This window comes from Haliotis rufescens, unplaced genomic scaffold (genome assembly GCF_023055435.1).
Source record: "Haliotis rufescens isolate VD_foot unplaced genomic scaffold, xgHalRufe1.0.p SCAF_109, whole genome shotgun sequence".
Classification (NCBI taxonomy): Eukaryota; Metazoa; Mollusca; class Gastropoda; order Lepetellida; family Haliotidae; genus Haliotis; species Haliotis rufescens.
This window is the reverse complement of record NW_025963790.1, coordinates 180,295-252,383: the sequence shown is the minus strand read 5'-3', so window position 1 is coordinate 252,383 and position 72,089 is coordinate 180,295. Positions and strand designations below refer to the sequence as shown.

Here is a 72,089-nt window from a genome sequence, read left to right as displayed (position 1 = left end):
GTCCAACATTTGGGTACGAGTAATCCAGTCGATTAGGAACGAGTGGGTATGGGTATCCAACACTTGGGTACTAGTCATCCATTTGATTAGGAACCAGTGGGTACGCGTATCCAACATTTGGGTACGAGTCATCCAGTTGATTAGGAACGAGTGGGTACGGGTATCCAACATTTGGGTCCGAGTCATCCAGTTGATTAGGTACGAGTGGGTACGGGTATCCAACACTTGTGTACGAGTCATCCAGTTGATTAGGAACAAGTGGGTACGGGTTGTCCAACACTTGGGTACGAGTCATCCAGTTGATTAGGTACGAGTGGGTACGGGTATCCAACACTTGTGTACGAGTCATCCAGTTCATTAGGAACAAGTGGGTACGGGTATCCAACACTTGGGTACGAGTCATCCAGTTGATTAGGAACGAGTGGGTACGGGTATCCAACACTTGGGTACGAGTCATCCAGTTAATTAGGAACAAGTGGGTACGGGTTGTCCAACACTTGGGTACGAGTCATCCAGTTGATTAGGAACAAGTGGGTACGGGTTGTCAAACACTTGGGTACGAGTAATCCAGTTGATTAGGAACGAGTGGGTACGGGTTGTCCAACATTTGGGTCCGAGTCATCCAGTTGATTAGGAACGAGTGGGTACGGGTATCCAACACTTGGGTACGAGTCATCAAGTTAATTAGGAACAAGTGGGTACGGGTATCCAACACTTGTGTACGAGTCATCCAGTTGATTAGGAACAAGTGGGTACGGGTTGTCCAACACTTGGGTACGAGTCATCCAGTTGATTAGGAACGAGTGGGTACGGGTATCCAACACTTGGGTACGAGTCATCCAGTTAATTAGGAACAAGTGGGTACGGGTATCCAACACTTGGGTACGAGTCATCCAGTTGATTAGGCACGAGTGGGTACTGATGCTATGTTGGTGTAAAATATTGTAAATTTAATTAATGTGGTTTTAATTAATTAATTGATGTATATCATGTTACCATGTGATTATATCTGTTCAATCTTTGGATGTATTTTAATGATGACAGCGATGTTTGTCAGGGACTATTTCTTGTCTACACTCTTGCATCATGGCTATTTTTAGAAAGTAAGTTGACATTTTGCCTTGATAAACAAATACCTAATACACTAGTTATTGAAGATTTCCCGATTCCTCTAGCGTGTTGTAGAGTATATTTCACTTTGGATATTAATGGTAATTAAACTTGATTGCACTGAATGACTTATTCCATCCGCTGTTTGTCATTTCTAAGGTTTCGGTGACCTGTCACTTATGTTTATGTTTGGCATAATGACTGTTAATAACTTGGATGTCCGTTTTCACATCAAAGTCATAGATTCATGATAAAGTATTTTCCTGTTGTCTACACTATACATGCATTATTCAGACACATAGGCACACAATATATACGTTCCTGTATCTCTTGAATTTGTACCTGTAATATGATATTCGTTCCCTGGTTTGACATACGTTGCCAACAATTCAAGGCAATATTGACAATATGTTTGTCCGTTTTTTCATTTATCATTTGATAAGTATTTTAGTCCATCTTGTTACTGTCCGAATTATTAAAGGACATATAGGAGAACATCAATACCTGGAATGAGGGTTTATTTGCCGCTTGGTCTGAACCGTGCTTGTCCTTAATTTTGTAATATCAGATATCAGCACAAAGCAGTTTTTGTTTATCATGTTTTATCTATTCGGTTAGTTGTTTGGTTGTTTAACATCGCACTCAGCAATATTCCAGTTATATGACGGCGGTCTGTAAATAATCGGGTCTGGAACAGACAATCCAGTGATTGATATCATGAGCATCGATCCACGCAATTGCCGTTCTATTCGGACACTTTGTACATCACGAGGACAATACCAATTGATAAAAGCAACTGATCATTTTGTAAATACCACTTGTTATAGAGTTAACCATCGCCCAAGATGGCAGCTACTGACGCTATGTTGGTGGAAATTATTGTGAATTCAATTATAAGAAATAAAACATTAAAGTAAATAATAAGATTTCAGTATCATAGATAGTTACCTTGTTACATTTTCATTCTTGATAGCAATGTTTATCCATCACTGAATCTTCGCAGCACTTGTCAGACATGACCTAATTACCACTGTGCATCACTACGCTATTTACATCCATGAATAATCTACCTACTGATGATATATGCATTATTATCATACAGGTTGATGTATGTTTTACCTCTAATAAATTATCTTGATGTCCTGACTAGTTCTACAGTGCCCTAATTGTTTTCGGACAAACAGGACATTCAGGACATTACATTCAAGGCCTCAGTAAAGCCTTCAAAAAGTTGTATGGTAGACATGTGGAGACATTTCCAAATTTGACGCATCAGTGACAAAATTATTTTTGATGTAATTTCCTACTTTGACGTGTACAATTTTGTCATACAGGTACTTTATAGGTATATATCTTTACAATGTGCATACGTATTTCCATAACTTATTCACATAAAGAAATATAAAGTTAGAAGTTAAAAGTAAAGTGAATCTCAAGTGTGTGTGTGTGTGTGTGTGGGGGGGGGGGGGGGGGGGGGGGGGCACAGTTGGGCCAGTCGTCTAAGGCGGGGGGGGGGGGGGGGGGGGGGGGGGCACAGTTGGCCCAGTCGTCTAAGGCGCCGCGATTCCATTCCTTGGGCACGCCAGAAACCTGTCATTGTGGGTTTGAATCCCGGTTCGCCCCGATTATGTTTCTTGGTTTGTCAGCACCATTCCCGTGCTTGTGGGTTTCACCAAAGTGGTAAACGTCTGAGACCTGCATCACTTCGGGCTTTCCTCCCACATTAAGCTGACATGCCGTGATATGACTGTAATACTGTTAAAAGCGGCGTTAAACCCCACTCACTCACTCACTCACTCACTCACTCACTGAACCTCAAGGTCAAACACAGTTGGCGCACTGACGTCACACAATACAAGGTGTAATGTTCAATAATATCACAGCTTGATATACATACTTTTAATGTTATATAGATTTACATTGTGTAACATGACATGTAATATACTTATTAGGCGGAGGTTACATACCTATGCAGCAAATGTTAGTTGGCTACAGATGTACAACAATATAAACAAATGGCGAAACCAGTAGGCTATATTTGCCATGCTTAATGGGGTCACCATTAGCTAAGTGTGAAGTTAATTCCTTACGGCACATTAGTAGAAATTGTTCATGTTCAATACAGACATATGAACCAGGCAATTCATTTGCCAAATTTTACCATTTTCTGTCAAACTGTCTGATTGTATTATTTGGGTTTGCAATTATTTTCTCTATCTGAAATATATCGACTAAATCTATAGAAAGTTTTCAAGTGACAATTTGTTTTTCTTAATGCTTGATACATATATATATTTTTTTGCATGCCAGTATGTGATTTAACAGAATGTTAGAGTGTTTACCCAAGTAAAACAGAGCATTTTGTAAATGTGAATTGTTTTGAACAGTTTGCATTCAGAAAATAATTCTGGTTTGGCCCAAAACTCTTTAACATGCTTATAATCCCAGTATACATGAAGTAAGGATTCAGTATCAATTTCACTAAATGAGCATAGATCATCATCGAGAATTTTCATTTTAAACAATTCTTTCTTTGTATAGATGATGCGATGAATACATCTTCATTACAGAGATCTTTAATAGTGTAAATTCCTTTTAAAAACAATTTCTTATAATGAAAACTTTTTTTAAAACTAAAGGTTACACCAAAGAGGTTCTGACAGTAACTCTCCAATGTTTGTGGAGTTATTTTTGTGTCTTTACAAAGTTCCCAAGGCAGCAAAAACATCTCTCCAGTAAGGGTTAGCTAAGTGTATACAGTTTTCGATATTGTTCCTAAGTAGGAATATGCCTTTAAGTGGAAAGATGCTAGGGTTATACCAGTGTTTGTTTTGAAGATATTTGTTTTAGAGCAGACAGTTTTAGAGAAATTATAAAAAACCTTACCTCTATCATTCACAGTCCACCTTGGTCATATTTTCTAATTAATGTTGTTCATTTTATTTTGTCCTTTTCATCGTTCCAGATGAATCCGTACAATATTTTCTTCATCAATAAATTCACTTGGATGGTTTGGATGAGAGGGAAATATATGTACTTAGATTTACAGGGCCAAGGTTTTAACAACAGTAACTTTACCTATCAATGTTACATTTCTTTTCCTCAAATTCCCTCAAATTTTAATTCGTTATAACCGTATTTCGTTATAAGCATATGTACAGCGTACACACAACAAATGGACGGGAGCAAGAAATATTTCGTTATATCCGCCAGTTCGTTGTAAGCATGTTCATTATAAATTTAGTTTACTTCATTGCAAAGTCCCCACTGTTCCAGTCTAGTTTCAGATCCTGCCATAATTTGATGTCTCAGCCTGTCATTGACCCTATCCATAATGCTTTTGTTTTATCAATATTGATTTTTTAATCCAGACATTTTATAAAAAAATCATTTTGGGCGTCAATCGCTGTACTTAAACTTTCATCAGTCCCATCCAGAAATATTTCTATATCATCAGCATATTGTGCGAGTTGATGATCCACATTATTCAGTTTGATACTGTTTATTGCAATCGAATCACGAATCATTATTCCCAAAGTTTCTGCAACGAGAAGGAATAGATATGGAGACAATGGGTCTCCTTGTCTACATGCCCTTTCGTTATAGAAGAATGAAGATAGGTGTCCATTTTGTATGATGCAATATGAAGCATTATCTATAAGTATGTATATCCATTTTCATAAGTAAGGTCCAAAGCCAAACTTTTCCAGTGTCAACATGGTAAATTGTTTTGAAACGGTATCAATAGATTTTTCAAAGTCTGTAAGTAATAGTAGACCAGGCTTATTTTGTAATTCTGTTTCAAACAAGATATCATATGGTAGTCGTATGTTTTCGCTAATAAATTTCCCAGGGATATAGAAGCCAGTTTGTTTTTCATGTATACGAGTATTAAATGTCCAAATGAAGTCAAGTCTAGCTTGCTGTTTTGGCCTTTTCTTCCACCATGTGTATTTCTTTGCATCTTGATTTTTTTCTCGGCAAATATCAATTAGATCAACGCTTTCTGTTTTTTCAAGTACTAACTTTCTTGGTTTGCGATTGTTGATTTGCTTATAATTTTCCAAATAGACAGCGGATTGAGAACCAAGTTCCAATTTCCTCATATAACCAGTGATTCGTTTTCAAATTCGTCAATATTATTTCTAAAGTATTGTAAAAAGCAGGTTCATCTTGATATGGCCAATGAATATTAGTTAGAGTTCACCTTATGCCCGCTATTGTGATATCTGCTATCATTTCGTTTAAATCTATGGATTTTTATTTCTAAAGTAGAACTTAACAAAATGGCAACTGCTCTTGCGTTTGTCTTGTAAGGCGCTATTATACTTTGAAGTTATTCTCATTATTTGTCCCCATTCATTTTTAATTATTGTTTCATCTTCTTTAAAAATATGAATGTCTTGTAGACATATTATACATATAATACATAATATGTTTCTGATGGCATCATAAATCACACGTAGTTCTCAGATATTAGTTACATGGACCTGTGGACCTGTCGGCATTATGTCTCACTGTTCCTTGCGGGGCGACCCGTGAAGATCCGGGGTAGAATAGGTCTTCTGCAACCCATGCTTGCCATAAAAGGCGACTATGCTTGTCGTAAAATGCGAACAACGGGATCGGGTGCTCAGGCTCGCTGACTTGGTTGATACATGTCATCGTATCCCAATTGCGTGGATCGATGTTGATGATGTAAATCACTGGATTGTCTGGTCCAGACTCGATAATTTACAGACCGCCGTCATATAGCTGGGATATTGCTGAGTGCGGCGTTAAACAACAAACCAACAAACAAGCAAACCTTGCGCGGCGTACAAATCACGTGATCTGTAGTACCGGTACACGCCAAAATTCAAGAGCACTTATTGTATCGTACATACACTCTTTTCAGTCGATGTTGAAATTCAAGAGAGATACATAATCTCACGAACATTGACATGTAGTATCATACGCGCTATGTTCTTGATAAAGTTGAAATGTATGAAAACATTTAGTCACATGACACTAACGTGATTCTATAAATAACAGCGTAAACAAACTTCAGTGTCACTGAACGTCATTCAATCATAGATTGATCAAGATAGATGCAGACATCATCGCACATCATCCATGTTGCACTGTATGGGTTCATTTAAGACGTGATGACACGGTGATTTGCATTAGTGTACACTATCACAACGCCAAGCACACTCAGGACTGGCGTAGCCATCGTTGTTTACAACATCCGTGTGTTGTCAATGTCTCATCGAAACTGATATGTAGCCACGGTCTGCATTCTTCCTGTACTGGAGGATGATATCTAGCCCTTTTTCCTGAATCCGTTTCTGGACTTGTTGTTTGTTGCGTAGCGCGTAGGCCTTACTCGCTAGTTCACCACGGAGTTGTTTCAATGGTACAGGGAGGTCCGTGCGGATTGAGACATGTCTCTCACACAGGACAGTGTTTCTTTCGGAAACTTGCATCCAAGATTAACTGCCTGTCCTTCTTATTGACAAATTTGATCACGATGGGTTTTGGTGATTGAGCTGTATAGGGATTTGTACTTTGGCGTAAAAATTCATCTTGTATACCCTAGATCAGTAAATTGCTCTTTCGAAAGTAAAGTTCTTGTGTCAATAATTTCGCTTCTGTGATTTTACGTAGTTCAGCAATTTCGTCCTTCAACATTTAAATCTTATCTGTTAGGAGTTGAACTCGACCGACCGCAGAATATCTTCTGTCTTAGATTTTCATTTGGTAACTTCATTGTTAATTTGATCAATTTTGTCAGTGATTTCATCTATTTGCTTTTTGAGTGAATCTTTAATAAATGTTTTCATGTCATCGAACATGCTCACCGACGTCGCTTGATTCTCCGGTGTCGGGGTAGTGTCGCTATCAGTCGACGATTTTGACTTCGTTGATGTTTGATCCACTGAAATAACTTACTGAACAGCTTGCTGAGATTCAGTCTCGCCTTTACCTCTTTGGTGTTTTCTTACGTTGGCCATTTTAGTTACGATGTGGATGGATTTTACTCGCCATGAGCGCCACCCAAAGTATCACATGAGTTTGTGGTCAGTCTTGGTCAGTGCCTACTAGTGTCCGTAATAAAGGCCTTACATGTACACAAAAACACTTCTGTTCAATCCCATATGGTCAGTCTGTGAACAATAAATCTGAAATAACTAAATAGAATTACTCCTTTTGAGACTGAGCCCTAAACCTATACATAGACCTAACAGTATTTGAAAGAAATCCGGGGTTAACAGTATTTGAGGGAAATCCATTGTTCGATTCCCGACATGGGTACAATAAGTGAAGCCCATTTCTAGTGTCCCCCGCCGTCATATTGCTGGAATATTGCTGAAAGCGGCGTACAGCTATACTCACTCACTCTCTCCAGAAACATGACAAGAAGGGATAATTAAACCAATTCATAATAAGAAGGGTGATGCCTTGATCCAGTATCATACCCATTATGAGACATACACATTGCAAATAGCTATAAAATGACTAAAAGGCAGTCAAGCGGGAGGTACTGATTGTATTGAAGGTGAACATCTGATTGAATCTCATCGTTTATTGGGTAAAGTAACCTTGTTTCGCCGTCTGGTGTACTTCCAGAAGCATGGCAAGACAGGATATTTGAACCAAATTATATAAGAAAGTACAGTCTCAAACAGACACGACCGCCTCCGTGGTCTAGTGGTAGAGCGTCCGCCCGGAGAGCGTGGTCCGGCTTTCGATCCCCGGCCGCGTCATACCAAAAGACGTTCAAAGATTGTACTTGTTGTTACCCTGTCTCACGCTCGGCATTAAGGGGGACTAAAACAAGGTCGGCTCGGAATCAGTATACTGTGGCTGAGTGGGACATTCGTGTCAAACTGCGGCATGGTATCTAAGTGGGCTACCACTATAAATCGGAATTAGTCCACACTAGTACAAGCAGCCACACACACTCACACACGTGCATGTACGCTATGTAAGTGCTATAATCTTGGACGCGACGTTAAACCTCATTTAAACCTCACCTCATACAGATACATTACAATTCTGAGCTGTTATGGAAAAGTGTTCACGAGTAATTTAAATCATAGACTAATTAAATTCTTATAGAATGTCGTCATCATCTTCTTTCTCAGCATGGATGTAACCATCGACCCATACAGCTCCAGTTGCAATGCAGTCAGCATCCATTGTTTGAGGTACACATTAACACTGTTGTTTCTTCATCACATTGCAGGAAATACAAATACATCTAACAATTTCACACATTAGTATATTGTATTTCTATAAGGTGAGGTGTACATAGTATTTCTTGTGAAGATAAATCTGATGGATATCTGCATAGGCCTCACAAACAAGCAAACATATCCATAGATGCATACTCTACAAATTCTTTCTTCTCGTTTTTATTTTTTTTATTTCATCGACCTGTTTCTATGTTTAATGTATGGGAACTGCATCAGAACTGAACTATCGCTTGACAAAAAAAGCAAAATTGGAAGACCAAGAGGTGAAAAATGAAGAGGTTAATGTGTTATGGTGTCAGTGAAAATTTCCCGGATCAAAATGATCACAACAAGGACATGCAAAGCATTAGTCGGGAAACACGTACGATTCGGAAAAAAACGCACATGCAGTGCATTAACAAAATAGCCATGGAGCTGCACGCAGCGCTATGAACGGTATTAAAGTGAAGGGTTTGTGATTGCCTGGCATCTACGTCAATCGAACAGTGACAGTTCAACACCATGCCAAGATTAAAAGAAGTGCAGAGAAACAACGTCACAGGCCGCTAGCAGGCAGGGGGATCCCGATCAGCTGTAGCCAGGGTTTTCAATGTAGCCCCAGCACCATCACAAGGCTATGGGATCGGTTTCAACAGCATGGTTCAACACGTGATTGGCCAAGGTCGGGACGACCTAGAGTAACCACCCCCGCCATAGATCGCTTCATCCGACCGCGCCACCTACGTGAAAGGACGACCACAGCCACCTCAACCGCATCCCAAATACCCGGACTGCGCAAAATCTCCGACCAGACCGTTCGAAACCGTTTAGGAGCAGCAGGTCTACGCGCAAGACGTGCTGTTTGATCAGTGTACATCAACCTTATCTGTTATATAAACATCTATCTATTGTTATGTATATATATCATGCTCATACCTAGTTTGTACATCATTTGCTTGATAACGGTGTTAGAATCTACACCGAAACGTCGCCCAATTGTAATAAAGAAGTTGCTCATCCAAAACAATTTTGTCTTAGTTACCATTCCAACTTCTAAATGCCACTCAAAGAAGTTTTGCACTTTTATTTTTCAATATAATCTCCATTCACCTCAATACACTTATTTCATTTTGTCCTTCAAGCTTGCAATACCACTTTTATAGAAATCCGCAGATTGGCCCTCTAACCACGCTTCTGTGGCAGCCTTTATGTCTTCGTCATCCTGAAGGCGTCTTCCACGTAGGGCAGATTTCATTTGCCGGAACAGGAAATAGTCACTGGGGGCTAAGTCTGGGCTGTACAGTTAAATCACCCACCCAACAGACTATACGATCACATGCATCACCAAAGTCAGTGAGCCTAACCACGCAATGTCGTTAGTCGCCTCTTACGATCAAGTGCGTGAGTATGGTTTTACGCCGCTTTTAGCAATATTCCAGCACTAACATGGCAACAGTCTGTTTTTCTTTGTTGTGTAAAGCTATTATTACAGTTGTATTTATAAAGTATAAGCTTTGTACATTAAAGTGGAAGAAGAGGTATGTACATTGTAAGTAATACAATAGCGCAACGAACGGCATGATGAGGTTTACCTGGACAGGGAAGTCTGCTAGAGTTCTGAAACACGCGCCCTTCTGACCGGATTTGAGAATGTCTATATCCCTCTCGAATGTCCATTTTATCTTCTTGTTGTACTCAAGTGTGGATAAATCTGAAAAGTTGATGATCAATACAACATACATCAGTTGATGGTTCAATGATCTCGAACAAAATAACTGTATTGAATTTGATGGGATCGTCAGTGCAGCAAACAAGGAGTTGAGATCCTGAAGTGTCACAGGTAACAGCTGTCATGATCTGATGCACATTTATGTAATCTCCCTTCAGTTCTATTGACTCTTTGGACTCCGTTGGTGTGTGTGTGTGTGGGGGGGGGGGGGGGGGGGGGCGGATGTACACAAACTAGTTTTACACCCTTTAGTGAAAAAGACAGACACACCTTTCACAGGAAATGTCTTCGTGTCAATGATGAGGTCCTCGTCCCCGAAAGATGTTTCCCACATGTCCTTGGGGATGTTGACGCCAAGCTCCTGAGCGTAGTCACTGCAGTGGTAGAGTGCCTCCACACTGAACACATATCCCTGGCTTGATAGATAGCCTGTCAACTGGGGCCAACTGCAGGCTTCCTCAACATCAATAACTGAAATGTTTTTTTGTTTAAATGCAAGCTAATCTATGAAAGCCACATCAGCATAAACTGCATGTAGAGCTCGTATAAACAAATCCCACAATGCCCCCAACCCCAGTGGATAGGAACAGATATTCGTCGTTCATAGCACATCCTCCAGTCATAAACATTCTCTTATATCGTCTCCCTTAAAACCTATCCAATGCCTTTTGAAGTCAAATATATAACAGTGATGTCTGAAATTAACATTTCTTTGAAACTATTTAAGGCAAACTATGAATTTCTGAATTACGAATCTTGTGAGGTCCCTTCTAGCATCACTATCATCTTACCAAAGTTTTTGTCAAAATATGCCTCTGGAACAATGGTCCCACATGCAAAAAAACCCAGAAAACTATTTGTTTGTCAGCTGACTTACCAAGAACAACCTTTGGGTTCCCGAGCTCCTGTCAAACCAATAATGATATTTTTTCAGTCTCATATTGAAAGAATCATGAATATAATAACAACCTCACATACTAGTTTTCCAGAAATAAATGTGTAAATAGAAGTGACAACAAAACATATCTGCTAATAGACACAGTAAGATTCCTCCTTTTCATGTCAGGATCATGTTGAATAATGTGGATGTTAGTGGACTCATATTACCAAGAAGTCCTGGTGCTGTAACACTATTTGCCATGGGCATTTTGTGAGCCCTAACAACTGCACTGTATGGTCGTGCAACTGCAATGTATAATTGACCAACTCAAGATGACTGTCAAATTAATCAGAACTGACTATCTCAGCAGAATAATGATCGGTCAGCTGCCTTTAAAAGCAGGCAGGTTGTGTTAACAAGGGAGAACCGGAAAACCATCGGAGGAGCTCAGTCACAGTAGTAGAGAGGAAAGCCAGGGACAAGGAGACACGAGCACTGACCAGCCAGTCAAGTCCTCAGCTGCCCAAGTGTCAACCTGACTTCGTCGTCTTCCTGTGTTCGACTCTGTAACTATTGATCGCCTGGTTCTGTAGTTAAACGCTGTTAATAAAGAAACTATTCTTTGCCACCATCACGGCTTGTCGTTCTAAGTGCACGGAGGTGTTACAGTACTGTATTTCAGCCATACATAAATACTTTGTCGTTATGTCGATGTATTCTTTTCAAATTGTAAAAATGCTTCTTGGAGGATCTAGTAAAATAAAAGCGACTAAAACCCTTTTCATATTAATAAGAAATCTCTGCCAAAAACAGAGTCGATGGTACTACAAACCTTGAAGGAAAATAGAACATCGACGTTGGTGAAACCTTTCACTGTCTCCTTAATCGACAGTATGTCCGCCGCCTCGTCCCTCCCCATCACAGGGTGCAAGGAGATGTCCACCCTGTACAGCAGAGCGTCTTTATCGCACTTTGTGCCGAGCACCGACAGGGTGATGAGACCAAAGACGAACAAGAGCATCGTGGTAAAATCGGCACTTTCCAACGAGAAATGGAGGATTCTGATTCTGGATTCTGCAATAAAGCACTGGCAAGTGGAATGTGTGGTCAGCCATCAGAGAAAGGAAATGCACGGGCTTCGCAGATTGTTTATCGTAAGTAACCACATTTATACAAATAGTGATAGTCCTAAACTCTTTTGGAAATGACATGATTTAGAAATAGTTAAACAATGTAGTCCATGATACATTCTTATCAGTCAAATATACGTTAACAAACAAACATGCAAACAGATAACAAAAGATGACCCTGGGTCTGATCGTCTGAAGGATGCCACGTCTGAGTCTCAAGTGGTGGTTCACTACTGCAGGGTTATAGCTGACCGACGTGTTTCAGTCCAGTATATATATCTCTCACACTATTGGGATCTGTTTCGGGTCATTTCAGCCCATCGTGGGTAGTAGGATGGGTACCAAGGAGGGTGCCCAGAATGTTAACAGGACCTCGAGGCACTACATATTCAGGGACCGTTTGACCAGTTATTGGCAAAATCCAATCTCTTTATGCGAATTGTTACCCAAAATGGGACCTAGGACTAACACTTTGATGCAGTCAAAATTTCAAATCAGACAGTGGCCAAAGAGGTACACCGGTGTCGTCAGTTGGCAAAGTCATGACTTTCGTTTTCTGGGTCAGTGAGGGAATTATCTTCACGATTATATGTAAAGGGGTCAATGGACATCACTATGCCACAACTACGTTGGGATAAACGTCGAGGAAAGGTCTGGCTGCAGCTGCAGAGTGGTAACACTCCATGCATTGAATGGCTGCACCTTAGATTGGTATGCACGCCAGGAATTGCAATGGCTGCAGCTGCAGAGTGGTATACACTCCAAGCATTGCAATGACTGCACCTGCGAAGTGGTATACACTCAAGGCATTGAATGGCTGCAGCTTAGATTGGTATACACGCCAGGAATTGCAATGGCTGCAGCTGCAGATTGGTACACACTCCAGGCATTGAATGGCTGCAGCTGCAGAGTGGTATACACTCCAAGCATTGAATGGCTGCAGCTTAGATTGGTATACACGCCAGGAATTGCAATGGCTGCAGCTGCAGAGTGGTATACACTCCAGGCATTGAATGGCTGCAGCTACAGAGTGGTATAATCTGCTTGACAGAGTCATAACCAGCAATGATGAAGCGATTGTAACCATTGCTGCAGTAGGGATAAAAGACGAAGACTTTTACTGGATAACAAAGCTGGAACATCGCTGGACCAATTGTATTGAAGTAAATGCTGAGATGAAGTAAATATGTTCAGCTTCAGCATCATCTTGAGCTTCAAAACAAGCTTTATAACCATGAGCATGAAATTGTTTCAAGAAAAGCACTTTGCAACAATGATAATGCATTCTTATTGTTTTAAAGAATTTTCAGGGTCAATATTTTTTGGGGGATAAAATCCCAGCAATATATTCTCTCTCTTCATAAAGAACTAAGGACATATCAACAAGACGTCGCATGAAGTGACGACCACTTCTGATTTTAGTATTTCGAAAACGAATGTAATCGAAGAGTTCCGACTGCATAAAGTATAAAGCCATGCTATGATGTCATAATGAAAACAATGTCTGTGGATATCAAAGCTACCATTTTAGTAAAATGTTACCTAGATTATAAGCATCTGGCATTCAGAGGTTGTTTAACCAAACAAGAAAGTTCAATAACGCCGATTTGGGTTATTTATCATACAAATTCGATATTAGATGGAAGTATGTACAAGTATGTACAGTAGTAATTTACCTTATCCTGCGTGGCTGTGTCGGAAGGTGTTGGGCCGATGGGCTGAAGGCGAGATGCTTATATACTCCGCTCCTTCATGTAAATGTGTAATCAAATATACACTACGTTAAAGATGCAATGAGATGGAAAATGATGTATAATGGAATGTTTCTCTTTTCTGGACAGGGAGGTACATGTTTCCAAGACCTACATTCAGGTCCGTGGGTCTCAGCACCCATAAAGCTGTAGGACATCATATGAGGTAACATATGTGTTTCAGGTGTTTGCAGGTATTTATAATGAAATAACACTCAAATTCTGGAAGGGTTTAAAGAGGACCTGTTTTAGGTAGAAAGAAGGCAGTTTGTGCAGATAGTTGTAACAGCACATTCCTCTTTAGAACTGTAATTATCGGAGTGTCGTGGCACATACTACTCAAATATATGAGGAAAGAATTGTTCATATGTCACTGCTGTATATTAACTGAAAAGTATAAAATTGTAAGGATGTGAATAGAACGGATTTCATCCTATTTGTATAGCAGTTTGTATGTGTCAATATGAACATAGAAGCATTATTATTATTATTGTTGTTGTTGTTATTATGATAATGATGATGATGATGATGATAATTATTATTATTGTTGTTATTATTATTATTATTATTATTATCTACAGATTAAAATGAAAAATGCAGCAAAGAGGGTTTGGGTGACCCTGGCACAGTCAGGCTGGTTAGGCTCATCATCAGCCCTCAGCGTCCTTGCCCCCTCTACACGCAGCCCAGACAGCAAATGGGACTTCTCCCAGGAACAGCAGCCTCGTCAAACCCACCCAGAACGTTTCGGAGAATGTGAAGACTCCCCAACACTGCAGCCTTCTGCATTACCCAGATTGTCAGGAGGGCTGTATTCCTGGTAGCAAACCCGGGTACTCTCCCAATGTCAGTCACAAATTAGGAGGTACCAAACCTAAGGCACCGAGAACAATGGGGAGTCGCACAACTTGGTACTTGGGGTCCAAGCGCGACATTTCGAAAGCGAAGTCCGTATATTTGCCATGTTTTTCCTCAATCTTGTCAATCACATTAGTGTCAAAGGGGACAGAACATTCAATGATATAAATGATTTCATTGGATTTATCAAAAAGGACAAGATAAGGTTTGTTTGGCCTGGATACGTCTAAGGCTGTAAATGGGCCTATTCCAAATAATGTTGTATTTATCGTTTTCCATGACGCCCGCTACATATTTCGGTGCGTACCATGGGTGGACCTCTGTGTCAAAACCACAAGTATGGCGAAGACGGTAATAAAATGATCAAGCTACATGTAACCATCATGTCGTTTAAGATACTATGTTTGTGCCAAAGCTGGGCATCCGCAGACAATGTGTTGGACAGTCTCATTACATACATTACATAATCTACATTTCATATTTATATTTTGATGCAAATCATGTGTATTTAGCCACATTGCTGTACTTGTCCTATATACAGCCTTTGAATAACAAATCCGGTGCTGACGAGTAACGAACCCACTGGAAATACGGTATCTTATACAATGTATTTGTTATAAGAAGTCTGAATAATGAACCCGGTGCTTGTTTGTTTTTGGTTATTCAAAAGTACTGAATAACTAAACAGCTTTTGGATGATGATGTAAGACGAACTTGCTATCATATATTAAATCAGTTGCAGTGTATTTGACCACATAAAAGTAGTTGTTTGATATACAGCCTTTGAATAACGAGCCCGGTGCTGGCTTGGTTTTCGTTTTTCGCTGCTAACTTCAGGCCCCTTATTAAGTTGACGCAATGATTGCAGTAAACATGATACTGCTGACATTGCAATACCTGGTGTGGTAAAGTTATTAAAATATCTTCATAATAAATATTTTCTAAGTAAGAGCGAACGTTGCTGTAATTAAGAGATAAACGCAATGTGATTGAAAATTGAAAATTAGATTAATGTTAGACCAAATTGATAGTCTCTAAATTCCATTTGAAACCGAACGCGTATCTGCATTCTACCATGACCGATTTAAAATCGAACTTCTCTGTTGCGCACAGGAGAGTGTTGAACTCGTCTGTGAAAGGGGTGGTGGGTGTCTTTCATTGTGGTTTTAACATTGTAACGTGAGAACATATTCGTCAAAAGACAACAAACAACTATTTGTCGAATGAAACATTGCTTTATGTTGTAATAACTTGGTTACATCCCCCCCACCCCCCCACCCCCCCACCCCCCTCCCACAGAAACTGTTTGGTGTGCCCTAGTACTGAACCCCTGCCAACACTACATGGAACGGCATCTCCTACTTAATTTTTGGGAAGTATGATATGATATTTGGAAAGAGGCGGACGTACCTGTTTTTTTACATTGTGTGCAAGATATCAGATACTGGACTGACTGTGTTATCTAAACCCTGCAGAATCGACGAATAGTACTATTTTTCTGATCGGCCGACGAGTCAGTGTTGAAGCGCATCAAGGACTGTTGATTTTTATGACCAGTGGGTTTGATGATTTACCGGTATGCGACAAAAGAATGACAGTGGTGGCCCAAACGCGATGATTTCAGTTTAATGCGACTAACTTTGGATTCCTAGGAAATTGTTGCAACGGGGCTCGAGGGAGTATGAGTGTCCTAAATTCGGGGTTTTGCCTGACCCATTAAATATCCTGCAAGCCCCCTTGATGACGTTTGATGGATTCCGAATGGGTCATTGTGATAAACTCCATCCAAACATCGTCTGATTCAACGACAAATAATAACATCAGACACATTTTTCAGTCCAAATTGATTATGTCTAATTTCATTTATTGTACAATCCAATTCAAGTATTTCGTGATTGACTATTATGTCATAATGCAAAAGATCGTTAATCATACTTCTCTTGAGAGTTAACTTCCTAACAGTAATAAATATTTATCCTGTAGACTGCCACTTAGATTATTCATCTCGCTACTCGGAATATGGGTCAACATCTACCTCAAAGCGACATGCTGTAGGCCTGTTCCCGACCCTCTCGACAGACAGAAGCGCTTCACGGACAGTAGTCGGAAATGGTTCAATGTTTCACAGCAGCGAATTTCTGTACACGGGCTTGTAACACCAAGTGTCAGTATACTATATAAAAGGAATGGGATGTAACGAGGCCAACGTACTAAGTTCGTTCGAGGACGAAATCAACAATGTCCACTGTAAATACCCCTATAAAACTATGCCCTCATTTCAAGTCAATACATTTAACTGCACAATGAGTCATAGATGAAGAAAAACGGAGCCCTGCGTTAAGAGTTAGCGTCTTCAGAAGCTCAAAATACCGTGATGTTTCGATTCCGAGCCAAAATCCCTTTGGATTTGTACTGCTGACTTGCCACATGGTTCTTCCCTCTTGCAATACAATCTTCTTGATGTTGTTTTGTCACTGAATCTATGTATGAAACAGCTGGTCTCCTTTTTCCTTGTTCAGGCGTGTAAATAATTGGAAGTGAATTGGTTATTTGAACGCTATTGAATGATATCAGATCATCGATATGCCTGAAGGTTAGAACCGTAAAGATCTGGGGTAGAATAGGTCTTCAGTAACCCATGCTTGCCGAAAAAAGCGACTATCTTGTCGTAAGAGGCGAAAAACGTGATAGGGGGGTCAGGCTTACTGACTTGGTTGATGCATGTCATCGTATCCCAATTCCGTGGATCGATACTCATGATATCAATCACTGGATTGGTGAGTGTTGCATTAAACAACAAACCAAACCAAACCTGAAGGTTTAACTTCTTCATCAGCAAAACGGGGAGCACAACTTGTCTTCACAGGGGTGCCTACTTCTTGCCTACATGTCTTGTCCCAGAACTGGACCTGGATCCTATGTGAGGAAGTACAGGATGTCACATATTGTTTTGTCACTGAATCTATGTGTAGATCGAAATATGAAATAGCTGATGTGGTCTCGGTCTCGCCTGGATGATGCATCGTATCCCAATTGCGTGAATCGATGCTCATGCTATCAATCACTGGATTAGTGAGTGTTGCATTAAACAACAAACCAAACCTGAAGGTTTAACTTCTTCATCAGCAAGACGGGGACCACAACTTGTCTTCACAGGGATGCCTACTTCTTGCCTAAATGTCCTGTCCAAGAACTGGACCTGGATCCTACATGTATATGAGAAGTCCAAAATACAACATGTTGTTTTCTCTGTAAAGTTCTAGTGAAATTTGTTTAGGGTCTTTACAAATTGTCTTGATATTTAGGTATCTCATAAATGTGTAGCACAAAGTACAGTGACAAATGCACCATGGGGTAAAACATTGTTTCCTTATGTTTTTTGTAGTGCGACAGTGGTGTACAGTGTGGAAAACTAAATTCTTTTGACAGTATGGAACTGGATTATTTTTGTAGTTTTCAAAAATTGCGAAAACCATTTGAGATTTCGAGAATCAACACGTAATAATTCCACTTGTCTCGGTGATTACAATGAACGTCCTGCCTTTATTGTATATAGGATTATGGTTAGTCATCGATGCAACAGATCTCTCTTTGAATGGATTTTTATGGAGTTTGGGAACCATGAACTATTGAAGAATGAACATGTCTTCAGGTTTTAGAATCAAGCCAATAGTATTTAATACCAATGAGTGACTTCAAGTGGATTCAGCTTAAGCAAAACTTGTTATTGATTTCTCGACATACTTGTGACTTTGGCATTAAAGCCTTGGTACATTGATGTGACAACTATCAACACAGATGTCTTGGGAACTGCCTCCGTGGTAGAGCATCCGCCCGGCGAACGGAAGGTCCGGGGTTCGATCCCCTGCCGCGTCGTACTAAAAGATGGTACAAGTTGTTACCCTGTCTGACGCTCAGCATTAAGGGACTAAAACAAGGACTGGTCTGCTCGGAGTCAGTATACTTCGTCTGAGTGGGGTATTCATTTTAAACTGCGGCATAGTATCTCAGTGTGCTAGCACTATAATTCGGCATCAGTCCGGAGTGGTACAAGCAGCCACACACACACACCTACATGCACGCGGCTATAAAGTGCAATAATCTTGGACGCGACGTTAAACCCTTTTTCACCTCACCCAAGGTGTTTGGTACACACATTCACCCTACAGGTACGGATATGCTGACCTGCCGCTTTCTTCGTTTGGCGTGTAGGCTGTGTATGATCATCTGTGTAGGTCAGTAGCACCTGTGTACCTCAGTATCTTGGACACGTGTCTGATTGGGTAAACATTCCATGGTACTGCATTTTCAATCTCATTGTACCTTGATCAAAATGTACAATTCGTCAGAGTGGAATTCAGACGGACATGCTTCAGTAAATAAATGTGCAGTTTGTTCCAAATTCAATTTCCCACTGTCGAAGTTAACAATTTCTTTATGCTAAATAGCAAATTGAATATCTCCTGGATAGTGTATATGTGTTGATGACCGAGTGTTAACTTTGTTATGTGAATGACTGCGTCCTAATTTTTGAATAACCAATATTCAACATGTATGATGGAAGGCGACACGTGTGTGTTGAAGCGTCATGTGCTGATGATCGAATGTTACACACGTTGTATGAGTTATCAGATGCGTTCGTAAATGTGTGAAATTAATGTTCCCCGAGGACTATCGGGCGCTAAGATTACTGATGCGAATAAAAATAATCGCTCGATCGTGGGGAACGTGATCATTTTTTTACTGCTGAAACAATATATGCGCAAACCATTCAGGTGGACAGTTCATGTGGGGTGAGGCCATGGTCGCTCAGTGAAGCAGTTAAATGATATAGAAAATGCTAACGTGGCGACATGGTAGCCATGCAGTTGGTTTAGGGCGCCTCACTTTCCGTTGTAGAGCTAGGACCTGAGGATCTTGAGCGCGGATTCACCCCGACTGTAGAAGTGGTTTGTGCCACATACTCTTGCTCCTGATATGCACCAGAATGGTAAACGTCTGCGAACTGATTCACTTGTATTTCCCACATTGAGCTAAACGCATTGTTGAAATGTCTCAAATGGGTGCTAAAGTCATGACACCTCCTCCTGTGGCACACTAGGAAAACAGGGGGTTGACCTAGTAAACATGATATGTTAGGTTGCAGGTTCGACTCACGTCAGGGAATTTTTGTGTGACAAAATGTGTGACTGGTAACCAAAGATCAATATTAGATGCATACTAAAGGGCTGCATATGCCATTCAACCGCAAACCACGATGTGTTTGGTGTCAGCCAGAGTGTGTTCAGCAGGGCATGGTCGACCGCGTTCCACCACACAGAGGGAAGACAGGTTTCACATGATAGCAGCATGACATCATCACTTTAACTGCTCCAAGGATTTATGTTAAATGGATTATATCGATTTGTATCAGGATTTATACGTTAGGGACAATATGGGGTGGTATCAAGATTTATACGCTATGGACTATATCAGGGGTTGTGTCAGGATTTAAACGTTATCGACTATATCAGGGGTTGTGTCAGGATTTATACGCTATGGACTATATCATGGGTTGTGCCATGATTTTTACGTCATGGGCTATATCACGGGTTGTTTCAGGATTTTTGTTATTGACTATATCAGGGGTTGTGTCGGGATTTATACATTATGGACTATATCAGGGGTTGTGTCAGGATTTATCTGTTATGGACTATATCAGGGTTTGAGTCTAGATGCATATGTTGTGGACTATATCAGGGGTTGTTTCTGGATTGATACCTTATGGACTATATCAGGGGTTCTGTCGATATTTATACCTTATGGACTATATCAGGGGTTGTTTCTGGACTTATAACTTATGGACTATACCAGGGATTGTTTCTAGACTTATACGTTATGGACTATATCAGGGGTTGTGTCGAGATTTTTACCTTATGGACTATATCAGGGGTTGTTTTGGGATTTATACCTCATGAACTATATCAGGGGTTGTATAAGGATTTATACGTTGTGGACTATATCAGGGGTTGTGTCAGGATGTATATGTTATTGACGATATCAGGATTTATAAGTTATGGACTATGTCAGGGGTTCGAACTCATAAACAACATGATGGAAAATGTATTTTGTATAATAGGAACTAGTACAAAAGAGTCATGTCCCCTTTCCCTTACGGAAGTTAATGTCAGTCATATGCATATGTAACCACGTGTCAGGAAGTAAGTGACGGGACTGGTGGCAAGTTGTGTTCATGACCACCTTAAATGCAACAGAATTATGGACTGACAAAATGAAGACAAGTGAGGTTTTCCAGAGGCTGGATGGTTATGGAATAGTATTGTTGAGGTTCAGTGTGTCTGGTGTAGCTTCTGGCTGACACTTGTGTGAGTGGTCAAGTATATATGAATGTTGTTTTTTGCCACTTCATGGAATTTTTATTGACATTTCATCTGCCTGAATATCAAGTTGTGGCAGATAAAATACCCCTCTTCCAACTCTTGCATAATTGGAACGTTTGTGCGTCTCTACCTTCAGAATACAGTACCAAAAACTTTTCAAACACATGACAATACCCTATGACGTACTTTGTAGTATTGTTGCCACTCGCACCGGCGAAACAATGCCAGGGATCACGAAATGTGCATAAGCTTCTCCCAGTGATCTATCATCTCAACACGCAATGCCAATAAATACGCCCAGCGAGGTTGGGAGTTTTTAATATTTGTTTACTAAATATAGCCAGTGGCGGCGCATTTTATAGCAAGCGCTAGTTTACGAAAGCACGTTTTTTTTACACATATGTTTTATTTCGTTTTTCTCGTTATTTAAGTGTCTAAAATGGTAATACATGGGAACCAATATAAATATATTAGCTGAGTGCGAAGTTGTGTTATCATGGGTTCGTATAATGAGTTCTGTTTTTATATTCATTTGAGGCAGTCAGTCACTGAAATTCCACGTATGGAATAGTACTTGCAGTTTTGTCTCGTACTGCACCAAACCCCCAAAGGGACCATGGATTTTTACGGCTGACAGCCTTGAAAATAAACCCAGACGAGTGACCGTGCATGTTTGCGGCATTATAGCTTGTGGGAATTCGGCCTCGAAAGGTAGTTAGACCTAGAATATGCATGAATGTACGTCAAAACGCCTGTTTTAGAACTGACTTGTTTTCGTGTTGAAACGGAATACTGCGACTGAATAATATGCAAGGCGCTCCGAGAAGCTATCCTTACAATTTGCTGCGTCTGGGAATTTACGCTCCAAGAAGCTATTTGCTACGTCTGGGAATGTACTTTCTGTATCAATAATTTAGCTTGACAGTCTCATGTTACAAAATATCGCCTATTGATTAATGGATTCAGGGTTGGTAGTCCATGTATTGTGTTAATGTTTGCATGAAGGAGAATGACTGTAACAAACGGTGTGCAAAGTGCGTAAATCTGCATTGTGTGAACATCGGTGTTTATGTCTATTAAAGAAATAAACGGCTCGTGGTCTTTGTTTGTCGTACAAGAAAACACTGCAGGGAGAAAATATAAACCATTAGGCTAAATATTTTTAAGCTTATACATTTTAACACTGTCCTTAAAGAGGCTGTACATAATGCGAATAATGTTGATATCTGCTGCACGCCTCATTGTTCTTTCTCACTGAAGAGTTTTATTGTACGACAAACGATTCTATTCAGGGAGTCATCATTGTTAAGATTAGGCTAAATAGTTTTCAACTTGTACATTTTACTCCGCGCCTCACGATTTCTTCTTCATGAATAGGGTGTGTGTGTGTGTGTGTGTGTGTGTGGTCACGGGTGGCCCAGTCGTCTAAGGCGCCGCAATTCGCTGTGCAGAATTGCGTCCCCTGGGCACGCCAGAAACCTAGGATTGTGGGTTCGAATCCCGGTTCGCCCCGATTATGTTTCTAGGTTTGTCAGCACCATACCCGTGCTCGTGGCTTTCCCCGAAGTGGTAAACGTCTGAGACCTGCATCACTTCGGGCTTTCCTCACACATAAAGCTGACACGCCGTGATATAACTGGAATACTGTTAAAGGCGGCGTTAAACCCAACTCACTCACTCACTCACTCACTTCATGAATAGAATCCAACGGCAATTTCGGACAAGTCCATTTTCTGAACAGGTGGATGTTCTCATAATCCTCACGTCGATTATCTGTACATTTTCTCCGAACCCCGAAGGTCATATCTTTTGGATGCGATTGTTCAGCCACTCCATCAATCTGTTGCCCAGCTAATTCTATGGGGAACAACTCAATCGTCATTTTCCTATAAAAATTAACGTCGCCCAATAAATAGCGTCATCACGTTGCGAGCGCATGTTCGAATCTCCTGAAATGACGTCATGGTAGAACAATATTTTATCGTGGAATAAACCACACTTCGTTCTTCATTGTTCTTTGTGAATTATCAGGTCCGGACTTGATTATTTAAAGGCCTTCGTCATAAAGCTGTAATAGTGTTCAGTGTTTCATAATACATCAAACAAATACAAAACAAACTTAAATGCTAAAATGATTAACAAATTCACATTCAAACTCTTCGAATGTGTTCTGTGGGATATTTTAATTCACTGATAATGTCTCCAGAAAGGAATCCCGATCACTGGGGTTATAATGGGTTCCCGTGTTTGTTGCGCTGCGCAATTTCAACTATCGACCGGTGCCCAGTCAGCCTGTTTCCAGCTGCGATTTTTATTTCGCATTCACTTTTCTGTCTACATTCATTGGAATGAAACCAGTTGTATCACATTGTCAAGTTGTTTTACGTGTTGGTAGACTATGCTTTCTCATTACTTTCCTGAGCTGCAGACTCTTAAAATTGAGGGTTTGCATTATTTTTGTTCTTGTGTGCGTGTCAAAAGTAATGCCACTATACAAGGCGGCTGTCTATATTTGATTTTCGAGTGCGGCGTGAAACAACAAACAAACAAGCAATATTTGATTTTCAGTTGTTGTTTATCGAGACCTCTCCTGCAGAGAATATACTGAAGCGGCTCTCGGCCAGCGCAGATTGTAAGTCTTGTGCAGACTAGGGTCAGACTTGGTCTCCAGTAACCCACGCTTGGGGGTGGGGGGTGGGGGTGGGGGGGTTTGGGTGGGTGGGTTGGGGGGGGGGGGGGGGGGGGGGGGAGCTGGGATTAAATAGTAGTGTAGGCACCAACTTCCATAGTGTAAATGTGAAACTGATCATCGGTTGAAGCGAGAGAGCTATTAACTGTTATTTATTGACACATCTTGTGAGAAATATAACCAAACAAACAGACTGCAAAATTCTTTTTCAGTTGTATATTTCTTGTAGTCGGCTATTGGTTTACATATCATTAAATAATCTGGAACTTTGGAAAATCCTTAAATGTTTTTGTCAGATAAAGTTTGTGGAAGATGCGATGGGACAGAGTCAGAACAGTTTCCTGCTTAGGAAGGTCACGTCGTGACGTCATTCGATACATGATACGTCAAAACCCCGTTGTGTATCGTCATCTCAAATGCAGTCAATCAGTCTTTATTTCAAACAAGCAAACTCTTTGATGACCTTCTCATTGATCACAGGAATGTGTCTACGCTGCTGAAGCAGTGCTAGAGAAGACATTCTGGAGTCCGCCATTGGGGATCTGAGATAGGTCTTAACTCTCTGATCGTTCACTCAAAGCTGATGAGTGAGTGAGTGAGTTAGTTGGGTTTAACGCCGCTTTTAACGGTATTCCAGTTCTATCACCGTGTGTCAGCTTAATGTGGGAGGACATCCCAAAGTGATGCAGGTCAAAGACGTTTACCACTTCGGTGAAGCCCACGAGTATGGGTATGGTGCTGACAAACCTTGAAACATAATCGGGGCGAACCGGGATTCGAACCCACAATCAAAAGTTTCTGGCGTACCCAACGGACGCAACTCTGCACAGCGAATTGCGGCGCCTTAGACGACTAGGCCACCTGTGCCCCCTTAAGGTTGGTGATACTGGCACGGTGATGAGCACAGATAGTGTTGTGTGGATACCAGGGTACAAATCTACATTTGTAACGCTGAGTGTCTCAAATAACCCTGCAGGCTAAATTGTATCTGATCTTCCATCACGCCACTTCCGTCATGAAACGGATTTTGTATCCTTCACTGCCGTCAGATATCTATTGTACGTATTGAACATAGTACAGTAGAATCATTGGCGAGGTTTGGCAAATTGCTGAGCACTAGGAAGCTTGTACAGAATATGGCTTCAGTTTGAACAACTGTCTTGGAAATCTCTGTAGTCAAGTGATCAACAAGTAGAATGAAACTCTCCAATAAGTTGACAGTGTCCAGGAGGATGGTTTGTTCTGTGCCTCTGCCGAACATTCCTTCGTGGAATACTTGGCAACATGTCAAACTGGCTAGTTATTTCAGTGCTGTCAAAACAGCAGCATCTTTCTTCTCTTCACGAAGTCTGCACATCACGTTTCGGCTTCAGTAAGTGCCTTCGTGAGATCATTTTCTGTCGTCTGTAGATAATTGGTGAGCCTAATGCTCTGCTACGAGAAGCCAAATGATAAACTCAAATCTCAAGATGGCATTTAGGTGTTGTCAGGTTGTTTCCTCTTGATCTTCCTTCCATTCCTCTAGTGCACCAACTACCACAGGAAAGTCAGTGAGAGAGAGAGATTTCTTTAAACATGTTCTCCTTCATAGATATCTGCATTTGCCTTTCTCCATTGTCTAGAGCTTGTACTGATTTAGGTTCAAGTTCATACCAGTCCAAAAATGCTAAAGGTTGTTTACAGTCTCTTTCAATCATATGTTTCCTTTTATACTGTTGGGACCTGGACAATTTCAATGAGTGTCTATTGGACACACCTGAAGGCAAGTTTCCTTGTTGTACATTTAACAATTTTGTGGATAGCAGTTGAACCCTTTTCCTTAGATTTACTATGCTTGTCGTAAAAGGCGACTAACGGGATCGGGTGGTTAGGCTCGCTGACTTGGTTGATGCATGACATCGATCCCAATTGCGTTGACTGATGCTCATGATATTAATCACTAGATTCTCTTGTCCAGACTCGATTATTTTACAGACCGCCGTCATATAGCTGGAATATTGCTGAGTGCGGGGTCAAACAACAAACCAACCAACCAACCTTAGATTTACATTTTGTTAAAATAAGGATTTGGTCTTCCTAACAGAAGATTTGTACTTGTGTGGATTAAACACGCTTTTTAACTATTTTTATTTTAATGTTTTTTATGTTGGGTTCAGACACAAATACTTTGACGGAATATTGTTCCTTCTCCCATGTACCTATCAGAGCCTTATACTGCTTCCCACCCTTCCGCCTGGTTGTAGCATGTTTTGAAACAAGCTTTTTCAAATATGAAGCCATTGTACATGGAATTTTGCCATACTCAACAATACTGCAGTCAGTTTGATTTTGTCTGTTAATCTCCTAAATTCTTTCAGTTTTGATACACTTACATTAAATACATCTGATATGCCAGTCTTTCCTGATCTCCTAGGTATGATCTTAAGTGGCATGATTGAGAAGCATGTAACAAAATAGAACAGAGACAAAATGGGTGGGCAATTCATAACTAAGCTATATAATACAGATACATCGATTACGTTCAAAGCTTTCTTGAAACACTGTGTACTAAATCAATCTCCCTTCGATGGCAAATTATTGTTAGTTAAATTATTATAGTCCAGTATGCACCTTAAGAGACACAGATCATACCTGTTACCCATTTCCTTGGCAAATCTGTGGAAAAACATGAATCCTCTATAAACAAGCTTGACCTCATCTGTCTCTCTCTCTCTGTCTCATATATATATATACGTTCACATGGGTGATATGGAAATTGGGACTATATTTGTTTTGTTTAATTTTGGGAGTTAGAAAAGAGTTTGAGAACAACATTAGGTTTACCATAGATATGTCACGATCACAAATATATGGATTTGTGTATTGGATTTAGGCCCAACTCGGGCCCCAATGGGGCCTATTTTCGCCCAGTACATAACTTGGTTTTATTCAATTATGTATACTATGATGTATCGCCCGTGTCTAAACCTTCGTCACTTACGCCTTGGAATAACCCACGTTCGACTCAACATTTCATCTTGTCATATTTCATCGCAAAAGTCAGTAAATAAAGCTTTGCATATATCTAATTAAACCTTGATATGCTCTGTACATATATATACAGAAATGTGATAAAAATGAACTAACCAAATGTTATGAAAGCTGATAATAATTCCCGGCCGTCCTTTCACTTGACGTTGCCGCGTGTGCTGGATCCCACACGACGCTCGTCGAAAGGTATGTTCACTGGATGTTGACTGAAAGTCAAATTCAAAATTGAAATACGGCGAACATTTCACACCGATCGCGGTGATGTTTTCAAAGAGCTCTCAATATCCACGGGGAAAGAACACTTCGGTGTTACCACCTTTCTAGGTGATAAAGAAATACATTTTACGAGTGCTTCCTGAAACCCTGTTAAAGCCATTTCAAACAACATGCAGATATTTGCCTTAGATATAGATCCTCTGCATCAAAGTACGACCAAAATACAACTTTATTTTAACAAAGGCCACCAGGTGTCAATTTAAACAACCCTGATATATATAATTCAGTTGTAACATGATCAAGAACATCAACATAGGGTAATGTGGGGTCGAGAGAAATAAGGGTCTCTAAGAAAGAACGTCAAACGATTACACACAGTACTATCCTCAATGCGACTTATGGTTCGGTATGATTTTCCTACAACTCGTCCTAGAAAGCAAGAAGGCATTAAGCTGAATTGTCCAACGTGAACACAACAGTTTGCACAGTTCCAATCACGTTCGGAACACATATATTCACTGCTGTGAATTTGAGCCAAGTTCATTGCATGTACCTTGTAATGTATGTTGTTTTCATCTGGAATAATTTCTCTGAGTCTTCTTGCTCTCCACTCATTTTCCCCGTCATAGCATTGCACACAAACCATACACAAGTTAAGGCCTAAATGGAACCCTACAAGTAGATCACAAACTGCAACACCCTTCACACTTTTGACATGGCGAAATCCAACAAACTCTCCTCTTGTGGTGAGTTGACTATCCTTGTCCAGGAACCGCTATTAGGGCACAAGAGTGAGCATTTCTGCAAAGATCTAAATATATTTCTCTATCTGCCTACCACAAAGTCCAATACGTACATTTTGAATACCTCAATTAGCTATATTGAAATTAGCGGTTTTCATTTCCAAATAGTCAGCAACATGTGAAATGTATTTTAATGTTGGCGTATAAGTTTAATTATTAATCCTTGACTTGTGTCATATTTTCAATGAGTGCATTATATATTACTAATGATTTCCATATTGTGCTGGCTTACTCGAGTATGAACGCTTTGTACTGTGCAAGTTAAAATCCTTTGAATGCAGGAGCTTGTGACTGCCTGAACACAAGATTATAACTGGCCCGTGAATATTCGGGGTAGAATAGGTCTTCAGTAACCCATGCTTGCCGTAAAAGACGACTATGCTTGTCGTAAAAGGCTCTCTGACTTCGTTGATGCATTTCATCGTTCCCAAGTGCACGGATCGATGCCCATGATATTAATCACTGGATTTTCTGATCCAGACTCGATTATTTACGGACCACCGTCATATAGCGGGAATATTGATGGGTGCGGCGTTAAACAACAAACAAACAAGATTTTAACTTGCACAGTTCAAACCGTTCATACTCCAGTAAACCAACACAATATGAATATCATTCTTATAAATTCGTATTTTGAAGTCTGAGGGATGTAGTGTTTACTGTGATACACTTTTAATGCGATTTACGTCACCGGTAACGCTGAAATGCAGTGACACAATTACGGGTATATTCTTCACTTTTACAAATACAAAAGTAGTTCCAATGCCATAAATAGAAAAAAAAATCATTGTTGATCAACGAGAGTCACATGTATTCATTTAACATCAGAAACTAAGAAATTACCAAATACGTACAACAATGTAAACCTATGACATCACAACCGGTGATCAACTTTTAGAAAATGGCGTGTCCACTGACATTATGATCAGAATTAGTCAGGATTTTACGAGGGGATTTTCTAGATACAGAAAACGTACATACATAAATGTGCCTGATAAGTTTTAGAACAATTAAGTAGAAAGAAATGCTGAAAAAACCATTGCCGTTTTGCGTGAACTGCGTTACGCAGGTTGAAACTTTATTAATTTATAATGAATTAAGCAAGTCGTTGTAATGTATGTTTTTTGTATTTTTTCCTAAAGTCTTGCTACGATACTAGTAGTTGTGTGCAGTAGTACAGGACCGCTCCTGGCTTCTGATTGGTCGAGAGGATCACGTGACCTCTGATGACGTCACTTCAGGTCATAATGGGAGTTGCGCGCGCATGCAAGATGGCATCGCATCCGTTTCCGGTGGCGTGCACCTCCAAGATGGCGTCGGATCCGTTTCCGGTGACGTGCGCAGCTCCAAGAGGACGTCACATCCGTTTCTGGTGGCGTGCGCCTCCAAGAGGGCGTCGCATCCGTTTCCTGTGCCGTGCGCACCTCCAAGAGGGCGTCGGATCCGTTTCCGGGGGTGCGCGCACCGTCAAGAGGACGTTGCCTCCGTTTCCGGGGGGAGGAGGAGGGAAAGGGGAAAAAGAAAAAAAAGAAAACCCGGAGAAGCGGTCGTAAAAGGTGAACGGATCAAAGGTTGAAAGAAGCGCGTCAAAAATCTTTTTTTGTTGTTGTTCTAAAAATAGACGTGACGACGACGGCGGAGGAGGAAGGAGGGAGGAGGAGGAGGAGGGAGGGAAGAGGGAGAAGGAGGGATTCAGGAAGGGAGGAAGGCGGGAGGGGAGTCGGGTTCTTTGTTTTGTTTTGTTTTGGTGGGTGTGTGGCGATGGCATGTGAAAATGATAGCTCACTTAGACGAGCTTATCATACACAGTCGACGACTCTGCCACTTTGTTGCTAGGTTGACGTCATATCGGCGAAGGATCTTGCAACAACATGCCACAAATCATGTCATCGGGTATGGTGATGTGTTTGTCAACTTTGAGGTGTAAGGTTTCGTTCCACAAGGCGATCGTGTATTGTAGCCCACGATGACAGTTGTTCGTCTAAGTTAAATGTCGGTGAGTGGCGAGTTTGAAGGTGCTAAAGGTGTTGGCTGAATTCTAACGGTGAATCGACAGGCACAGACATGAACATGGTGTAGGAATGCAGGAAGCGGTCAGATGTCGGTCTTGTTTTGTTTTTGTTTTTCTCTGGGGTGTGCATGGCGATTTCCATCCTACAGACAACATAACACGACAATTGGTTCAACTTCTTTTAATCCCCCGCTCACATGAAGCAACACATCAAAACAAAAGTCAAAGGATTAGGGGCGTCCCTGTGATTTTTGTGAATCACACCTGTATATTAGCACCATCCTGTCCATTAGTTGTATATAGTCTCACCTCATGTTATACTGTTCCTTTGTGCCTACCATCATGCCCTGTCATTGTGACTGACTTACTGAGGGAGTTCATGACAGACCTTTCTCATCTGGTGGTGATATTATTTGAATACATGCGTTGCGTAAGATGTTTCTGAAGAGAAAGTTGTGCATCCATACGCTCATGTCACCTTTCTTTTTGTGGAACTATTTTATTCCGCGATAAAGCTGGTTAATGTAAGGCTGTCCTTGTAAACATGAAGTCACACGTACCAAATAAAATTGTGTATAGATCTTGGCCTACATCCTTTGAGGTAAGAAAATTGTGATAAAAAAATATAAGAATTGACTTTAACTTTGTGTAAGATCATTGGGGTTATGAACCTTCATATTGTGAGTATGTACATGAAGCGTTAGCATATAAAGGATTTAATGTATGAGAAAATGTTCTTGATGAAACTATATGGATACAAATATTTCTACCACAAATTCTTAATTTTGTGCGTTGTGTACTGACCAGAGTATAATGAAAATAACTTCTTGAATCGCCTAGACGACAGTATTGAAAATGCGTTCGATATTACATGTAATTTAGTGATTGTCGGAGATATTAACGAAAATCATTTGTCTGGGAGAAAACTTCATGTTAATGATTTGTTACACAGAATTTGATAAATAAACCTACTCGGATTGCTAAAACAACGAGTACTTTACTAGATCCGATACTAACAAGTGAAGATGTTTCTGTTGGTGATTCTGGAGTGACTGATTTTCATAATGTGATTAGTGATCATAGGGGCACGTATACATGTACATGTATATCAGTGAAAACACATTTATCAACCAAATCATCAGTTTCTAGAGATATGGTATTATGGAAGAGTTGAATATGATAAATTAAAGCACCTGATTCAATCAGCTGATTGGATTGACCTCGTTAAAGGGGAAGTGTACACGCAAAAATCACTTTCTTTCTTTTTCTAAACAAAACGCAATTTTAGAATTAGTTAGTATCTGTGTTTGAAAATATACACTCATTTTTTCTCACAGTGAAAGTAGGAAGCTCACAATAGTGTTAAAATGATATGCCGTTATGAGGCCTTCGTTTTACGAGCAAAATAGGCCTGAGTTATCCCCCTTAGATTATGACGTAATTGGTGCTAATTCAACTGGGTCCCTGTCTATTCTCAACGCAAAAGATATCAAGGACCAGTTTTTATGTAAAACAACATGGTCTACGACACACTCCGGCGCAGTGGTGACTCAGCATAACACTATGCTGGCTGGCATCTGAGACGCTAGAATCACACACCTGGACCTACACCACGTGAAGCGGCTCCAAATAAGCATGATGACGTCATAATGTTTATCAATTGGCACCAATGACGTCATATTGCAAGGGGCATAAGCCATGGTGTTTTTGTTGTGGAAATAGAACACTTGGTAAATGTGAAAAATATAAATCGTTTAATGCGAAAAATATGTTAATTAATTGTGATATTTTTATATTTTTGTCTATGACACTTCTATGTTAACACTTTTAATGTGGAAAAAGTACAAGAAAAATAGGTTCATTTCCGTGTGAACTTGCCCTTTAACAAATTAAAGATATAGATCAATCTTATAACAATGTGTGTACCGTCGAAAACAGTTAGAAGTCGACCAAATGATAAACCTTGGTTTAATTCCGAATTAAGGAAAGCAATACGGAAAAGAAGCAGGTTACTGATGGCATAATTCATAAAAATCTAAAACATACTAAACCATCTTTAAGTGAAGTCTTATGTCTATTATTAAATATCTCATTGAAAACGCTTACATATCCATATCCAGGCCAATGAAAATAAGCTCGTGTTATGCCACTTTTCAAAAAAGTTGATCCAACACTATCTTTAAATAATAGACCAATATTTTTGATAAGCTGTATCGGGGAAGTATTCGAAAGAGTTGTGTTCAAGCTCTTGCACAATTATTTTCATGACTATTCGTTGCTGTACAAACACCAATCAGGTTTCCAAGCCGGTCACTCGACCAACTGGTGGAATTATATAATCAAGTGTGCAAAGCAGTCGATACCAAAGAGTTCTATTGTGTAGTATTCTGAGATATTTCAAAAAACGTTTGATAGAGAATTGTACAGTGGGCTTAGATATAAATTGCCATGTAAACGATGAATTAGTGGCGTGGCTGACTCATTATGTAACAGCTCGCAAACAATATGTCTTTTTAAATGGAACATTGTAAGATACGGAAGGGTTAAAAGCTGTTGTGCCACAGGGATCGATACTAGGCCCTCTCTTGTTCCTAGTGTAAATCAATGATATAAATAATAAATTGAGTTCAACAAGCTTATTTGCCGATGACATATTGAGGATATTGCCTAGTAACACTTAATATGCTGAAACTATTATGAAAAGCAATTTAAAATAAATTCATGAATGGGCTCAAGACTGGCTAATCCCATATAATCCAAGCAAAACAATCAATTCTTGTTTCCACAAAAAAAACGCAGAGAACTTTGAAATTATTTTTGGATAATGAAAACACTGAACATGGTAAAACACACAAACACCTGGGTGTTATATTGTCGTCATCGTGGAAGTGGTCATGTCATATTGATTCCATTATTAACATTATATTCCATTATTAAAGTTTATGCTCTCACAGTGTGTTGAATGAGATTTATGTAATGTTTATTAGAGCACATTTTGAATATGCATGTAAAGTTTGGGACGGTTGTAAGACCTCATAATAGTAACGGCTGCTTAACATACAATTTGGTGTCAAAACAGGAATGGGGATAACGGTTTGTTAAGAGCTGCTTTGGCTGCAGCATCGACCCTTGGGATACCTGCCATGCAAACAGGGCTAGGCAATCAACATTAGTCAATGTTTAAGTGAACAGTAGAAATATAATCATACAGCTCTAAAATCTCCAGAATTGATCGACTGGAGGGACCACTGTTAAAACAAATAATCTGCTGAGATGATGAAGCTTGACATCTTCTGTTTTGGTTCTTGGACTAAATCAAAACCTGTTGAAATAATTTGGCCCTCAGCTGTTTCAGTTAAGCTATTATCTTGGATTATGGAAGAAACCGTTTTGGATCCAAGTCTAAGTGGACACGGCTGTGAATATGTCTGTGTACATGTTCGATGGGCAGAGAATGATTGAAGTGCAAGTAAAATATCAAGCACCAGATAGCCGCAAGTTATAGTGCAAACATGAACACTGCATGGAGAAACAGCCGGCCATGGCAGTACATGAATATTATGTTGCCAAACAATATCTGTACAGGCGGGAATTATTTTGCTACAATCTGACCTTATGTCCCTTCATTTTCATGGAGAACATGATCTCGAACGCTATCGTCCCGGTAGCATACGCCATTAAGATGGCAATTAAGAATATTGAGTTGTGTTCTCCCATGAGTTGTGATGCCACCAAATACAATTACACTTCTACCCCAAACTGACGACGTCGAGTAATGTCAAGCGTCGCTAAATTGTTCTCCCGGACACATATATACCCTTCCACAACCATCAGAGCTGTGAACAGTATGTCTTGTCTTCCGAACCTCAGATGCTGTCGTCACCAAGGCGTGCCTGGCGCATTCGTGAACAGCTCGTCCAATTCCGGGACAAGCCAAAATTTAGACTCAAGCCCCTCTCGAAGGGGCGTATGAACACGAGACCTACTCCAAACAAGACAATAACTCTTAGTCTATCCGCGTCTAACCATAAAATTGATGGCGTTACAGCATCGCTTACTCATTCCTGTTGTAAAAGTATTGACCCTCTCTGATATATATATTCAAGTATATTCTTATATTCTTTTGTACAAAAGTATATTCAGCAAGCCATTCAACTAATTCATTCTCAGCTATTCATTTTTTTTGCCAGTTATTATTTCTATAAATAAGTATTAGATAATATAAGATGAAGAAAACTAACAAGACGAAGGTGGTTTTCGGACTTAAGTAACTTGAACAATGACTTTCAGAGACATTATTCAGTTAAGCGTGACAAATTTGACATTGTCCTTTCAATGTTTGAAACACATGTTAAGACATCATTTATTTCATGACTCAATCTATCCTTTCACGGACAACAAAATTATGATGGAATGCCACAAGACATGTATAGAAGTATTTCAGAACATATACTAGCAACATAGTGAGACCATGTTGATATTCCCACCCCGTAGGAATTCCTATGTGGCCTCCGATTGTCGTAAGGGGTGACATAATGGATGGGGTGGTTAGACTTGGTAACGTGGTTGACTGGTGCCATCGTACCTCGACCGCGTGGATTGTTGCTTACAATATCAATAGCTGGTTTGCCTGGTAATGTCTCGATTATGTTGAGCACGGTTCTGCCATTAATTCGTCTCAACCTAGGAACTGTCCGACCTGTAAATGTGGCAGTTTGATGTCGAATCCGCAGATGGACCAACCGAATATGGTTATCTTAATGACGTGGACGACCGGCCCAAAGTAAAACGCTGCTCTGCTGTCTCTAAGAGATGATGTTGTGTTTCGATGAAGATCATAATATCTTGCAAGTCCGTCTTCGCATCATGGGTAACACAATGGCCGATGATGCCGCTAAAGCAGCACTCAACAAATCTGTGACACCACTTCTTATTCCATACACTGATTACAGGCATGTGATATGATCATACATACGAGATCTGATGCAAAAGAAGTGGTACACCCAAGTAGATATCAATGAATTACATGACAATAAACCAAATATCGGTTGCACCTACATGGGTTGTCAGTCCACACGTGAAGAGGTCATTTTACGACGATGTCGTATTGGCCATTCGCGTTACACCAATGAATATTTTTTGAAAGGTGAGGATCCTCCGTTCTGCATCCCTTGTGATGAATGAATCACGGCCAAGTATGTCCTGCTTGCCTGTGTTGATTTTTCCATCACAAGGGATAAATATTTTAAGGTTCAATCTATGAAGGATCTTTTTAACACTATTAGTTCTCATTTAATTATTGGCTTTTTAAAAGAAATAGAGTTGTTGAAGCAATTTTGTTAATTTGCTTTGTATAAAATAAATGACTTAGTAGCATTGGTGGAATAAATCAATATCTGTAAATGATCGTGGCTGTACCCTCAAAGGGGGTTAAAGTAGTGTAAAATTATTGTCCCCCTGGGAGGGTATCGTAAGTCCATGTTATTCAAAGTACGTTGTTCCAACTACAGTTTTAATCGTAGAATATGTGTTCTTTTAATTTGGCTAAATTTGTCAATAATCGCCAACACCTGAAGGGATGATGTAAATCCGGCTGGGGTCCATGCAGGAAGCTAAAGTACTGTAAGTCCCCATGGTCCCTTGTATGGTGATCTACCTTCAAATCTATAGTCCGTTTTTATAATGTAATGTTATGTATAGTGCTATTGAGTTTATGATTACATAATAGTTTTAAATATATTTCTGTGATAAGTCTAGTTATTTTACTGTCCCTCTTTGGCAGGTTTTTATGTGAGTCCCAATGTGTTTAACCTTTGATAGTCACGATATGGCTGAAATATTGCCGATGGGACTTAAAATTTTAACTCACTCACTCACTACAACTGAATAATATATATCAGGGTTGACTTTTGTTAAAATAAAGTTGTATTTTGGTCGTACTTTGATATAGAGAACCTATATCTAAAGCAAATTTCTGCATGCTGTTTGAAATGGCCCATACAGGGTTTCAGGAAGCACTCGTACAATTGGTTTCTTGATCACCCAGATAGCTAGTTTCACCGTAGTTATCTTTTCCCGTGGACATTGAGAACTCTTTGAAAACATCACCGCGATCGATGTGAAATGCCCGCCGTATTTCAATTTTGAATTTGATTACCCAGTCAACATCCAGTGAACATACTTTTCGACGAGCATCGTTGGGGATCCAGGACACGCGGCAACGTCAAGTGAAAGGAGGGTCGAGAATTATTTACAGCTTTCATAACATTTGGTTATATTTAGTTCATTTTTATCACATTTCTGTATATATATATATATATATACATAACATATCAAGGTTCAATTAGATAAATGCAAAGCTTTATTTACACGCTTATAACGAACTGACTGATATAATTAATGAACTTATTTTTTAGTCCCGGCCATTTGTTTTATATGTTGCTGTATATATGCTTATAACGAACTATGGTACTAAAAAAATAAAATTAGTGGTCCCTTTGAGTTCGTGGTAACCGTAGTTTACTGTACATAAAATTCAAATGCTTTTCAAATCGTTTATATAATGATGGTTTCCCTTTGTCAGCCAGAATGTCACCAACGTTGAGGCAGAAACTAGATAACTCTAGACTCCACTCTGGGCCATCATTTAAGCTGCCGAACCAAGGAGAAAGGATGGAAAAGTTCTCAATTTTTTATATAAAGATTGTTGATTCTAAAACTGATGGAGATGGAACTGATGTGGTTAAAGTTCACTACAAAGGGTTTTCCATAAAGTATGACCAGTGGGTGAAGGCATCTGCCACTGAAACACGGTCATCCGTTATCAGCAGTGACCCAAAATATGTTTTTCATTTTAATGTCTTGTCCATTGTGAAGGACAATCTCACTGTTTCCAGAGGGGTAGATTCAAAGGTTGTAATTCGGATACCAATAGCATCTCCAGATGTGACCACCTCACTCACTAATATTGGCCGAAATGTTTCACCAAGGTCCAGTTATGTAAGACAGGAGTTCAGGTTCAATGATGTTCATGGATCAGACATCTTATTTGGAAACGATTGGTGGTACAAAATTGTTAACAAAGCAAATCATTTTGCTTATGTCAATAGGGAAACAGTTTTGTTTGGTTACTATGAGAGACGGGTGCGTCAGGAGTGCACCCTGAACAATGAGGTCAAGCTTGTTCATAGAGGATTCAAGTTTTTCCTCAGATTTGCCAAGGAAATGGATAACAGGGATGATCTGTGTCTCTTAAGGTGCATACTGAACAACTACCTGAATGAACATGTATCAATGTCCCTGGCCTTAGCTGATTGTGAATCTTAACTCAAAAAAGCATATTTTCTACTCACTCGCATATCACTGTAGCGTGTTGAAACCTGCCCACATTTAACACATTGGGAACAAACGTTTGATACTGTTGGTAAAATAAGTTTGAATTCTTGTATTACCATAATTTGCCATTGAAGGAAGATTGTTTCAGGTCATAGTGTTTCAAGAAATCTTTGAATGTAATCGATGCATCTGTATTATATAGTTTAGTTATGAATTGCCCAGCCATTTTGTCTCTGTTCTATTGTGTTACATACTTCTCAATCATGCCACTTAAGATCATAACTAGGAGATCAGGAATGACTGGCATAGCAGATGTATTTAATGTAAGTGTATCAAAACTGACTACTATTTCAAGAATTTAAGAGATTAACACCGGTGAAAAACACATTTTCACAAGATCTATGTAATGAAGTAATAACTGTTCTGTGCAGACAAAATCAAATTGACTGCAGTATTGTTGAGTATGGCAAAATTTCATCTACAATGGCTTCATATTTGAACAAGCTTGTCTCAAAACATGATGCAGCCAGACAGAAAGGGTGGGAAGCAGTATACGGCTCTGTTAGGTACATGGCAGAAGGAATAATATTCCGTCAAAGTGTTTGTGTCTGAACCCAACATAAAAACATTAAAATCAAAATTGTTAAAAAGCGTGTATTATCTACACACGTACAAATCTTATGTTAGGAAGGCCAAATCCTTACTTTAACAAAATCTAAATTTAACGAAAAGGGTTCAATTGCTATCCACAAAATTGTTAAATGTACAAGAAGGAAACTTGCCTTCAGGTGTGTCCAATAGATAGTGTGTCCATTGAAATTGTCCAGGTCCCAACAGTATAAAAGGAAACATATGATTGAAAGAGACTGTAAACAACCTTTAGCATTTCTGGACAAGTGTGAGCTTGAACATCAGTACAAACTCTAGTCAATGGAGGAATGCAAATTCAGATATCTATGAAGGAGAACATGTTTAAAGAAATATCTCTAGCCAGTTTGACATTTTGCCAAGTATTCCACGAAGGAATGTTCGGCACAGGACAAACCATCCTGCTGAACACTGTCAGATTATTTGAGAGTTTCATTCTACTTGTCGATCACTTGACTGCAGAGATTTCCAACCCAGTTGTTCAAAATGAAGACAGATTCTGTACAAGCTTCCTAGTGCTCAGCAATTTGACAAACCTCGCCAATGATACTACTGTACTATGTTCAATACGTACATTAGATATCTGAGGGCAGTGAAGGATACAAAATCCGTTTCATGACGGAAGTGGCGAGATAGAAGATCAGATACAAATTAGCCTGCAGGGTTATTTGAGACACTGAGAGTTACAAATGCAGATTTGTACCCTGGTGTCCACACAGCACTATCTGTGCTCATCACCATGCCAGTATCATCAACCTTAAAGGGGGACGGGTGGCCTAGTCGTCTAAGGCGCCGCAATTCGCAGGCATGCAGCAGGTATCAACATTATACACATTATGTACAGCCTCTTTAAGGATAGTGATAAAATGTATAAGCTTAAAAGTATTTAGTCTAATGGTTTATTTATTCTCCCAGCAGTGTTTTAATGTACGACAAACAAAGACCACGAGCCATTTATTCCTGTTATAAACATAAAATCCGATGTGCACGCTGTAAAGATTTACGCACTTTGCACACTGTTTGTTACGTTCATCCCTCCTGCATGCAAACATTAACACAATACATGGAGTACCAATCCTGAATTTCATTAAACAATAGGCGATACTTTGTAGCATGAGACAGTCAAGCTAAATTATTGATACAGAAAGTACATTCCCAGACGTAAAAAATAGCTTCTCGGAGCGCCTTGCATATCATTCAGTCGCTGTATTCCTTTTCAACACGAAAACAAGTCAGTGCTAACACAGGTGTTTTGACGTACATTCATGCATATTCTAGGTCTAACTACTTTTCGAGGCCGCATTCCCACAAGCTATAATGCCGCAAACATGCACGGTCACTCGTCTCGGTTTTATTTTCAAGGCTGTCAGCCGTAATAATACATTGTCCCAAACCTGCAATGACTGCCTTAAATGAATATAAAAACTGGACTCAATACACGAACCTATAATAACACAACTATGCACTCAGCTAATATATGTATATGAGTTCCCATTTATAACCATTTTAGCCACTTGAATAACGGGAAAAAACGAAGTATAAAAACGTGCTTTTTGTAAACTAGCGCTTGGTATTAAATGCGCCGCCGCAGGCTATTTAAGTAAACGAATATTCAAAACTCTCTACATGAATGAATCCTGACACAACCCCTGATATAGTCCATAACTTATGAATCCTGGCACAACCTCTGATATAGTCCATAACTTATGAGTCCTGGCACAACCTCTGATATAGTCCATAACTTATGAGTCCTGGCACAAGCTCTGATATAGTCCATAACAAAGAAATCCGGACACAATCCCTGATATGGTCCATAATGTATAAATCCTGATACAACCTCTGATAAAATCCATAACGTTTAAATCCTGACACAACCGCTGATTTAGTCCATAACATGTAAACCCTTATATATTTCTTAACATATAAAACCTGATACAACCCCTGATATAGTCCATAACGCAAACATCCTGACAAAAACATGCCCCCCCCCCCCCCCCCCCCCCCCCCGATATAGTCCATAACGTATAAATCCTGTTACAACCTCTGATATAGTCCATAACATTTAAATCCAGAAACAACCTTTGATATAGTACATAACGTAAAAATACTGGCACAACCCCTGGTATAGTTCATTACGTATAAATCCCTACACAAACCCTGAAAAAGTCCATAACATAAATCCTGATTCAACCCCGGATATAGTCCATAACGTAGAAATCCTGATACGACCCCTGATATAGTCCATAGCATATAAATCTTGATACCACCCGATATTGTCCATAACGTATAAATCCTGATACAACCCGATATAATCCATTTAACATAAATCCTGGGAGCAGTTAAAGTGATGATGTCATGCTGCCATTATGTGAAACCTGTCTTCCCTCTGTGTGGTGGAACGCTGTCGACCTTGCCCTGCTGATCACACTTTAGCTGACACCAAACACATTGTGGTTTGCGGTTGAATGGCATATGCAGCCCTTAAGTATGCATCTAATATTGATCTTTGGTTACCAGTCACACATTTTGTCACACAATAATTCCCTGACGTGAGTCGAACCTGCAACCTAACATATCATGTTTACTAGGTCAACCCCCTGTTTTCCTAGTGTGCCACAGGAGGAGGTGGCATGACTTTAGCACCCATTTGAGACATTTCAACAATGCGTTTAGCTCAATTTGGGAAATACAAGTGAAGCAGTTCGCAGACGTTTACCACTCTGGTGCATATCAGGAGCAAGAGTATGTGGCTGACAAACCACTTCTACAGTCGGGGCGAATCCGCACTCATTATCTTCAGGTCCTAGCTCTACAACGGAAAGTGAGGCGCCCTGAACCATCTGGCTACCATGTCCCCACGTTAGCATTTTCTATATCATTTAACTGCTTCACTGAGGGATCATGGCCTCACCGCACATGAACTGTCCACCTGAATGGTTTGTGCATATATTGATTCAGCAGTTAAAAAATGTCTCAAGTTCGCCCACGATCGAGCGATTATTTTTATTCGCATCAGGAATCTTAGCGCCCGATAGACCTCGAGTAACATTCATTTCTCACATTTATTAACCTATTCATTGGGATCTCTATTAAGTAAGAGAGTTCTGTCTATAGGCATTAAAACCTATTATGAGGTAACTGAAGTAACTGAAGTAACTGAAAATATGACAACAAGTAACAATTCAAAATTGTAATTCAATTAAAATTGAATGTCATGTGTACAGTTCCGTGTGGACATTTAAAAGCGACATCACTTCTGAGTCTCTGGTGAAGGGACAGCGAGGTTTCAAACAAGTGCTTATCAATACTGTGCAATTTGCACGTGCAGTAACTGCTAGCCGTTACGTCACAAGTACCTCTATGTAACAGTTGGATTGTTAAAGTCGCAAATCTTGTAAAGCCAAAAAAAAACTTTAAAAGTTTGAAAGAAGTGGAATATTGCAACACAAACATTTAGAAACCGAAGATTTCACTTTCATTTAAAAGTAAGTATTTTAGTTGTGTTTTGTTTTTGACACATCCAAGTGCTCTTGAAAGCCTGGCAAGTCAGCGAATTTCACGTGCAAGTTATGATATCACGTCTTCAAGGAAGCGCTATAATAAAGGGCCTCATTTATAGATGCTCGTTATAATATTTAATCAATTTAGACGGTTTATAAGTATGGAAAAACACTTTCCCTCAGTTTTGGTAGACAGAGCATGCCCTGGGGAGAGGGAAAAACCAAGAGGGCAAGCGTGTTTTCTCCAATACTTACGAACGCATCAGATAACTCATACAAAGCGTGTAACATTCGATCATCAGCACATGATGCTTAAACACACACGTGTAGCCTTCCATCATATCTGTTGAATATTGTTTATTCAAAAATTAGGACGCAGTCATTCACATAACAAAGTTAACACTCGGTCATCAACACATATACACTATCCAGGAGATATACAATTTGCTGTTTAGCGTAAATAAATTGTTAACTTCGACAGTGGGAAATTGAATTTGGAACAAATTGCACATTTATTTATTGAAGCATGTCTGCCTGAATTCCACTCTGACTATATGTACATTTTGATCAAGGTACACTAAGATTTAAAACGCAGTACCATGGAATGTTTAGCCAATCCAAGATACTGACCTTCACAGGTGCTACTGACCTATACAGGTGATACTGACCTACACAGATAATACTGACCAACACAGGTCATCCTACACAGCAACACGAAAGCGGCAAGACCTGGAGGTTGAATGTGTGTACCCATTATCTTTGGTGAGGTGAAATGACGTTTAATGTCGCGTCATAGCCACGTGCATGCAGGTGTGTGTGGGGCTGCTTGTACCACTCCTGACTGATGCTGATTTATAGCGCTAGCACACTGAGATATCATGCCACAGTTTAAAATGATTACCCCACTCAGACACAGTATACTCCGAGCCGACCCGTCCTTGTTTTAGCCACTTAATGCCGAACACCAGACAGGGTAACAACAAGTACCATCTTTTAGTACGATGCAGCCAGGATCGAACCCCGGACGTTCCGTTCGCCGGGCGGATGCTCTACCACTAGACCACGGAGGCGGTCCTTAAGACATCTGTGTTGATAGTTGCCACATCAATGTACCAAGGCTGTAAAGCCAAGGTCACAAGTATGTTGAGAAATCAATAATAAGTTTTGCTTCAGCTGAATCCACTTGAAGTCGCGCATGTTCATTTCTCAATTGAATATGATTCCAAAACTCCATAAAATTCCATTCAAAGAGAGATCTGTTGCATCAACATACCATCAAAACTCTCTCAAAGAATTACTATAATCCTATATACAATAAAAACAGGACGTTCATAATATTCACCGAGACAATGCGAGACAAGTTGAATTAATACCTGTTGATTGTCGAAATCTCAAATGATTTTCGCATTTTTGAAAACTGCAAAATAAACAAGTTCCATGCTGTCAAAAGAATTTAGTTTTCCACACTGTAAACCACTGTCGCACTCCACAAACATTAGAAAACAAATTATTACTCCATGGTGCGTTTGTCACTGAACTTTGTGTTTCACATTAATAATTAAATTTTCGTTGTGTTAATTAAAATTACTGCATTTTGATTAGCTGAATTGGTCACGACTTATTGCATTCATTTCCCAATGAATGTAAAAAAATAAGTCACGCCAACCGAGGCGCACTACATTTTTTGCTGCGGAATGTCGGGGAATCCCAATATTACAATCGAGGGAATTCCCTTTCTGCTCACATGTATCGTCATGCACAGGACATAAAGCGACTTTCATGCATGTTCATTGTCCAAACTTCCCTTTGAAACCGAAGACGGAGAATGAATGAAACAGCAAACGTCCAGGCTCGCTCGCCTGTTTTTTTCCGCCCGCCCCGGTTCAACTTTCATGTCTTCGGGTTTTATTTCTAGCATTTTTCCAACTGTGTTTTACAGTTATCAGGCATTACGCGGATTCATACAGTTTGCACATCGGTTTTTCGAGTCATACCTCAATGAACCGAAAAACATACACTGTCAATCCTTAAATGAGACACCTAATTATCAGGACAATTTGCAAAAGAACTCTTAACAAATGTCACTTGAACTTTTCTGAGAAAACATGTGACATTCTGGACTTCCTTACATAGGATCCAGGTCCAGTTCTGGGATAGGACATTTAGGCAAGAAGTAGGCATCTCTGTGAAGACAGTTGTGCTCCCCGTCTTGCGGATCAAAAGTTAAACCTTCAGGTTCGGTTTGTTGTTTAAAGGCAAACTCACCAATCCAGTGATTGATATCATGAGCATCGACCCACGCAATAGGGATACGATGCCACAACCAAGCGAGACCACCCCAGCTATTTCATATTTCGATCTATACATGGATTCAGTGACAAAACAACATCTATAAGACCGTATTGCAAGAGGGATAAAACAAGTGCCAAGACAGCAGTACAAATCCCTTGGGATTTTGGCTCGGAATCGATATTTTGAGCTTCTGAAGACGCTAGCTCTAAACGTAGGGCTTCGTTTTTCTACATGTATGTCTCTTCGTGTAGTTAATGTAGTGGCATGCAATGAGTGCATAGTTTTATAAGGGTATTTACAGTGGACATGGTTGAATTCGTCCTCGAACGAATTGATTGAGTTGGCCTCTTTTTACTGTATACTGACACTGGGTGTGACCATATATCTTATAGCTGCTATTTTTGTGTTACCATCCCCTGTGTACAGAATTTTGCTGCGGTGAAACATTGAACCATTTCCGTTAGGGCTGGGACAGGTAACTCGGGCACTCGGGTCGGGTCGGTACTGAGTAGGACCCGGGTACCCACAGGACTACCCTTAAAAATATTTAGAACTCTATGGTTATAGTACAAGTCACTAATGTTCACATTTCTTTCTTACTAAGCACCATTACTTCTGACCTGTATAGGTTTGAATAAAATTAACAGTTCAGTCAACTTCAGTATATGCATCGAAGTTTTATTCATATATTTAAATACATTTTACCAGGGCTACGCTACGCACAAACTATTTCCAATCAATTTTGTAAATTAAAAACTTGATACCTGTAGCGGATACCCGGGTAGAGTCGGGTAATAGCGGGGTGGGTACCCGGGTAGTAAATTTGAACTCGTCCCAGCCCTAATTTCAGCGAAGCGGTCTGTCGGGAGGGAGGGTCGGGAACAGGCCTACAGCATGTCCCTGTGCGGGAGATGTTGACCCACATTCCGTGTAGCGAGATGAATAATCTAAGTGTCAGTCTACAGGAGAAATATTTATTACTGTTAGGAAGATAGAGGTATGGTTAACGGTTAAAAATACAAACTCACAAGGGTGTGGGTTTCAATTTGGATATTATCTTCATGTCTCCACTGATCTATTTCATTATGATATAATGGTCAACCATGACTGCGTGAAATATTTGAATTGGGTTGTACAATAAATAAAATTAGATATAGTCAATTTGGACTGAAACATGCGTGTGATGTTATGACCGCTTCACTGCGCAAATTATTTAACCTTTCCCAGAAATCAAGAAAGAGATGCCGTTCCATGTACTGGTGGCAGAGGGTTCAGTACTAGGGCACGCCAAACAGTTTCTGTGTGTGGAAGGCGGGGGGGGGGGGGGGGGGGGGGGGGGTGTAACCAAGTTGTTACAATGTAACGCAGTGGTTTCATTCAACGAATAGTTGTTTGTTGTCTTTTGACGAATATTTTCTCACGTTACAATGTTAAAAATACAATGAAAGACACCCATCACCCTCTTCACAGACGACCGCCTCCGTGGTCTTGTGGTAGAGCGTCCGCCCGGAGAGCGGAAGGTCCAGGGTTCGATCCCGGGCCGCGTCATACAAAAAGACGTTAAAAGATTGTACTTGTTGTTACCCTGTCTGGCGCTCGGCATTAAGGGGCTAAAACAAGGACTGGTCGGCTCGGAGTCAGTATACTGTGTCTGAGTGGGGTATTCATGTTAAACTGCGGCATGGTATCTCAGTGAGCTAGCACTATAAATCGGCATCAGTCCGGACTAGTACAAGCAGCCACACACACACATACACGTGCATGCACGTCGCTATATAAGTGCAATAATCTTGGACGCGACGTTAAACCCAATTTCACCTCACCTCTTCACAGACGAGTTCAACTCTGTTCTCGTGCCATTACCCACTGTCCTGTGTGCAACGGAGTTCAAGTTCAAGTTCAAGTTCAATTTTAAATCGGCCATCGTAGAATGGAGATACGCGTTCGGTTTCAAATGAAATGTAGAGACTATCATTTTGGTCTCACATTAATCTTATTTTCAAACACAGTGCGTTTATCTCCTAATTACGGCAATTTCTGTTATTACTTAGAAAATATTTATTACGAAGAAATTTTAATAACTTTACCACAGCAGGTATTGCAATGTCAACAGTTTAATGTTTACTACAATCATTGTGTCAACAAACGTACTACTAGATTTGTTTTCATGCTTGTTTTCACCTTTTTGTAAGATAAATATTCATATTTTCATTCCTGATTCTGAAGGTACCACATACAAAGTACAATGTGTTTCATCTGTTGGGTTACATATTAGGATTTATGACAGTATTGGTACTTGCATCAGTAGGTAGGTATGCTGCAAACTTTAGTTTCGCCGAGATTATCCTCTCGATCAAAGTTAATGTAGTGTCAAGAACATATGAATAATGTGATCACAACTATAAAATATAACAATACAAATCTACGTACATCGACAGACATCTACAAGTGCCGACATAATGCCATACATAAAATAAAAAAAAGATTTGGTATATATTTATATGCATTTCAAGATCCATCTGTTACTCTAGTTTCATTCGGTAAGTCGCACATATTTTTCACGTCTCACGAATTTCATTCGCTATTTTGCCTTTTTTCGCTCCATGGAATGGTAGGTATTCTCTGGCTATGACGTTTAATATTAACAGGTATTATGTCTGCACTGTAGCTCTGCTGCAATGATTAGAAACACTTGATCGCACTGAATGGATGTAATTGAGCCACAATACACTTAAATTACGAGGGTTAAAGCAGTGTTTCTGTGTTTGTGGAACAGATGATAGAGTGGGTCGATTTTATATATGTTACCGTCTTCTCCATGCTTGTGGTTTTGACTCAGAGGTAATTGTCCTTGTCGAGTCCTTTTCTAAAGATATTGGCATGTCCTTTAGACACGACAAATGTAATATTCGTCATATGAAATGTGGCAAGGTAGAAGACGGAGAATCAGTCAGTTTACTTGGGCGTGGAGTTATTGACCATCTCGTGGAAGGTCAGGCCTATACATACTTGTGTATGCAGGTTAGGGACGAACTCCAGTATGCCCATATCAAGGACAAACTTCGGGCAGAATACAAATGTAGACTTAAGAATATTTGGAGTTCAGAGCTGAACGCCCGCAATTAAGTAAAAGCCACAAATGCTTATGTCGTACCCGTCCTTTCATATTCTTTTGGTGTTGTTGGTTTGACGAAACAAGAAATTCAGGATATTGACACCCTCCCACGAAGAATCGCGTCAGACAATAGATCCCACCACCCTCGCTATTCCCTCAATCGCTTATATTTACCAATCATTATGGGAGGACGTCGTTGGGGCTTTTGCACACATTCATTTGTCTGGTGATCCTCTTGTGAAGCATGTAGATGACTCATGATGAAAACAAAGCATTCCACAGTTTACTTGAACGAACCAGGGGTGTAGGACATAATATCAGTGTTGACTTTGTTGATGGTTCTATACTGCTGGACGCTGCAGAAATGAGTGTCAACCAAGGGTGTAGAACATACTCTCAGTGTTGATGTTGTTGATGGTTCTGTACTGCTGGACGCTGCAGAAATGAGTGTCAACCAAGGGTGTAGGACATACTCTCAGTGTTGATATTGTTGATGGTTCTGTACTGCTGGACGCTACAGAAATGAGTGTCAACCAAGGGAAGTGCCATACCAAATCGGCCCAGACTCAGTTCTTCAAGGACAAGCTATCTGAACGACTACTGCATCAAGTTATGTGCAGTGTGTTGAAATGATCGGCAACCCTCAAGAGTCCTTCGCTTGGATGACGTCGTCTGGCTTGAAAAGTGAAACAGAAGGCTTTCTGATTGCTACTCAGGACTCGAAACCGTCAATGTGCAATCCTTACAATTTCATACTTTTCAGTTTATGTAGAGCAGTGACATATCCAACATTTAAACAATTCTTTCCTCATATATTTGTGTAGTATGTGGCCCGACACTCAAATAGTTACAGTTCTAAATAGGAATGTGATGTCACAAATATCTGCACAAACTAACTTCTTTCTACCTAAAACAGGTCCTCTTTAAACCGTTCTAGCATCGGAGTGTTATTTCATTTTAAAAACCTGCAAACACCTGAAACACATATGTTGCGATGATGTCCTACAGTTTTATGGGTGCTGTGACCAACGGACCTGAATGTAGGTCTTGGAAACATTTACCTCCCTGTCCAGGAAAGCGAAACATTCCAATAAACATCATTTTCCATCTCATTGCATCTTTAACGTAGTGTATATTTGATTACACATTTACATGAAGGAGCGGAGTATATAAGCATCTCGCCTTCAGCCCATCGGCCAACACCTTCCGACAGAGCCACGCAGGATAAGGTAATTACCACTGTACATACTTGAACATACTTGCATTCTAATATCGAATATGTATGATAAATAACCCAATCGGCGTCATTGAACTTTCATGTTTGGTTAAATTATCTCTGAATGCCAGATGCTTATAACTTAGGTAACATTTTATTGAAATGGTAGCATTGATATCCATAGACTTTGTTTTCACTACACTGTTCTGTGCCGATTTAGACAAATGGTCAAATATATATATGGTGTAATTTGAATGGAATGCAACATATTATCGATTTCTAAAATTATTTTGATTGAAATGATGTACGCTTCAGAGTGTTATGACATCATAGCATGGCTTTACACCTTATGCAGTCGGAACTCTTCGATTACATGCGTTTTCGAAATACAGAAATCAGACGTGTTCATCACCTCATGCGACGTCTTGTGGAGATGTCCTGAGTTCTTTACGAAGAGAAGAAATATAGTGCTGAAATTTTATCGAAAAGAATAAATTGACTTTGAAATTCAGGCTCACCGTTTTAAAAGCTGGTTTTGAAGCTGAAGGTGATGCTGAAGCTGAACATATGTTATCTCAGCATCCCCAACACCACACCCCAATCCCACATCCCCACCCCTCTCCAGAATAGCAATTGGTCGGTCCCAAAGCAACCATTCAAATCTACCCCATGCTATTTCAATTCGCCCTTGTAATGTAACACACAGGTTAATACTGTTAAACGCAAACCTCCAAGTCTTAATAAATAATCATTTTACAAAACCAGATGTGGTAACATTGGACGAATATGAACTTTGTAATAACTGGAGTGATTTATATTTGTTCATATGCTCTATTGCGTTAAGAATCGAAATTACACTCACATTATTATTTGCTTCAATACAATTAGTCCAGCGATGTTCCAGCTTTGTTATGCAGTAAATATCTTCATCTCTTTGTCTCAACTGCAGCGATGATTACAATTGCTTCGTCATTGCTGGTTATGACTCTGTCAAGCAGATAATGCCACTCTGCAGCTGCAGCCATTGCAATGCATGGAGTGTGTACAGGCACATTCTACCGAGGCAGTCGTATGCCTGAAAGGAGCTTTCCTCAACTTCTATCCCAACGTAGTTCTGTGGCATAGTGATGTCCATTGACCCCTTCACATATAATCGTGAAGATAATACCATTCACTGACCCAGAAAACAAAAGTCATGACTTTGCCAAATGACGACACCGTGTGTACCTCTTTGGCCACTGTCTGATCTGAAATGTGGACTTTATCAAAGTTTTGGACTTAGGTCCCATTTTTGGTCACAATTCGCTTCAAGAGATTGGATTCTGCCAATAAATGGTCAAACGGTCCCTGAATATGTAGAGTCTGGACAACTTCTGAGCTCCTGTCGACATTCTGGGAACCCTCTTGGTACCCATCTTGGACTGAAATGACCCGAAACAGATCCCAATAGTGTGAGAGATATAATGAACTGAAACGCGTCGGTCAGCTATAACCCTGCAGGAGTGAACCACCACTTGAGACTCAGACGTGGCATCCATCAGACGCCCAGACCCAGGGTCATCTTTTGTTATCTGTTTGCATGTTTGTTTGTTAACTTATATTTGACTGATAAGTATGTATCATGGACTAAATTGTTTAACCATTTCTAAGCCATGTCATTTCAAAAAGAGTTTAAGATTATCACTGTTGTGAGTCGTTGCAATTTGTATAAATGTGGTTGCTCACTATAAACAATCTGCGAAGTCCATGCATTTCCTTTCTTTGATGCTTTACAACACATTCTTTATTGCAGAATCAAGAATCAGAATCCTCCATTTCTCTTTGTGAAGTGCCGATTTTACCACGATGCTCTTGTTCGTCTTTGGTCTCATCACCCTGTCGGTTCTCGGCACAAAGTGCGATAAAGACGCTCTGCTGTACAGGGTGGACATCTCCTTGCCCCCAATGAAGGGGAGGGACGAGTCGGCGGACATACTGTCTATTAAGGAGACAGTGAAAGGTATAACCAACGTCAATGTTCTATTTTCCTTTAAGGTTTGTAGTACCATCGACTCTGTTTTTGGCAGAGATTTCTTATTAATATGAAAAGGATTTTTGTCGCTTTTGTCCTGCAAGATTCATTTATACAATTTGAAAAGAATACCTCGACATAACGACAGAGTATTTATGTATGGCTGAAATACAGTACCATGACTTCTTGGTAATATGAGTCTGCTATCTATATGCTAACATCCACATTATTTTACCATTATTCTGACATGAAAAGGAGGATTTTTGTTGTTTCTATTAGCAGATATTTTTTGTTGTCGCTTTTATTTACCCATTTATTTCTGATTAAGAAAACTAGTATATCGGGATGTTATTATATTCATTATTCGTTCAATATCAGACTGAATAAATATTATTATTGGTTTGACAGGAGCTCGGGAACCCAAAGGTAGTTCTTGGTAAGTCAGCTGACAAACACTCAGTTTTCTATGGTTTGCACGTGGGACCATTGTTCCAGAGGCATTTTATGACATTTTGGGGGGGTTAGATGATAGTGATGCTGAAAGGGACCTCACAAAATTCGTAATTCAGAAATTTATAGTTGGCTTTAAATAGTTTCAAAGAAATGTTAATTTCAGACATCACTGTTATATATTTTACTTCAAAAGGTATTGGAGAGGTTTTAAGGTGGACGATATAAGAGAGTTTTAATGTTATGCCATGAACGACGAACACCTGTTGTTATGCATATACTAGTATTGATGTATATCTGACATATCGATTATCAGTAAGGGCACGATGCTAACTGCTAACGCTGGTTTAGTGTGTGTGTGTGGGGGGGGGGGGGGGGGGGGAGGGGGGGGGGGGGCATGGTGGAGTTTGTTTATACGAGTTCTACATGCAGTTTTTGCTGATGTGGCTTTCATAGAATAGCTTGCATTTAAAAAAAACCCATTTCAGTTCTTGATGTTGAGGAAGCCTGCAGTTGGCCCCAGTTGACAGGCTATCTATCAAGCCAGGGATATGTGTTCAGTGTGGAGGCACTCTACCACTGTAGTGACTACGCTCAGGAGCTTGGCGTCAACATCCCCAAGGACATGTGGGAAACAACTTTCGGGGACGAGGACCTCATCATTGACACGAAGACATTTCCTGTGAAAGGTGTGTCTGTCTTTTTCTCTAAAGGGTGTAAAATTAATTTGTATAAGTCTCACACACACAAACCGAGCCAAAAGAATCAATAAACTGAAGGGACATTACATAAATGTGCATCAGATCATGACAGCTGTTACCTGTGACACTTCAGGATCTCAACTCCTTGTTTGCTGCACTGACGATCCCATCAAATTCAATACTGTTATTTTGTTCGAGATCATTGAACCATCAACTGATGTATATTGTATTGATTATCAACTTTTCAGATTTATCCACACTTGAGTACAACAACAAGATAAAATGGACATTCGAGAGGGATATAGACATTCTCAAATCCGGTCAGAAGGGCGCGTGTTTCAGAACTCTAGCAGACTTCCCTGTCCAGGTAAACCTCATCATGCCGTTCGTTGCGCTATTGTATTACTTACTATGTACAAACCTCTTCTTCCACTTTAATGTACAAAGCTTATACTTTATAAATACAACTGTAATAATAGCTTTACACAACAAAGAAAAATAGACTGTTCCCACATTTGCGCCTAATTACATATTTGAAGGGAGCATTCAGTTGTGTTTTAGGGACGAATTGACGATGTGTCGTCCTGATTGTTTTATATCAAGGACGGATGTGAGACTTCAATACTTGAAAGGGGCTAGTGATTAAAGCGTTTGCTCGTCACACCGAACACCCGGGTTCGATTCCAGACATGGGTACAATATGTGAAGCCCATTTCTGGTGTTCCCTGCCGTGATACTGCTAGAATATTGCCAAAAGCGGCGTACAATCAAAATCACTCACTCAAAACTCAATACTTGAATATAACAGTCTTTACTTGAAGTTAAATGTTGTTGTTTTTGAAAATTAATTCTTGACCATTATTCAATTCAGCTCATATACTTTGCCCCAGTTAAACCTTCTGGCGTTGAAGCAATAGAAGAATTTCTGCATGCACCTGGGAACTTTGAATCTGACATCACCCGAATCCAAAACCTTGAGTATTACACAGGACAGTGCTAAAGGATGTGTGAGGTATCCTCAGAAGTCTTTGTATCAGATTGATGGGATTACGACGTGCGTTGTTTTCATACTTGATTGATGCTGAACTGGATTCTGAGGGTAAACACAAGTGCTCGATTAATCGTGTAACTTCTTGTCTTGAATAAAGATATACATACGTGTGATATTTCTTTTATATTTCATTTGTATGGTGTGTCATAGCATGTACATATTTAGCCACACACTCACCATACAAAGGAATACCTCAAACACTGGAAACAGAGTCGTAGATATTGGTGTGGTGACAGTAGGGAAGCCAAATGTGAGGCTTAAATAATGTCTAGGTTTCATCTGTTGTCTATTATATGAAAGCGCTAACAGCTCGTGTCTCTTGTGAAGATCCGTGTTAGAATTGGTCTTCAACAACCCATGCTTGTGGTAAGAGGCGTCTATAATTTAAACTGGATTTGATTGGTGCATGTCACCGTAACCCAGTTTCGTCGATCGGTGCTCATGATGTCTGGTTCACGGTCGATTATTTACAGACCGCCGTCATGAAGCTGGAACATTGCTGAGTGCAGCGTTAAACAACAAACAAATACTAATACACACTGTCCATGACTAGTCGAAACTTTTGAGTTAGAGAATAAACATGTACTAATGACACCAACACGTGAAGATCAGGGTTGGAATAGGTCTTCAGCAATCCATGCTTGCCATAAAAGGCTACTGTGCTTGTCGTAAGAGGCGAGTAACGGTCAGGGGTGGTCAGGCTCGTTGATTTAGTTAATTTCCACTCATCGTATCCCAATTGCGTGGGTCGTTGCTCATGATGTCAATCACTGGGTTGTCTGGTCCAAACTCGATTTTTTACAGACCGCCTTTACAGCTGTAATATTGCTGAATGTCTCATGACACCGTGAAGCGTTGTCATATCAGAATTCACGCCTAAACGCTAACATTTTAAGAAGTGCATTTTCTTTTTGACATCACATTAAAGCGAAAGTAACTTTCAAAACTCACATAATAGAATTTGTAGTGAAACTTAGTGAAACTTCCTGGAACAGAACAATGTTGCACATGCAATTAGGGGCTATATCAGAGGGGCTAAAGTCCAATAGTGCACTACGCTTAAGTCTCAAAAGCTCTGTATCAAGACTAGTATTACTTGGTAACTTGGTTAACAAATCAAGACATAGCCTGTAATTTCTTCATTGTGCAGATGTCCCGGATTTCACAAGTGCAGATTTTAGCTGAACTAGGACTTCACATGACATATGATTTATGTCGCCCAATGCAGAATAAAGCTAAGTAATCGCAGAGCAGAAGTGTTCTTCATCACAGATTCAAGCTTAGTTGAGGATTCTGCTACTTGACAAAGACACTCTCCAATCGGCTGTGGACTGGTGGGCGGAAAACAGACGTTTCGTTCACAACAAAATCGCTCAGGTTGCTATAACCGCTTATTGTAGGTGCCGAGTGTAGAATTTTCCCGACAGTAAGGTTAGTGTGCAGCAACCCGGTCTGACCGGTCTCCGGTCCAGTACCTAAATATGGAATACACTTTCTTGTAAGTCGTAATGGCGACGTGATCAACAGATCTTGATATTTTCTGAACCAACTTGTAAATATTTTTTTTGTCAGCGACAATGTTGTCCCAAACCCATAGATAACGTACATGTAGCTGAATATCGAGCTTGTGGCTCAGAACACAAAGGTGACACAGACCCTGGTTTACAAAGGACAGGTTCGATAGTACCTTGTTTTAACAGCTGTATTTAGGTGCCAATAAGCAACACATCTGTTTCGGCAAAACAACGGTTTGGAAGAGGAACACCATTAGCAACCCAATCCACCATTAACTTATTGGGTTTACCTGTCAAGTTGATCCATTCATAAACTTTCGTAAACATCAAGGCAGCCTTAAAATAACCATCGTGATTAAGTTCTGGTTCCAGATTCATGATGGCAGTGAAAACAATGACCACGCACAGCCATATCGAAAGTCATTTTGTATCAGCTGTTATATCACTTTCTTGTGTTGCGAACTGGCGAAGAGCGTCAAGGTCAGATGTTCAAGACTGGTTATTCTCCTGCTTTGACGTGTTATATTTACCAGTGGATGATCAAGACTGAGTATTCTCCTGCAGTGACGTGTTATTATTTAACAGCGGATGATCAAGATCGGTTATTCCCCTGTATTGACGAGCTATATTTGAAGCGGAAGTTCAGGACTGATTATTCCCCTGTATTGACGTGTTATATTTGAAGCGGAAGTTCAGGACTGGTTATTCCCCTGTATTGACGAGCTATATTTGAAGCGGATGATCAGGACTGGTTTTTCCTCTGCATTGACGTGTTATATTTACCAGTGGATAATCAGGACCGGGTATTTGTCTGTACTGACGTGTTATATTTACCAGCGGGTGATCAGGACTTGGTATTTTCCTTTATTGACGTGTTATGTTTACGAGAAGACTATGCTTGTTCACAAGACTAACGACCACTGACATGTTTCTGTAGTTAGTTACAGGAGCATTGAAACTTATATAATTTTCTAAACCAAAAACACCTTTTGCACATTCTGTTACTCTTGTTTGTTAACATTATCACAGAGATGAATGACACATTGAAGAGAAAAAAAACCTCCACTTTTACAGTGAGATGAACGTCACATTGTCACAGAGAGGAAGGCCACATTGTCAGATACATTTACAGAGAGAGGAACGATACATTTACAGAGAGAGGAAGGCCACATTGTCAGAGAGAGGAAGGCCACATTGTCAGAGAGAGGAAGGCCACACTGTCAGATAGAGGAAGGCTACATTGTCACAGAGAGGAAGGCCACATTGTCACATAGAGGAAGGCCACATTGTCACACAGAGGAAGGCCACATTGTCTCATAGAGGAAGGCCACATTGTCACAAAGAGGAACGAGACATTTACAGAGAGAGAAAGGCCACATTGTCTCAGAGAGGAAGGCCACATTGTCACAGAGAGGAAGGCCACATTGTCTCAGAGAGGAAGGCCACATTGTCTCAGAGAGGAAGGCCACATTGTCACAGAGAGGAAGGCCACATTGTCACAGAGAGGAAGGCCACATTGTCACAAAGAGGAAGGCCACATTGTCACAGAGAGGAAGGCCACATTGTCACAGAGAGGAAGGCCACATTGTCACTTAGAGGAAGGCCACATTGTCTCAGAGAGGAAGGCCACATTGTCTCAGAGAGGAAGGCCAAATTGTCACAAAGAGGAAGGCCACATTGTCACAGAGAGGAAGGCCACATTGTCACAGAGAGGAAGGCCACATTGTCTCAGAGAGGAAGGCCACATTGTCACAGAGAGGAAGGCCACATTGTCACAGAGAGGAAGGCCACATTGTCACAAAGAGGAAGGCCACATTGTCACAGAGAGGAAGGCCACATTGTCACAGAGAGGAAGGCCACATTGTCACTTAGAGGAAGGCCACATTGTCTCAGAGAGGAAGGTCACATTGTCACAGAGAGGAAGGCCACATTGTCACAAAGAGGAAGGCCACATTGTCACAGAGAGGAAGGCCACATTGTCACAGAGAGGAAGGCCACATTGTCAAAGAGAGGAAGGCCACATTGTCACAGAGAGGAAGGCCGCATTGTCACAGAGAGGAAGGCCACATTGTCACAGAGAGGAAGGCCACATTGTCACAGAGAGGAAGGTCACATTGTCTCAGAGAGGAAGGTCACATTGTCACAGAGAGGAAGGCCACATTGTCACAAAGAGGAAGGCCACATTGTCACAGAGAGGAAGGCCACATTGTCACAGAGAGGAAGGCCACATTGTCACAAAGAGGAAGGCCACATTGTCACAGAGAGGAAGGCCACATTGTCACAGAGAGGAAGGCCACATTGTCACAAAGAGGAAGGCCACATTGTCACAGAGAGGAAGGCCACATTGTCACAGAGAGGAAGGCCACATTGTCTCAGAAAGAACGACAAATTGACACAGAGGAACGCAACATTGTCACAGAGAGGAAGGCCACATTGTCACATAGAGGAATGCAACATTGTCACAGAGAAGAACGCCACAGCCTCTCATATAGCGGAACGCCACATTTAAAGAGAGGAACGCAATATCGGCACAGAGAGGAACGAGGAAAGAATGCATAATAATATTAAGGCTGCACATAATAATAACCATGATCAACAATGTATAAACTGTCAGATTTGGCAAGGTAGTGACACGCGAGTGTGAACTGATCAGTTGCAGCCAGTGATCAGACAACCATGACCAGAGTGGTTGTGGAAACATTTCTGGACTCATCAATATTTCAGTCTAATGTCATCCAGTGTACCAAGGAAAGTGGTCGTTGATGAGGACAGTGACTTAAACCATTCGTGAATCAAACACTTTTAAAAATTGAAAGACTCCTTCCTGAACCAACAAAAGGAGCTTGATGTCTGGTTTTGTTGAATCTACTTAACGGGTGTAATTCAGACTGATTTTATGGTTTTAGGATTAGGTCTCAGGTTCACTTGATATGTTTACAAGCGAGCACAATGTTGCACTCCAAAGGCATGTGAGAGGAGGTTCTTTGTTGCTTAACGACACATTCAACTACAGGTTCCCAGCGTGGAGCTCCTGGTTCATGTGAGGTGTGTGAGTGAGTATTACGCTCTGTCAGCAGTATTCTCGAAATATTATCCCCAATATTATGATTGACGTAACATCTGTCTATAACAGTCAGCTCTGTAACTGATTTCTACAAATCACGAAACAGTTCAGGACACACAGAGCTAGTGTCAGTTTTGTTTTGAGATACACAGTGATTGTACTCAGAAGAGGCGGCTATCATATAGCCGGTATATTGTTGAGTGAAGAGTTACACAGCAAACACACTCCTACAGGTGTCTCTCATATACCCGGTATATTGCTGAGTGAGGAGATAAACAACAAACACACTCCTACAGGCCGCTATCATATAGCCGGTATATTGCTGAGTAAGGAGTTTAACAGTAAACACATTCCTACAGGCCGCTAACATATAGCCTGTATGTTGCTGAGTGAGGAGATAAAAAACAAACACACTCCTAAAGGCCGCTATCATATAGCCGGTATATTGCTGAGTAAGGAGATAAATAACAAACACACTCCTACAGACCGTTATCATATAGCCGGTATATTGGTGAGTGAGGAGATAAACAACAAACACACTCCTACAGGCCGCCATCATATAGCCAGTATATTGCGGAGTGAGGAGATAAACAACAAACACACTCCTACAGGCCGCTATCATTAAGCCGGTATATTGTTGGGTAAGGAGATAAACAACAAACACACTCCTACAGGCCGCTATCATATAGCCGGCATATTGCTGAGTGAGGAGATAAACAACAAACACACTCCTACAGGCCGCTATCATATAGCCGGTATATTGCTGAGTGAGGAGATAAACAACAAACACACTCCTACAGACCGTTATCATATAGCCGGTATATTGCTGAGTGAGGAGATAAACAACAAATACACTCCTACTGGCCGCTATGATATAGCCGGTATATTGCTGAGTGAGGAGATAAACAACAAACACACTCCTACAGGCCGCTATCATATAGCCGGTATATTGATGAGTAAGGAGATAAATAACAAACTAACTCCTACAGGCCGCTATCATATAGCCGGTATATTGGTGAGTGAGGAGATCAACAACAAACACACTTCTACAGGCCGACATCATATAGCCAGTATATTGCCGAGTGAGGAGTTAAACAACAAACACACTCCTACAGGCCGCTATGATATAGCCGGTATATTGTTCAGTGAGGAGATAAACAACAAACACACTCCTACAGGCCGCCATCATATAGCCGGTATATTGGTGAGTGAGGCGATAAACAACAAACACACTCCTACAGACCGCTATCATATACTCGGCAAATTGCTGAGTGAGGAGAAAAACAACACACACACTTCTACAGGCCGTCATCATATAGCCGGTATATTGGTGAGTGAGGAGATCAACAACAAACACACTTCTACAGGCCGTCATCATATAGCCGGTATATTGGTGAGTGAGGAGATCAACAACAAACACACTCCTACAGGCCGCTATGATATAGCCGGTATATTGCTGGGTGAGGCGATAAACAACAAACACACTCCTACAGGCCGCCATCATATAGCCGGTTTATTGCTAAGAGATGAGATAAACAACAAACACACTCCTAGAGGCCGTTATCATATAGCCGGTATATTGCTGAGTGAGGCGATCAACAACAAACACAATCCTACAGGCAGCTATCATATAGCTGGTATATTGCTGAGTGAAGAGTTAAACAACAAACACACTCCTACAGGCCGCTATGATATAGCCAGTATATTGCCGAGTGAGGAGTTAAACAACAAAAACACTCCTAATGTCCGCTATCATATAGCTGGTATATTGTTCAGTGAGGCGATAAACAACAAACACACTCCTACAGGCCGCAATCATAAAGCCGGTATATTGCTGGGTGAGAAGATAAACAACAAACACACTCCTACAGGCCGCTATCATAAAGCCGGTATATTCCTGAGTAAGGAGATAAACAACAAACACACTCCTACAGGCCGCTATGATATTGCCGAGTAAGGAGATAAACAACAAACACACTCCTACAGGCCACTATGATATTGCCGAGTAAGGAGATAAACAACAAACTCACTTCTACAGGCCGCTATTATATAGCCGGTATATTGCCGAGTAATGAGATACACAGCAAACACACTCCTACAGGCAGCTATCATATAGCTGGTATATTGCTGGGTGAGGGGATAAACAAAAAAACACACTCCTAATGGCCGCCATTATATAGCCGGAATATTGCCGAGTAAGGAGATAAACAACAAACACACTCCTACTGGCCGCTTTCGTATAGCCGGTATATTGCTGAGCGAGGCGATAAACAACAAACACACTCCTAAAGGACGTTATCATATATAGCCGGTATATTGCTGAGTGAGGAGGTAAAAAACAAACACACTCCTACAGGCCGCTAGGATATAGCCGGCATAGTGCTGAGTGAGGAGATAAACAAGAAACTAACTCCTACAGGCCGCTATGATATAGCCAGTATATTGTGAAGTGAGGAGATAAACAACAAACACACCCCTACAGACCGCTTCTATATACTCGGCAAATTGCTGAGTGAGGAGATAAACAACAAACACACTCCTACAGGCCGCTAAGATATAGCCAGTATATTCCTGAGTGAGCGGATAAACAACAAAAACACTCCTACAGACCGCTTCTATATACTCGGCAAATTGCTGAGTGAGGAGATAAACAACAAACACACTCCTACAGGCCGCTAAGATATAGCCGATATATTCCTGAGTGAGCGGATAAACAACAAACACACTCCTACAGGCCGTCATCATATAGCCGGTATGTTGCGGAGTGAGGAGATAACCAACAAACACACTCCTACAGGCCGCTATCATTAAGCGTGTATTTTCCTGGGTGAGGAGATAAACAACAAACACACTCCTACATGCCGCTATCATATAGCCGGTATTTTGATGAGTGAGGAGATAAACTACAAACACACTCCTACAGGTATATCATATAGCCGGTATATTCCTGAGTGAGGAGTTAAACAACAAACACACTCCTACAGGCCGCTAAGGTATACCTGGTATATTGCTGAGTGAGGAGTTAAACAACAAACACATTCCTACAGGTCGCTATGATATAGCCGGTATATTGCCGAGTGAGGAGTTAAACAACAAACACACTCCTAATGTCCGCTAACATATAGCCGATATATTGCTGGGTGAGGAGATAAACAACAAACACACTCCTACAGGCCGCTATCATAAAGCCGGTATATTCCTGAGTAAGGAGATAAGCAACAAAAACACTCGTACTGGCCGCTATGATATTGCTGAGTAAGGAAATAAACAACAATCACACTCCTACAGGCCACTATGATATTGCCGAGTAAGGACATCAACAACAAACTCACTTCTACAGGCCGCTATTATATAGCCGGTATATTGCCGAGTAATGAGATACACAGCAAACACACTCCTACAGGCCGCTATCATATAGCTGGTATATTGCTGGGTGAAGGGATAAACAACAAACACATTCCTACAGGTCGCTATGATATAGCCGGTTTATTGCTGAGTGAGGCGATCAACAACAAACACACTCCTACAGGCAGCTATCATATAGCTGGTATATTGCTGAGTAAGGAGTTAAACAACAAAAACATTCCTACAGGTCGCTATGATATAGCGATATATTGCTGAGTGAGGCGATCAACAACAAACACACTCCTACAGGCAGCTATCATAAAGCTGGTTTATTGCTGAGTGAGGCGATCAACAACAAACACACTCCTACAGGCAGCTATCATATAGCTGGTATATTGCTGAGTGAGGAGTTAAACAACAAACACACTCCTACAGGCCGCTATGATATAGCCACTATATTGCTGAGTGAGGAGTTTAACAACAAACACATTCCTACAGGTCGCTATGATATAGCCGGTATATTGCTGAGTGAGGCGATCAACAACAAACACACCCCTACAGGCAGCTATCATATAGCCGGTATATTGCTGAGTGAGGAGTTAAACAACAAACATATTCCTACAGGTCGCTATCATATAGCCGGTATATTGCTGAGTGAGGCGATCAACAACAAACACACTCCTACAGGCCGCTATCATATAGCTGGTATATTGCTGAGTGAGGCGATCAACAACAAACAAACTCCTACAGGCAGCTATCATATAGCCGGTATATTGCTGAGTGAGGAGTTAAACAACAAACACACTCCTACAGGCCGCTTTGATATAGCCATTATATTGCTGAGTGAGGAGTTAAACAACAAACACACTCCTACAGGGCGCTAGGATATAGCCGGCATATTGCTGAGTGAGGAGATAAACAAGAAACTAACTCTTAAAGGCCGCTATAATATTGCCAGTATATTGTGACATGAGGAGATAAACAAGAAACAAACCCCTACAGACCGCTTTCATATACTCGGCAAATTGCTGAGTGAGGAGATAAACAACAAACACACTCCTACAGGGCGCTAGGATATAGCCGGCATATTGCTGAGTGAGGAGATATACAACAAACTAACTCCTACAGGCCGCTATGATATAGCCAGTATATTGTGAAGTGAGGAGATAAAAAACAAACACACCCCTACAGACCGCTTCTATATACTCGGCAAATTGCTGAGTGAGGAGATAAACAACAAACACACTCCTACAAGCCGTCATCATATAGCCGGTATGTTGCGGAGTGAGGAGATAACCAACAAACACACTCCTACAGGCCGCTATCATTAAGCGTGTATTTTCCTGGGTGAGGAGATAAACAACAAACACACTCCTACATGCCGCCATCATATAGCCGGTATTTTGATGAGTGAGGAGATAAACTACAAACACACTCCTACAGGCCGTTATCATATAGCCGGTATATTCCTGAGTGAGGAGTTAAACAACAAACACACTCCTACAGGCCGCTAAGGTATACCTGGTATATTGCTGAGTGAGGAGTTAAACAACAAACACATTCCTACAGGTCGCTATGATATACCTGGTATATTGCTGAGTGAGGAGTTAAACAACAAACACATTCCTACAGGTCGCTATGATATAGCCGGTATATTGCTGAGTGAGGAGTTAAACAACAAACACACTCCTACAGGCCGCTATGATATAGCCAGTATATTGCCGAGTGAGGAGTTAAACAAGAAACACACTCCTAATGTCCGCTAACATATAGCCGGTATATTGCTGGGTGAGGAGATAAACAACAAACACACTCCTACAGGCCGCTATCATAAAGCCGGTATATTCCTGAGTAAGGAGATAAGCAACAAAAACACTCGTACTGGCCACTATGATATTGCCGAGTAAGGAGATAAACAACAAACACACTCCTACAGGCCACTATGATATTGCGGAGTAAGGACATAAACAACAAACTCACTTCTACAGGCAGCTATTATATAGCCGGTATATTGCCGAGTAATGAGATACACAACAAACACACTCCTACAGGCCGCTATCATATAGCCGGTATATTGCTGGGTGAGGGGATAAACAACAAACACACTCCTACAGGCCGCAATGATATAGCCAGTATATTGCCGAGTGAGGAGTTAAACAACAAACACCTTCCTACAGGTCGCTATGATATAGCCGGTTTATTGCTGAGTGAGGCGATCAACAACAAACACACTCCTACAGGCAGCTATCATATAGCTGGTTTATTGCTGAGTGAGGCGATCAACAACAAACACACTCCTACAGGCAGCTATCATATAGCTGGTATATTGCTGAGTTAGGAGTTAAACAACAAACACACTCCTACAGGTCGCTATGATATAGCCACTATATTGCTGAGTGAGGAGTTAAACAACAAACACATTCCTACAGGTTGCTATGATATAGCCGGTATATTGCTGAGTGAGGCGATCAACAACAAACACACTCCTACAGGCAGCTATCATATAGCTGGTATATTGCTGAGTGAGGCGATCAACAACAAACACACCCCTACAGGCAGCTATCATATAGCCAGTATATTGCTGAGTGAGGAGTTAAACAACAAACACATTCCTACAGGTCGCTATGATATAGCCGGTATATTGCTGAGTGAGGCGATCAACAACAAACACACTCCTACAGGCAGCTATCATATAGCTGGTATATTGCTGAGTGAGGCGATCAACAACAAACAAACTCCTACAGGCAGCTATCGTATAGCCGGTATATTGCTGAGTTAGGAGTTAAACAACAAACACACTCCTACAGGTCGCTTTGATATAGCCAGTATATTGCTGAGTGAGGAGTTAAACAACAAACACACTCCTACAGGCAGCTATCATATAGCTGGTATATTGCTGAGTGAGGCGATCAACAACAAACAAACTCCTACAGGCAGCTATCGTATAGCCGGTATATTGCTGAGTGAGGAGTTAAACAACAAACACACTCCTACAGGTCGCTTTGATATAGCCAGTATATTGCTGAGTGAGGAGTTAAACAACAAACACACTCCTACAGGGCGCTAGGATATAGCCGGCATATTGCTGAGTGAGGAGATAAACAAGAAACTAACTCTTACAGGCCGCTATGATATAGCCAGTATATTGTGAAGTGAGGAGATAAAAAACAAACACACCCCTACAGACCGCTTCTGTATACTCGGCAAATTGCTGAGTGAGGAGATAAACAACAAACACACTCCTACAGGCCGCTAAGATATAGCCGGTATATGCCTGAGTGAGCGGATAAACAACAAACACACTCCTACAGGCCATCATCATATAGCCGGTATTTTGCGGAGTGAGGAGATAACGAACAAACACACTCCTACAGGCCGCTATCATTAAGCGTGTATTTTCCTGGGTGAGGAGATAAACAACAAACACACTCCTACATGCCGCCATCATATAGCCGGTATTTTGATGAGTGAGGAGATAAACTACAAACACACTCTTACAGGCCGTTATCATATAGCCGGTATATTCCTGAGTGAGGAGTTAAACAACAAACACACTCCTACAGGCCGCTAAGGTATACCTGGTATATTGCTGAGTGAGGAGTTAAACAAAAAACACATTCCTACAGGTCGCTATGATATACCTGGTATATTGCTGAGTGAGGAGTTAAACAACAAACACATTCCTACAGGCCACTATGATATAGCCGGTATATTGCTGAGTGAGGAGTTAAACAACAAACACACTCCTACAGGCCGCTATGATATAGCCAGTATATTGCCGAGTGAGGAGTTAAACAACAAACACACTCCTAATGTCCGCTAACATATAGCCGGTATATTGCTGGGTGAGGAGATAAACAACAAGCACACTCCTACAGGCCGCTATCATAAAGCCGGTATATTCATGAGTAAGGAGATAAACAACAAAAACACTCGTACTGGCCGCTATGATATTGCCGAGTAAGGAGATAAACAACAAACACACTCCTACAGGCCACTATGATATTGCGGAGTAAGGACATAAACAACAAACTCACTTCTACAGGCCGCTATTATATAGCCGGTATATTGCCGAGTAATGAGATACACAACAAACACACTCCTACAGGCCCCTATCATATAGCCGGTATATTGCTGGGTGAGGGGATAAACAACAAACACACTCCTACAGGCCGCTATGATATAGCCAGTATATTGCAGAGTGAGGAGTTAAACAACAAACACATTACTACAGGTCGCTATGATATAGCCGGTTTATTGCTGAGTGAGGCGATCAACAACAAACACACTCCTACAGGCAGCTATCATATAGCTGGTATATTGCTGAGTAAGGAGTTAAACAACAAACACATTCCTACAGGTCGCTATGATATACCCGGTATATTGCTGAGTGAGGCGATCAACAACAAACACACTCCTACAGGCAGCTATCATATACCTGGTTTATTGCTGAGTGAGGCGATCAACAACAAACACACTCCTACAGGCCGCTATCATATAGCTGGTATATTGCTGAGTGAGGAGTTAAACAACAAACACACTCCTACAGGCCGCTATGATATAGCCAGTATATTGCTGAGTGAGGAGTTAAACAACAAACACATTACTACAGGTCGCTATGATATAGCCGGTATATTGCTGAGTGAGGCGATCAACAACAAACACACCTCTACAGGCAGCTATCATATAGCCAGTATATTGCTGAGTGAGGAGTTTAACAACAAACACATTCCTACAGGTCGCTATGATATAGCCGGTATATTGCTGAGTGAGGCGATCAACAACAAACACACTCCTACAGGCAGCTATCATATAGCTGGTATATTGCTGAGTGAGGAGTTAAACAACAAACACACTCCTACAGGCCGCTATGATATAGCCAGTATATTGCCGAGTGAGGAGTTAAATAACAAACACACTCCTAATGTCCGCTATCATATAGCTGGTATATTGTTCAGTGAGGCGATAAACAACAAACACACTCCTACAGGCCACTATGATATTGCCGAGTAAGGACATAAACAACAAACTCACTTCTACAGGCCGCTATTATATAGCCGGTATATTGCCGAGTGAGGAGATAAACAACAAACACACTCCTACAGGCCGCTATGATATAGCCAGTATATTGCCGAGTGAGGAGTTAAACAACAAACACACTCCTAATGTCCGCTATCATATAGCTGGTATATTGTTCAGTGAGGCGATAAACAACAAACACACTCCTACAGGCCGCTATCATAAAGCCGGTATATTCCTGAGTAAGGAGATAAACAACAAACACACTCCTACAGGCCGCTATGATATTGCCGAGTAAGGAGATAAACAACAAACACACTCCTACAGGCCACTATGATATTGCCGAGTAAGGACATAAACAACAAACTCACTTCTACAGGCCGCTATTATATAGCCGGTATATTGCCGAGTGAGGAGATAAACAACAATCACACTCCTACAGGAAGCTATCATAAAGCCGGTATATTCCTGAGTGAGGAGATAAGCAACAAACACACTCCTACAGGGCGCTAGGATATAGCCGGCATATTGCTGAGTGAGGAGATAAACAAGAAACTAACTCCTACAGGCCGCTATGATATAGCCAGTATATTGTGAAGTGAGGAGATAAAAAACAAACACACCCCTACAGACCGCTTCTATATACTCGGCAAATTGCTGAGTGAGGAGATAAACAACAAACACACTCCTACAGGCCGCTAAGATATAGCCAGTATATTCCTGAGTGAGCGGATAAACAACAAACACACTCCTACAGGCCGCTATCATATAGCCGGTATTTTGATGAGTGAGAAGATAAACTACAAACACACTCCTACAGGCCGTTATCATATAGCCGGTATATTGCCGAGTGAGGAGTTAAACAACAAACACACTCCTACAGGTCGCTATGATATACCTGGTATATTGCTGAGTGAGGAGTTAAACAACAAACACATTCCTACAGGTCGCTATGATATAGCCGGTATATTGCTGAGTGAGGAGTTAAACAACAAACACACTCCTACAGGCCGCTATGATATAGCCAGTATATTGCCGAGGGAGGAGTTAAACAACAAACACACTCCTAATGTCCGCAAACATATAGCCGGTATATTGCTGGGTGAGGAGATAAACAACAAGCACACTCCTACAGGCCGCTATCATAAAGCCGGTATATTCATGAGTAAGGAGATAAACAACAAAAACACTCGTACTGGCCGCTATGATATTGCCGAGTAAGGAGATAAACAACAAACACACTCCTACAGGCCACTATGATATTGCCGAGTAAGGACATAAACAACAAACTCACTTCTACAGGCTGCTATTATATAGCCGGTATATTGCCGAGTAATGAGATACACAGCAAACACACTCCTACAGGCCCCTATCATATAGCCGGTATATTGCTGGGTGAGGGGATAAACAACAAACACACTCCTACAGGCCGCTATCATATAGCCGGTATATTGCTGGGTGAGGGGATAAACAACAAACACACTCCTACAGGCCGCAATGATATAGCCAGTATATTGCTGAGTGAGGAGTTAAACAACAAACACCTTCCTACAGGTCGCTATGATATAGCCGGTTTATTGCTGAGTGAGGCGATCAACAACAAACACACTCCTACAGGCAGCTATCATATAGCTGGTTTATTGCTGAGTGAGGCGATCAACAACAAACACACTCCTACAGGCAGCTATCATATAGCTGGTATATTGCTGAGTTAGGAGTTAAACAACAAACACACTCCTACAGGTCGCTATGATATAGCCACTATATTGCTGAGTGAGGAGTTAAACAACAAACACATTCCTACAGGTCGCTATGATATAGCCGGTATATTGCTGAGTGAGGCGATCAACAACAAACACACTCCTACAGGCAGCTATCATATAGCTGGTATATTGCTGAGTGAGGCGATCAACAACAAACACACCCCTACAGGCAGCTATCATATAGCCAGTATATTGCTGAGTGAGGAGTTAAACAACAAACACATTCCTACAGGTCGCTATGATATAGCCGGTATATTGCTGAGTGAGGCGATCAACAACTAACGCACTCCTACAGGCAGCTATCATATAGCCGGTATATTGCTGAGTGAGGAGTTAAACAACAAACACACTCCTATAGGCCGCTATGATATAGCTGGTATATTGCTGAGTGAGGAGTTAAACAACAAACACATTCCTACAGGTCGCTATGATATAGCCGGTATATTGCTGAGTGAGGCGATCAACAACAAACACACTCCTACAGGCAGCTATCATATAGCTGGTATATTGCTGAGTGAGGCGATCAACAACAAACAAACTCCTACAGGCAGCTATCGTATAGCCGGTATATTGCTGAGTGAGGAGTTAAACAACAAACACACTCCTACAGGTCGCTTTGATATAGCCAGTATATTGCTGAGTGAGGAGTTAAACAACAACACACTCCTACAGGGCGCTAGGATATAGCCGGCATATTGCTGAGTGAGGAGATAAACAAGAAACTCACTCTTACAGGCCGCTATGATATAGCCAGTATATTGTGAAGTGAGGAGATAAAAAACAAACACACCCCTACAGACCGCTTCTATATACTCGGCAAATTGCTGAGTGAGGAGATAAACAACAAACACACTCCTACAGGTCGCTATGATATACCTGGTATATTGCTGAGTGAGGAGTTAAACAACAAACACATTCCTACAGGTCGCTATGATATACCTGGTATATTGCTGAGTGAGGAGTTAAACAACAAACACATTCCTACAGGCCACTATGATATAGCCGGTATATTGCTGAGTGAGGAGTTAAACAACAAACACACTCCTACAGGCCGCTATGATATAGCCAGTATATTGCCGAGTGAGGAGTTAAACAACAAACACACTCCTAATGTCCGCTAACATATAGCCGGTATATTGCTGGGTGAGGAGATAAACAACAAGCACACTCCTACAGGCCGCTATCATAAAGCCGGTATATTCATGAGTAAGGAGATAAACAACAAAAACACTCGTACTGGCCGCTATGATATTGCCGAGTAAGGAGATAAACAACAAACACACTCCTACAGGCCACTATGATATTGCGGAGTAAGGACATAAACAACAAACTCACTTCTACAGGCCGCTATTATATAGCCGGTATATTGCCGAGTAATGAGATACACAACAAACACACTCCTACAGGCAGCTATCATATAGCCGGTATATTGCTGGGTGAGGGGATAAACAACAAACACACTCCTACAGGCCGCTATCATATAGCCACTATATTGCTGAGTGAGGAGTTAAACAACAAAGACATTACTACAGGTCGCTATGATATAGCCGGTTTATTGCTGAGTGAGGCGATCAACAACAAACACACTCCTACAGGCAGCTATCATATAGCTGGTATATTGCTGAGTAACGAGTTAAACAACAAACACATTCCTACAGGTCGCTATGATATAGCCGGTATATTCCTGAGTGAGGCGATCAACAACAAACACACTCCTACAGGCAGCTATCATATAGCTGGTTTATTCCTGAGTGAGGCGATCAACAACAAACACACTCCTACAGGCAGCTATCATATAGCCAGTATATTGCTGAGTGAGGAGTTAAACAACAAACACACTCCTACAGGCCGCTATGATATAGCCAGTATATTGCTGAGTGAGGAGTTAAACAAGAAACACATTCCTACAGGTCGCTATGATATAGCCGGTATATTGCTGAGTGAGGCGATCAACAACAAGCACACCTCTACAGGCAGCTATCATATAGCCAGTATATTGCTGAGTGAGGAGTTTAACAACAAACACATTCCTACAGGCAGCTATCATATAGCTGGTATATTGCTGAGTGAGGAGTTAAACAACAAACACACTCCTACAGGCAGCTATGATATAGCCAGTATATTGCCGAGTGAGGAGTTAAACAACAAACACACTCCTAATGTCCGCTATCATATAGCTGGTATATTGTTCAGTGAGGCGATAAACAACAAACACACTCCTACAGGCCGCTATCATAAAGCCGGTATATTCCTGAGTAAGGAGATAAACAACAAACACACTCCTACAGACCGCTATGATATTGCCGAGTAAGGAGATAAACAACAAACACACTCCTACAGGCCACTATGATATTGCCGAGTAAGGACATAAACAACAAAATCACTTCTACCGGCCGCTATTATATAGCCGGTATATTGCTGAGTGAGGAGTTAAACAACAAACACACTCCTACAGGCCGCTATGATATAGCCAGTATATTGCCGAGTGAGGAGTTAAACAACAAACACACTCCTAATGTCCGCTATCATATAGCTGGTATATTGTTCAGTGAGGCGATAAACAACAAACACACTCCTACAGGCCACTATGATATTGCCGAGTAAGGACATAAACAACAAACTCACTTCTACAGGCCGCTATGATATAGCCAGTATATTGCCGAGTGAGGAGTTAAACAACAAACACACTCCTAATGTCCGCTAACATATAGCCGGTATATTGCTGGGTGAGGAGATAAACAACAAGCACACTCCTACAGGCCGCTATCATAAAGCCGGTATATTCATGAGTAAGGAGATAAACAACAAAAACACTCGTACTGGCCGCTATGATATTGCCGAGTAAGGAGATAAACAACAAACACACTCCTACAGGCCACTATGATATTGCGGAGTAAGGACATAAACAACAAACTCACTTCTACAGGCCGCTATTATATAGCCGGTATATTGCCGAGTAATGAGATACACAACAAACACACTCCTACAGGCCCCTATCATATAGCCGGTATATTGCTGGGTGAGGGGATAAACAACAAACACACTCCTACAGGCCGCTATCATATAGCCGGTATATTGCTGAGTGAGGAGTTAAACAACAAACACATTACTACAGGTCGCTATGATATAGCCGGTTTATTGCTGAGTGAGGCGATCAACAACAAACACACTCCTACAGGCAGCTATCATATAGCTGGTATATTGCTGAGTAACGAGTTAAACAACAAACACATTCCTACAGGTCGCTATGATATAGCCGGTATATTCCTGAGTGAGGCGATCAACAACAAACACACTCCTACAGGCAGCTATCATATAGCTGGTATATTGCTGAGTGAGGCGATCAACAACAAACACACTCCTACAGGCAGCTATCATATAGCTGGTATATTGCCGAGTGAGGAGTTAAACAACAAACACACTCCTACAGGCCGCTATGATATAGCCAGTATATTGCTGAGTGAGGAGTTAAACAAGAAACACATTACTACAGGTCGCTATGATATAGCCGGTATATTGCTGAGTGAGGCGATCAACAACAAGCACACCTCTACAGGCAGCTATCATATAGCCAGTATATTGCTGAGTGAGGAGTTTAACAACAAACACATTCCTACAGGTCGCTATGATATAGCCGGTATATTGCTGAGTGAGGCGATCAACAACAAACACACTCCTACAGGCAGCTATCATATAGCTGGTATATTGCTGAGTGAGGAGTTAAACAACAAACACACTCCTACAGGCCGCTATGATATAGCCAGTATATTGCCGAGTGAGGAGTTAAACAACAAACACACTCCTAATGTCCGCTATCATATAGCTGGTATATTGTTCAGTGAGGCGATAAACAACAAACACACTCCTCCAGGCCGCTATCATAAAGCCGGTATATTCCTGAGTAAGGAGATAAACAACAAACACACTCCTACAGGCCGCTATGATATTGCCGAGTAAGGAGATCAACAACAAACACACTCCTACAGGCCACTATGATATTGCCGAGTAAGGACATAAACAACAAAATCACTTCTACCGGCCGCTATTATATAGCCGGTATATTGCTGAGTGAGGAGTTAAACAACAAACACACTCCTAATGTCCGCTAACATATAGCCGGTATATTGCTGGGTGAGGAGATAAACAACAAGCACACTCCTACAGGCCGCTATCATAAAGCCGGTATATTCATGAGTAAGGAGATAAACAACAAAAACACTCGTACTGGCCGCTATGATATTGCCGAGTAAGGAGATAAACAACAAACACACTCCTACAGGCCACTATGATATTGCGGAGTAAGGACATAAACAACAAACTCACTTCTACAGGCCGCTATTATATAGCCGGTATATTGCCGAGTAATGAGATACACAACAAACACACTCCTACAGGCCCCTATCATATAGCCGGTATATTGCTGGGTGAGGGGATAAACAACAAACACACTCCTACAGGCCGCTATCATATAGCCGGTATATTGCTGAGTGAGGAGTTAAACAACAAACACATTACTACAGGTCGCTATGATATAGCCGGTTTATTGCTGAGTGAGGCGATCAACAACAAACACACTCCTACAGGCAGCTATCATATAGCTGGTATATTGCTGAGTAACGAGTTAAACAACAAACACATTCCTACAGGTCGCTATGATATAGCCGGTATATTCCTGAGTGAGGCGATCAACAACAAACACACTCCTACAGGCAGCTATCATATAGCTGGTATATTGCTGAGTGAGGCGATCAACAACAAACACACTCCTACAGGCAGCTATCATATAGCTGGTATATTGCCGAGTGAGGAGTTAAACAACAAACACACTCCTACAGGCCGCTATGATATAGCCAGTATATTGCTGAGTGAGGAGTTAAACAAGAAACACATTACTACAGGTCGCTATGATATAGCCGGTATATTGCTGAGTGAGGCGATCAACAACAAGCACACCTCTACAGGCAGCTATCATATAGCCAGTATATTGCTGAGTGAGGAGTTTAACAACAAACACATTCCTACAGGTCGCTATGATATAGCCGGTATATTGCTGAGTGAGGCGATCAACAACAAACACACTCCTACAGGCAGCTATCATATAGCTGGTATATTGCTGAGTGAGGAGTTAAACAACAAACACACTCCTACAGGCCGCTATGATATAGCCAGTATATTGCCGAGTGAGGAGTTAAACAACAAACACACTCCTAATGTCCGCTATCATATAGCTGGTATATTGTTCAGTGAGGCGATAAACA

At 40.8% G+C, this 72,089-nt stretch overlaps 2 protein-coding genes across 2 annotated transcripts in view; both read left to right on the top strand.

The window, feature by feature from the left end:
- The window catches only part of LOC125377950 (ankyrin repeat domain-containing protein 29-like), a 3,462-nt gene extending 2,557 nt beyond the window's left edge, over window positions 1-905 (top strand). The window contains exons 1-2 of the mRNA XM_048392075.1: window positions 1-198; window positions 580-905. The exon at window positions 1-198 is cut by the window's left edge and continues 2,557 nt beyond it. The gene's annotated coding sequence lies outside the window, so the exon portion shown is untranslated. The remainder of the gene's footprint in view (window positions 199-579) is intronic.
- Window positions 906-47,899: 46,994 nt separating this feature from the next.
- LOC124114898 lies at window positions 47,900-52,239 on the top strand. The gene is made up of 6 exons (XM_046475694.2): window positions 47,900-47,926; window positions 49,706-49,947; window positions 50,333-50,360; window positions 50,863-51,063; window positions 51,324-51,442; window positions 51,947-52,239. The coding sequence occupies exons 2-6, from the start codon at window positions 49,759-49,761 to the stop codon at window positions 52,073-52,075; spliced, it is 666 nt and encodes a 221-aa protein (XP_046331650.2). The 5' UTR covers window positions 47,900-47,926; window positions 49,706-49,758; the 3' UTR covers window positions 52,076-52,239.
- Window positions 52,240-72,089: the final 19,850 nt, after the last annotated feature.

Coding starts and splice junctions, on each gene's coding strand:
- LOC124114898 (XM_046475694.2), top strand. CDS start 49,759: ATGCTCTTGTTCGTCTTTGGTCTCATCACCCTGTCGGTTCTCGGCACA. Junction 49,948..50,332: donor ATGTTCTATTTTCCTTTAAG/GTTTGTAGTACC, acceptor TTGGTTTGACAG/GAGCTCGGGAACCCAAAGGT. Junction 51,064..51,323: donor GAAGACATTTCCTGTGAAAG/GTGTGTCTGTCT, acceptor TCAACTTTTCAG/ATTTATCCACACTTGAGTAC.